The sequence below is a fragment of the Nerophis lumbriciformis genome, linkage group LG36, assembly GCF_033978685.3.
Source record: "Nerophis lumbriciformis linkage group LG36, RoL_Nlum_v2.1, whole genome shotgun sequence".
NCBI classification, from domain to species: Eukaryota; Metazoa; Chordata; class Actinopteri; order Syngnathiformes; family Syngnathidae; genus Nerophis; species Nerophis lumbriciformis.
Window position 1 is genome coordinate 18,880,001 of NC_084583.2, and position 58,415 is coordinate 18,938,415.

Genomic DNA, 58,415 nt, shown 5'->3' on the forward strand with positions numbered 1-58,415 from the left:
GTCTATTACACAGCATTATTCACATGTGAATAATATAAATACAGTCTATTATACAGCATTATTCACATGTGAATAATATAACTACAGTCTATTATACAGCATTATTCACATGTGAATAATATAAATACAGTCTATTTTACAGCATTATTCACATGTGAATAATATAAATACAGTCTATTACACAGCATTATTCACATGTGAATAATATAACTACAGTCTATTATAAAGCATTATTCACATGTGAATAATATAAATACAGTCTATTATACAGCATTACTCACATGTGAATAATATAAATACAGTCTATTACACAGCATTATTCACGTGTGAATAATATAAATACAGTCTATTACACAGCATTATTCACATGTGAATAATATAAATACAGTCTATTATACAGCATTATTCACATGTGAATAATATAAATACAGTCTATTATACAGCATTACTCACATGTGAATAATATAAATATAGTCTATTATACAGCATTATTCACATGTGAATAATATAAATACAGTCTATTATACAGCATTATTCACATGTGAATAATATAAATACAGTCTATTATACAGCATTAGTCACATGTGAATAATATAAATACAGTGTATTATACAGCATTATTCACATGTGAATAATATAAATACAGTCTATTACACAGCATTATTCACATGTGAATAATATAAATACAGTCTATTATACAGCATTATTCACATGTGAATAATATAAATACAGTCTATTTTACAGCATTAGTCACATGTGAATAATATAAATACAGTCTATTACACAGCATTATTCACGTGTGAATAATATAAATACAGTCTATTATACAGCATTATTCACATGTGAATAATATAAATACAGTCTATTACACAGCATTATTCACATGTGAATAATATAAATACAATCTATTATACAGCATTATTCACATGTGAATAATATAAATACAGTCTATTTTACAGCATTAGTCACATGTGAATAATATAAATACAGTGTATTATACAGCATTATTCACATGTGAATAATATAAATACAGTCTATTTTACAGCATTATTCACATGTGAATAATATAAATACAGTGTATTATACAGCATTATTCACATGTGAATAATATAAATACAGTCTATTATACAGCATTATTCACATGTGAATAATATAACTACAGTCTATTATACAGCATTATTCACATGTGAATAATATAAATACAGTCTATTTTACAGCATTATTCACATGTGAATAATATAAATACAGTCTATTACACAGCATTATTCACATGTGAATAATATAAATACAGTGTATTATACAGCATTATTCACATGTGAATAATATAAATACAGTCTATTACACAGCATTATTCACATGTGAATAATATAAATACAGTCTATTATACAGCATTATTCACATGTGAATAATATAACTACAGTCTATTATACAGCATTATTCACATGTGAATAATATAAATACAGTCTATTTTACAGCATTATTCACATGTGAATAATATAAATACAGTCTATTACACAGCATTATTCACATGTGAATAATATAACTACAGTCTATTATAAAGCATTATTCACATGTGAATAATATAAATACAGTCTATTATACAGCATTACTCACATGTGAATAATATAAATACAGTCTATTATACAGCATTATTCACATGTGAATAATATAAATACAGTCTATTATACTGCATTACTCACATGTGAATAATATAAATACAGTCTATTATACAGCATTATTCACGTGTGAATAATATAAATACAGTCTATTATACAGCATTACTCACATGTGAATAATATAAATACAGTCTATTTTACAGCATTAGTCACATGTGAATAATATAAATACAGTCTATTTTACAGCATTAGTCACATGTGAATAATATAAATACAGTGTAATTATACAGCATTATTCACATGTGAATAATATAAATACAGTCTATTACACAGCATTATTCACGTGTGAATAATATAAATACAGTCTATTTTACAGCATTAGTCACATGTGAATAATATAAATACAGTCTATTACACAGCATTATTCACATTTGAATAATATAAATACAGTCTATTATACAGCATTATTCACATGTGAATAATATAAATACAGTCTATTTTACAGCATTAGTCACATGTGAATAATATAAATACAGTCTATTATACAGCATTATTCACATGTGAATAATATAAATACAGTCTATTTTACAGCATTAGTCACATGTGAATAATATAAATACAGTCTATTATACATCATTATTCACATGTGAATAATATAAATACAGTCTATTATACAGCATTATTCACATGTGAATAATATAAATACAGTCTATTATACAGCATTAGTCACATGTGAATAATATAAATACAGTGTATTATACAGCATTATTCACATGTGAATAATATAAATACAGTCTATTACACAGCATTATTCACATGTGAATAATATAAATACAGTCTATTATACAGCATTATTCACATGTGAATAATATAACTACAGTCTATTATACAGCATTATTCACATGTGAATAATATAAATACAGTCTATTTTACAGCATTATTCACATGTGAATAATATAAATACAGTCTATTACACAGCATTATTCACATGTGAATAATATAAATACAGTCTATTATACAGCATTATTCACATGTGAATAATATAACTACAGTCTATTATAAAGCATTATTCACATGTGAATAATATAAATACAGTCTATTATACAGCATTATTCACATGTGAATAATATAAATACAGTCTATTATACAGCATTATTCACATGTGAATAATATAAATACAGTCTATTTTACAGCATTAGTCACATGTGAATAATATAAATACCGTCTATTATACAGCATTATTCACATGTGAATAATATAAATACAGTCTATTTTACAGCATTAGTCACATGTGAATAATATAAATACAGTGTATTATACAGCATTATTCACATGTGAATAATATAAATACAGTCTATTATACAGCATTAGTCACATGTGAATAATATAAATACAGTGTATTATACAGCATTATTCACATGTGAATAATATAAATACAGTCTATTACACAGCATTATTCACATGTGAATAATATAAATACAGTCTATTATACAGCATTATTCACATGTGAATAATATAACTACAGTCTATTATACAGCATTATTCACATGTGAATAATATAAATACAGTCTATTTTACAGCATTATTCACATGTGAATAATATAAATACAGTGTATTATACAGCATTAGTCACATGTGAATAATATAAATACAGTCTATTATACAGCATTATTCACATGTGAATAATATAAATACAGTCTATTTTACAGCATTAGTCACATGTGAATAATATAAATACAGTCTATTATACAGCATTATTCACATGTGAATAATATAAATACAGTCTATTATACAGCATTATTCACATGTGAATAATATAAATACAGTCTATTATACAGCATTAGTCACATGTGAATAATATAAATACAGTCTATTTTACAGCATTAGGCACATGTGAATAATATAAATACAGTCTATTACACAGCATTATTCACATGTGAATAATATAAATACAGTCTATTTTACAGCATTAGTCACATGTGAATAATATAAATACAGTGTATTATACAGCATTATTCACATGTGAATAATATAAATACAGTCTATTATACAACATTATTCACATGTGAATAATATAAATACAGTCTATTTTACAGCATTAGTCACATGTGAATAATATAAATACAGTCTATTATACAGCATTATTCACATGTGAATAATATAAATACAGTCTATTTTACAGCATTATTCACATGTGAATAATATAAATACATGACACATTTACAGTACATGTACAGTCAAAAGGAACATATGCATTATACAGTCTGATGGCTGTCGTATAAGTACTGTACTGTACTGTGCAATCTACTAATAAAAGTTTCAAACAATCAAAAATAAAGGACTTGCATTTTCTCCAACTTCACTTTGGCAGGTCCCACTAGACCAGGGGTGTCAAAACGTGTTTTCATTGAGGGCCACACACACACCACAGTCATTAGTTTGTAACACTAAATCATTCATCAATTGAAATATTCGACTTTTTCTTTACCACCACTATTTTCTTACAGGAAGACAGCTTAGTTGCCAGACTTTTACTGTCAAATATATGCTGTTATTTTATTATTATTATTATTTTTGCAACATATTCATGTAAATAGAAATACAGTAGCGCTGTTTAATTTGATTTTGGCAACTCAGCTGCCAGTTGTTTACCATAATAAAATGTCTTATCGTAAAATCATCAACTGTGGATTTAAAAACAAACAAACCGACAGCTCAGTCCACAGAATTTTACTGTTAAAAAAACAAACATTGGTGGGTTTCTTTTCAACTTACAGTAATATGCTGTAGAAAACTCACTAAATGTTTGTCATGTCTGTGTAATCATGTTTTGTTTTAAGTCATGTTTTGTTTAGTTTCTGGCTTTTCACTCCCTTGTCTTGTTTGCATGATTACCCATTAGTTTCACCTGTTCCACCTTCGGACTCATTGTGCACTCTTGTTTGTCACCATAGCAACCATTAGTTTTCACCTGTCACGTCACGCACCTGTTTCACGTTTTGAGTCACGCACCTGCTTTCACTAATCATGTCCATAGTATTTAAGTTCATTCATTTTCTGTTGTTCGTCCTGACGACATCCCCGCATTTATGCTCCTGCACACTCTCCACACCCTGATGACTCTTGCTACTCTTTTTTTTATGCCGGTTCCATGCCAAGTAAGTTTTTGTTTATTAAGCCACAGTTAGTGTTTTGTTTAATTGTTCATAGTTTCTGCCAATGTGCAAGTTTTGTGTTTATAGTCTAGTTTTGTACCTCCGCCCCAGTGCGCGCTTTTCGTTTATTCCTTTTTTGATAGTTTAAATAAATCATGTACCCACCTTCAAGCCTTGACCAGTCCAGTTCATTTGCACCACGGGAGAACAAACCAAGCCACAGTCCAAGTCGTGACAATGTTACAGTAAAATCTATTGGTCTACCATTAATTGATTAACGTGGACTTAAAGAAGTGTAACAACTTATTAGTGGTCAATTGTAGGGAATATGTACTGTACTGTGCAATCTACTAATACAAGTTTCAATCAATCAATCAATAGTCATTTTCATAGTGTACAATATGATGGATAACTAGCTTGGAAACCGTAAGTTAAGCAGATATTTAAGTATTTATTTGGATTTTGACCAACAAAGTTAGATAATATAATATTTGTTGCAATATTGGACACCATTTTTTCTCTGTCAAACTAGAAAAAAAACCCTAGTACCTTTAGTGAGAAAATAAGAAAGTAAAGAAAGAAAATATAAGCTATTTTATTGACACATATTATTTTGGGGCCATATAAAATGAGGGCGGGATACTGATCAATTGTAATATTTGTGTTCATATATAGATCAATTGTAATATTTGTGTTCATATATTGATCAATTGTAATATTTGTGTTCATATATTGATCAATTGTAATATTTGTGTTCATATATTGATCAATTGTAATACTTGTGTTCATATATTGATCAACTGTAATATTTGTGTTCATATATTGATCAATTGTAATATTTGTGTTCATATATAGATCAATTGTAATATTTGTGTTCATATTTTGATCAATTGTAATATTTGTGTTCATATTTTGATCAATTGTAATATTTGTGTTCATATATTGATCAATTGTAATATTTGTGTTCATATATTGATCAATTACAATATTTGTGTTCATATATTGATCAATTGTAATATTTTTGTTCATATATTGATCAATTGTAATATTTGTGTTCATATATAGAATAATTGTAATATTTGTGTTCATATATTGATCAATTGTAATATTTGTGTTCACATTTTGATCAATTGTAATATTTGTGTTCATATATTGATCAATTACAATATTTGTGTTCATATATTGATCAATTGTAATATTTTTGTTCATATATTGATCAATTGTAATATTTGTGTTCATATATAGATCAATTGTAATATTTGTGTTCATATATTGATCAATTGTAATATTTGTGTTCACATTTTGATCAATTGTAATATTTGTGTTCATATATAGATCAATTGTAATACTTGTGTTCATATATTGATCAATTGTAATATTTGTGTTCATATATTGATCAATTGTAATATTTGTGTTCATATATTGATCAATTGTAATATTTGTGTTCATATATTGATCAATTGTAATATTTGTGTTCATATATTGATCAATTGTAATATTTGTGTTCATATATTGATCAATTACAATATTTGTGTTCATATATTGATCAATTGTAATATTTTTGTTCATATATTGATCAATTGTAATATTTGTGTTCATATATTGATCAATTGTAATATTTGTGTTCATATTTTGATCAATTGTAATATTTGTGTTCATATTTTGATCAATTGTAATATTTGTGTTCATATATTGATCAATTGTAATATTTGTGTTCATATATTGATCAATTACAATATTTGTGTTCATATATTGATCAATTGTAATATTTTTGTTCATATATTGATCAATTGTAATATTTGTGTTCATATATAGAATAATTGTAATATTTGTGTTCATATATTGATCAATTGTAATATTTGTGTTCACATTTTGATCAATTGTAATATTTGTGTTCATATATTGATCAATTACAATATTTGTGTTCATATATTGATCAATTGTAATATTTTTGTTCATATATTGATCAATTGTAATATTTGTGTTCATATATAGATCAATTGTAATATTTGTGTTCATATATTGATCAATTGTAATATTTGTGTTCACATTTTGATCAATTGTAATATTTGTGTTCATATATAGATCAATTGTAATACTTGTGTTCATATATTGATCAATTGTAATATTTGTGTTCATATATTGATCAATTGTAATATTTGTGTTCATATATTGATCAATTGTAATATTTGTGTTCATATATTGATCAATTGTAATATTTGTGTTCATATATTGATCAATTGTAATATTTGTGTTCATATATTGATCAATTGTAATATTTGTCTTCTTATATTGATCAATTGTAATATTTGTGTTCATATTTTGATCAATTGTAATATTTGTCTTCTTATATTGATCAATTGTAATATTTGTGTTCATATTTTGATCAATTGTAATATTTGTGTTCATATATAGATCAATTGTAATATTTGTGTTCATATTTTGATCAATTGTAATATTTGTGTTCATATATTGATCAATTGTAATATTTGTGTTCATATATTGATCAATTGTAATATTTGTGTTCATATATTGATCAATTGTAATATTTGTGTTCATATTTTGATCAATTGTAATATTTGTGTTCATATATTGATCAACTGTAATATTTGTGTTCATATATTGATCAATTGTAATATTTGTGTTCATATTTTGATCAATTGTAATATTTGTGTTCATATATTGATCAACTGTAATATTTGTGTTCATATATTGGTCAATTGTAATATTTGTGTTCATATATAGATCAATTGTAATATTTGTGTTCATATTTTGATCAATTGTAATATGTGTGTTCATATTTTGATCAATTGTAATATTTGTGTTCATATATTGATCAATTGTAATATTTGTGTTCATATATAGATCAATTGTAATATTTGTGTTCATATATAGATCAATTGTAATATTTGTGTTCATATACAGATCAATTGTAATATTTGTGTTCATATTTTGATCAATTGTAATATTTGTGTTCATATACAGATCAATTGTAATATTTGTGTTCATATTTTGATCAATTGTAATATTTGTGTTCATATATAGATCAATTGTAATATTTGTGTTCATATATAGATCAATTGTAATATTTGTGTTCATATATTGATCAATTGTAATATTTGTGTTCATATTTTGATCAATTGTAATATTTGTGTTCATATTTTGATCAATTGTAATATTTGTGTTCATATATTGATCAATTGTAATATTTGTGTTCATATATTAATCAATTGTAATATTTGTGTTCATATATTGATCAATTGTAATATTTGTGTTCATATATTGATCAATTGTAATATTTGTGTTCATATATAGATCAATTGTAATATTTGTGTTCATATATTGATCAATTGTAATATTTGTGTTCATATATTGATCAATTGTAATATTTGTGTTCATATTTTGATCAATTGTAATATTTGTGTTCATATATAGATCAATTGTAATATTTGTGTTCATATATAGATCAATTGTAATATTTGTGTTCATATATTGATCAATTGTAATATTTGTGTTCATATATTGATCAATTGTAATATTTGTGTTCATATATTGATCAATTGTAATATTTGTGTTCATATATAGATCAATTGTAATATTTGTGTTCATATATTGATCAATTGTAATATTTGTGTTCATATATTGATCAATTGTAATATTTGTGTTCATATATAGATCAATTGTAATATTTGTGTTCATATATTGATCAATTGTAATATTTGTGTTCATATATAGATCAATTGTAATAGTTGTGTTCATATTTTGATCAATTGTAATATTTGTGTTCATATATAGATCAATTGTAATATTTGTGTTCATATATAGATCAATTGTAATATTTGTGTTCATATTTTGATGAATTGTAATATTTGTGTTCATATATTGATCAATTGTAATATTTGTGTTCATATATTGATCAATTGTAATATTTGTGTTCATATATTGATCAATTGTAATATTTGTGTTCATATATTGATCAATTGTAATATTTTTGTTCATATATTGATCAATTGTAATATTTGTGTTCATATATAGATCAATTGTAATATTTGTGTTCATATATTGATCAATTGTAATATTTGTGTTCACATTTTGATCAATTGTAATATTTGTGTTCATATATAGATCAATTGTAATACTTGTGTTCATATATTGATCAATTGTAATATTTGTGTTCATATATTGATCAATTGTAATATTTGTGTTCATATATTGATCAATTGTAATATTTGTGTTCATATATTGATCAATTGTAATATTTGTGTTCATATATTGATCAATTGTAATATTTGTGTTCATATATTGATCAATTACAATATTTGTGTTCATATATTGATCAATTGTAATATTTTTGTTCATATATTGATCAATTGTAATATTTGTGTTCATATATTGATCAATTGTAATATTTGTGTTCATATTTTGATCAATTGTAATATTTGTGTTCATATTTTGATCAATTGTAATATTTGTGTTCATATATTGATCAATTGTAATATTTGTGTTCATATATTGATCAATTACAATATTTGTGTTCATATATTGATCAATTGTAATATTTTTGTTCATATATTGATCAATTGTAATATTTGTGTTCATATATAGAATAATTGTAATATTTGTGTTCATATATTGATCAATTGTAATATTTGTGTTCACATTTTGATCAATTGTAATATTTGTGTTCATATATTGATCAATTACAATATTTGTGTTCATATATTGATCAATTGTAATATTTTTGTTCATATATTGATCAATTGTAATATTTGTGTTCATATATAGATCAATTGTAATATTTGTGTTCATATATTGATCAATTGTAATATTTGTGTTCACATTTTGATCAATTGTAATATTTGTGTTCATATATAGATCAATTGTAATACTTGTGTTCATATATTGATCAATTGTAATATTTGTGTTCATATATTGATCAATTGTAATATTTGTGTTCATATATTGATCAATTGTAATATTTGTGTTCATATATTGATCAATTGTAATATTTGTGTTCATATATTGATCAATTGTAATATTTGTGTTCATATATTGATCAATTGTAATATTTGTGTTCATATATTGATCAATTGTAATATTTGTGTTCATATTTTGATCAATTGTAATATTTGTCTTCTTATATTGATCAATTGTAATATTTGTGTTCATATTTTGATCAATTGTAATATTTGTGTTCATATATAGATCAATTGTAATATTTGTGTTCATATTTTGATCAATTGTAATATTTGTGTTCATATATTGATCAATTGTAATATTTGTGTTCATATATTGATCAATTGTAATATTTGTGTTCATATATTGATCAATTGTAATATTTGTGTTCATATTTTGATCAATTGTAATATTTGTGTTCATATATTGATCAACTGTAATATTTGTGTTCATATATTGATCAATTGTAATATTTGTGTTCATATTTTGATCAATTGTAATATTTGTGTTCATATATTGATCAACTGTAATATTTGTGTTCATATATTGGTCAATTGTAATATTTGTGTTCATATATAGATCAATTGTAATATTTGTGTTCATATTTTGATCAATTGTAATATGTGTGTTCATATTTTGATCAATTGTAATATTTGTGTTCATATATTGATCAATTGTAATATTTGTGTTCATATATAGATCAATTGTAATATTTGTGTTCATATATAGATCAATTGTAATATTTGTGTTCATATACAGATCAATTGTAATATTTGTGTTCATATTTTGATCAATTGTAATATTTGTGTTCATATACAGATCAATTGTAATATTTGTGTTCATATTTTGATCAATTGTAATATTTGTGTTCATATATAGATCAATTGTAATATTTGTGTTCATATATAGATCAATTGTAATATTTGTGTTCATATATTGATCAATTGTAATATTTGTGTTCATATTTTGATCAATTGTAATATTTGTGTTCATATTTTGATCAATTGTAATATTTGTGTTCATATATTGATCAATTGTAATATTTGTGTTCATATATTAATCAATTGTAATATTTGTGTTCATATATTGATCAATTGTAATATTTGTGTTCATATATTGATCAATTGTAATATTTGTGTTCATATATTGATCAATTGTAATATTTGTGTTCATATATAGATCAATTGTAATATTTGTGTTCATATATTGATCAATTGTAATATTTGTGTTCATATATTGATCAATTACAATATTTGTGTTCATATATAGATCAATTGTAATATTTGTGTTCATATATAGATCAATTGTAATATTTGTGTTCATATATTGATCAATTGTAATATTTGTGTTCATATATTGATCAATTGTAATATTTGTGTTCATATATTGATCAATTGTAATATTTGTGTTCATATATAGATCAATTGTAATATTTGTGTTCATATATTGATCAATTGTAATATTTGTGTTCATATATTGATCAATTGTAATATTTGTGTTCATATATAGATCAATTGTAATATTTGTGTTCATATATTGATCAATTGTAATATTTGTGTTCATATATAGATCAATTGTAATAGTTGTGTTCATATTTTGATCAATTGTAATATTTGTGTTCATATATAGATCAATTGTAATATTTGTGTTCATATATAGATCAATTGTAATATTTGTGTTCATATTTTGATGAATTGTAATATTTGTGTTCATATATTGATCAATTGTAATATTTGTGTTCATATATTGATCAATTGTAATATTTGTGTTCATATATTGATCAATTGTAATATTTGTGTTCATATATTGATCAATTGTAATATTTGTGTTCATATTTTGATCAATTGTAATATTTGTGTTCATATATAGATCAATTGTAATATTTGTGTTCATATATAGATCAATTGTAATATTTGTGTTCATATTTTGATCAATTGTAATATTTGTGTTCATATATTGATCAATTGTAATATTTGTGTTCATATATTGATCAATTGTAATATTTGTGTTCATATATTGATCAATTGTAATATTTTTGTTCATGTATTGATCAATTGTAATATTTGCGTTCATATTTTGATTAATTGTAATATTTGTGTTCATATTTTGATCAATTGTAATATTTGTGTTCATATATAGATCAATTGTAATATTTGTGTTCATATATTGATCAATTGTAATATTTGTGTTCATATATTGATCAATTGTAATATTTGTGTTCATATATTGATCAATTGTAATATTTGTGTTCATATATTGATCAATTGTAATATTTGTGTTCATATTTTGATCAATTGTAATATTTGTGTTCATATATTGATCAATTGTAATATTTGTGTTCATATATTGATCAATTGTAATATTTGTGTTCATATATTGATCAATTGTAATATTTTTGTTCATGTATTGATCAATTGTAATATTTGCGTTCATATTTTGATTAATTGTAATATTTGTGTTCATATATTGATCAATTGTAATATTTGTGTTCATATTTTGATCAATTGTAATATTTGTGTTCATATATTGATCAATTGTAATATTTGTGTTCATATATTGATCAATTGTAATATTTGTGTTCATATATTGATCAATTGTAATATTTTTGTTCATGTATTGATCAATTGTAACATTTGCGTTCATATTTTGATTAATTGTAATATTTGTGTTCATATATTGATCAATTGTAATATTTGTGTTCATATATTGATCAATTGTAATATTTGTGTTCATATATAGATCAATTGTAATATTTGTGTTCATATATTGATCAATTGTAATACTTGTGTTCATATATTGATCAATTGTAATATTTGTGTTCATATATTGATCAATTGTAATATTTGTGTTCATATATTGATCAATTGTAATATTTTTGTTCATGTATTGATCAATTGTAATATTTGCGTTCATATTTTGATTAATTGTAATATTTGTGTTCATATTTTGATCAATTGTAATATTTGTGTTCATATATTGATCAATTGTAATATTTGTGTTCATATATTGATCAATTGTAATATTTGTGTTCATATATTGATCAATTACAATATTTGTGTTCATATATTGATCAATTGTAATACTTGTGTTCATATATTGATCAATTGTAATATTTGTGTTCATATATTGATCAATTGTAATATTTGTGTTCATATATTGATCAATTGTAATATTTGTGTTCATATATTGATCAATTGTAATATTTGTGTTCATATATTGATCAATTGTAATACTTGTGTTCATATATTGATCAATTGTAATATTTGTGTTCATATATTGATCAATTGTAATATTTTTGTTCATATATTGATCAATTGTAATATTTGTGTTCATATATTGATCAATTGTAATATTTGTGTTCATATATTGATCAATTGTAATATGTGTGTTCATATTTTGATCAATTGTAATATTTGTGTTCATATATAGATCAATTGTAATATTTGTGTTCATATTTTGATCAATTGTAATATTTGTGTTCATATATTGATCAATTGTAATATTTGTGTTCATATATTGATCAATTGTAATATTTGTGTTCATATATAGATCAATTGTAATATTTGTGTTCATATATAGATCAATTGTAATATTTGTGTTCATATTTTGATCAATTGTAATATTTGTGTTCATATTTTGATCAATTGTAATATTTGTGTTCATATATTGATCAATTGTAATATTTGTGTTCATATATTGATCAATTGTAATATTTGTGTTCATATTTTGATCAATTGTAATATTTGTGTTCATATATTGATCAATTACAATATTTGTGTTCATATATTGATCAATTGTAATATTTGTGTTCATATATAGATCAATTGTAATATTTGTGTTCATATATTGATCAATTACAATATTTGTGTTCATATATTGATCAATTACAATATTTGTGTTCATATATTGATCAATTGTAATACTTGTGTTCATATATTGATCAATTGTAATATTTTTGTTCATATATTGATCAATTGTAATATTTGTGTTCATATATTGATCAATTGTAATATTTGTGTTCATATATTGATCAATTACAATATTTGTGTTCATATATTGATCAATTGTAATATTTGTGTTCATATATAGATCAATTGTAATATGTGTGTTCATATTTTGATCAATTGTAATATTTGTGTTCATATATTGATCAATTGTAATATTTGTGTTCATATATAGATCAATTGTAATATTTGTGTTCATATATAGATCAATTGTAATATTTGTGTTCATATTTTGATCAATTGTAATATTTGTGTTCATATATTGATCAATTGTAATATTTGTGTTCATATATTGATCAATTGTAATATTTGTGTTCATATATTGATCAATTGTAATATTTGTGTTCATATTTTGATCAATTGTAATATTTGTGTTTATATATTGATCAATTGTAATATTTGTGTTCATATTTTGATCAATTGTAATATTTGTGTTCATATATTGATCAATTCTAATATTTGTGTTCATATATTGATCAATTGTAATATTTGTGTTCATATATTGATCAATTGTAATATTTGTGTTCATATATTGATCAATTGTAATATTTGTGTTCATATATTGATCAATTGTAATATTTGTGTTCATATTTTGATCAATTGTAATATTTGTGTTCATATATAGATCAATTGTAATATTTGTGTTCATATTTTGATCAATTGTAATATTTGTGTTCATATATTGATCAATTACAATATTTGTGTTCATATATTGATCAATTGTAATACTTGTGTTCATATATTGATCAATTGTAATATTTGTGTTCATATATAGATCAATTGTAATATTTGTGTTCATATTTTGATCAATTGTAATATTTGTGTTCATATATAGATCAATTGTAATATTTGTGTTCATATATTGATCAATTGTAATATTTGTGTTCATATTTTGATCAATTGTAATATTTGTGTTCATATATAGATCAATTGTAATATTTGTGTTCATATATAGATCAATTGTAATATGTGTGTTCATATTTTGATCAATTGTAATATTTGTGTTCATATATTGATCAATTGTAATATTTGTGTTCATATTTTGATCAATTGTAATATTTGTGTTCATATGTTGATCAATTGTAATATTTGTGTTCATATTTTGATCAATTGTAATATTGGTGTTCATATATTGATCAATTGTAATATTTGTGTTCATATTTTGATCAATTGTAATATTTGTGTTCATATATTGATCAATTGTAATATTTGTGTTCATATATAGATCAATTGTAATATTTGTGTTCATATATTGATCAATTGTAATATTTGTGTTCATATATTGATCAATTGTAATATTTGTGTTCATATATAGATCAATTGTAATATTTGTGTTCATATATAGATCAATTGTAATATTTGTGTTCATATATAGATCAATTGTAATATTTGTGTTCATATTTTGATCAATTGTAATATTTGTGTTCATATATTGATCAATTGTAATACTTGTGTTCATATATTGATCAATTGTAATATTTGTGTTCATATATTGATCAATTGTAATATTTGTGTTCATATATTGATCAATTGTAATATTTGTGTTCATATATTGATCAATTGTAATATTTGTGTTCATATATTGATCAATTGTAATATTTGTGTTCATATATTGATCAATTGTAATATTTGCGTTCATATATTGATCAATTGTAATATTTGGACACACTTGGAGACAGTTTAGAGTACACCAGGACTAAGAAGTCCTCGGGGAGTTAAAAAAAAAGTTTAGATTCATATTTTTACTTACATACATATTTTGCTCAGATCTGTTGATTAACTGCAGTCCTAAATAAAATAACAAATACATCATCATGTTTATATATTTGATTGTAACCCTTTTATTTTGAAAAACAATACAGAAAAAGAGTTAACGTCCATACAGGAAATATTTTAGGGTCAAGGTGAAGATCAGGCCTGAATCTATTCAATCAATAATAACATGCTTTTATTTACAAAGTAGTGTCATGCATTTAAAGACAACTCATTACTAGTAACTAGTAACTAGTAACTATCAGTACATTGAGGAAAAAGGTGGCAAAAAAAGGGCTTAATCATACAATTTCAAATGTTGACTTAAGTGCATTGTAAGGATGTGTTGAAATAGTCTCAGAAAAAAAAGGGGAAAATAACAACAAATATGACTTTGTTGATCATGAAATAATAAAATAATACCTTCGCTACATGTCAGGAACATACTTCTTCTCCATCATTGTCATTAAATCATCATTACCTTATAAAATTCGAAGTTCTGACTCATTGTCAACAAACTAATAATAATAATAACTGCTATAGCAGCCGCAACATTAACGCTGCCACAACGATGACTCTTGCTGACCTACTGCCTTCGGTAATGGCACCATTCCCAAATTATGTCGGCTCTATTGATAACCTAACTAACAACTTTAACGACGCCCTGCGCGACACCATTGATAGCATAGCACCGCTAAAACAAAAAAGGGCCCCTATAAGGCGCACCCCATGGTTTACAGAAGAAACCAGAGCTCATAAATTATCATGTAGAAAGTTGGAACGCAAATGGCGCGCGACCAAGCTTGAGGTTTTCCATCAAGCATGGAGTGATAGTTTAATATCGTATAAACGCATGCTTACCTTAGCTAAAGCTAAATATTACTCAAATCTCATCCGCCTCAACAAAAACGACCCTAAATTTGTGTTTAGTACAGTAGCATCGCTAACCCAACAAGGGACTCCTCCCAATAGCTCCACCCACTCGGCAGATGACTTTATGAATTTCTTTAATAAGAAAATTGAACTCATTAGAAAGGAGATTAAAGACAACGCATCCCAGCTACAACTGGGTTCTATTAACACAGATACAACTGTATCTACGACGGATACTGCAATACAAAATAGTCTCTCTCTTTTTGATGAAATAACATTAGAGGAACTATTACGGTGTGTAAGTGGGATAAAACAAACAACATGTTTACTTGACCCACTTCCTGGGAAACTTATCAAGGAGCTTTTTGTATTATTAGGTCCATCAGTGCTAAATATTATAAACTTATCACTTTCCTCTGGCACTGTTCCCCTAGCATTCAAGAAAGCGGTTATTCATCCTCTGCTCAAAAGACCTAACCTCGATCCTGACCTCATGGTAAACTACCGACCGGTGTCCCACCTTCCCTTTATTTCGAAAATCCTCGAAAAAATTGTCGCACAGCAGCTAAATGAACACTTAGTGTCTAACAATCTCTGTGAACCTTTTCAATCCGGTTTCAGGGCAAATCACTCTACGGAGACAGCCCTCGCAAAAATGACTAATGATCTACTGCTAACCATGGATGTCATCTATGTTGCTGCTTCTTGATCTAAGCGCTGTCCGGTGGCCATGGATGAAGTGCTGGCTGTCCAGAGTCGGGACCCGGGGTGGACCGCTCGCCTGTGCATCGGCTGGGAACATCTCTGCGCTGCTGACCCGTCTCCGCTCGGGATGGTGTCCTGCTGGCCCCACTATGGACTGGACTCTTACTATTATGTTGGATCCACTATGGACTGGACTCTCACAATATTATGTCAGACCCACTCGACATCCATTGCTTTCGGTCTCCCCTAGAGGGGGGGGGGTTACCCACATATGCGGTCCTCTCCAAGGTTTCTCATAGTCATTCACATCGACGTCCCACTGGGGTGAGTTTTTCCTTGCCCTTATGTGGGCTCTGTACCGAGGATGTCGTTGTGGCTTGTGCAGCCCTTTGAGACACTTGTGATTTAGGGCTATATAAATAAACATTGATTGATTGATTGATTGAAATAAAATAATACCTTCGCTACATGTCAGGAACATACTTCTTCTCCATCATTGTCTCTCAGCCTGACGCTCCTTCAGCGCCAGAATGGCTTTTCTGTACAGATCTGTCAGGGACACATCATTTAATACAACTATTCAGTCATCTACTACATCATCATCACATTTTAATACAACTATTCAGTCATCTATTTGGCTCATGGGACTCCTGAGGCAGCAGACAGGTACCGACAGGCCAAGCGGTGTGCGGCTTCAGCGGTCGCGGAGGCAAAAACTCGGACATGGGAGGAGTTCGGGAAAGCCATGGAAAAAGACTTCCGGACGGCTTCGAAGCGATTCTGGACCACCATCCGCCGCCTCAGGAAGGGGAAGCAGTGCAGTGTCAACACCGTGTATGGTGGGGATGGTGCTCTGCTGACCTCGACTGCGGATGTTGTGGATTGGTGGAGAGAATACTTCGAAGACCTCCTCAATCCTACAAGCACGTCTTCCTATGAGGAAGCAGGGCCTGGGGAATCTGTGGTGGGCTCTCCTATTTCTGAGGCTGAGGTTGCCGAGGTAGTTAAAAAGCTCCTCGGTGGCAAGGCCCCGGGGGTGGATGAGATCCGCCCGGAGTTCCTTAAGGCTCTGGATGCTGTGGGGCTGTCTTGGTTGACAAGACTCTGCAACATCGCATGGACATCGGGGGCGGTACCTCTGGATTGGCAGACCGGGGTGGTGGTTCCTCTCTTTAAGAAGGGGAACCGGAGGGTGTGTTCTAACTATCGTGGGATCACACTCCTCAGCCTTCCCGGTAAGGTCTATTCAGGTGTACTGGAGAGGAGGCTACGCCGGATAGTCGAACCTCGGATTCAGGAGGAACAGTGTGGTTTTCGTCCTGGTCGTGGAACTGTGGACCAGCTCTATACTCTCGGCAGGGTCCTTGAGGGTGCATGGGAGTTTGCCCAACCAGTCTACATGTGCTTTGTGGACTTGGAGAAGGCATTCGACCGTGTCCCTCGGGAAGTCCTGTGGGGAGTGCTCAGAGAGTATGGGGTAACGGACTGTCTTATTGTGGCAGTTCGCTCCCTGTATGATCAGTGTCAGAGCTTGGTCCGCATTGCCGGCAGTAAGTCGGACACGTTTCCAGTGAGGGTTGGACTCCGCCAAGGCTGCCCTTTGTCACCGATTCTGTTCATAACCTTTATGGACAGAATTTCTAGGCGCAGTCAGGGCGTTGAGGGGATCTGGTTTGGTGGCTGCAGGATTAGGTCTCTGCTATTTGCAGATGATGTGGTCCTGATGGCTTCCTCCGGCCAAGATCTTCAGCTCTCACTGGATCGGTTCGCAGCCGAGTGTGAAGCGACTGGGATGGGAATCAGCACCTCCAAGTCCGAGTCCATGGTTCTCTCCCGGAAAATGGTGGAGTGCCATCTCCGGGTTGGGGAGGAGATCTTGCCCCAAGTGGAGGAGTTCAAGTACCTCGGAGTCTTGTTCACGAGTGAGGGAAGAGTGGATGGTGAGATCGACAGGCGGATCGGTGCGGCGTCTTCAGTAATGCGGACGCTGTATCGATCCGTTGTGGTGAAGAAGGAGCTGAGCCGGAAGGCAAAGCTCTCGATTTACCGGTCGATCTACGTTCCCATCCTCACCTATGGTCATGAGCTTTGGGTCATGACCGAAAGGACAAGATCACGGGTACAAGCGGCCCAAATGAGTTTCCTCCGCCGAGTGGCGGGTCTCTCCCTTAGAGATAGGGTGAGAAGCTCTGTCATTCGGGGGGAGCTCAAAGTAAAGCCGCTGCTCCTCCACATGGAGAGGAGCCCGATGAGGTGGTTCGGGCATCTGATCAGGATGCCACCCGAACGCCTCCCTAGGAAGGTGTTTCGGGCACGTCCGACCGGTAGGAGGCCACGGGGAAGACCCAGGACACGCTGGGAAGACTATGTCTCCCGGCTGGCTTGGGAACGCCTCGGGATCCCCCGGGAGGAGCTGGACGAAGTGGCTGGGGAGAGGGAAGTCTGGGCTTCCCTGCTTAGGCTGCTGCCCCCGCGACCCGACCTCGGATAAGCGGAAGAAGATGGATGGATGGATGGATATTCAATCATCTACTACATCATCATCACATTTTAATACAACTATTCAATCATCTACTACTGTACTACTACTACGACTGTGTACTTTTGTCCTAAGATGAAGGTTTTTGCAGCATAAAAGTGTGTAAAAAAAATGAGAAATCTGAATATTCCACTAGTGTTGGCCACTAGAGAAGACCGAGCCAATCAGAGCGCACTAGTCAGTATCGTGGCCTGTGATTGGCTCAGCTTTACTACAGTGGAGTGTAGGGGTGTTATTTCACCAGAACGTGCTAATAATGTCAAGAATTATATTCACAAGGTTGAAAAAGGGATTCTATGCTCTGGCTATGAAAAATACTCCATTTATGATGAAGAATTCCTTCATTACCATGGTCTGCAGGCCCGGAACCAATTAACAAGGATAAACAAGGGGCTACTGTATTGTTAAACTGTAAAAAAAAAATTAATTGATGAATAAATGACATGTTAATGTTAATAATGTGCTCATATAATATTCAGAATAAAACGAACATTATTAGCATATTAATAATTATTTTCTATTTTTGTATGCCTAAAATCTTTATCCTTTGTTTTATGCAGTAATTATAATATTATAAAGTATAAAATCATAATGATACTTATATGCTAAATATGATATTATAATATCATTTTATGATCAACAATTTAGAAGCAAAATCATTTCATCATCCTAACAAAAGTATCTATTGAACAAAGTCGTTTTAATAATAATACAAAAATAGTTAATGAAATAATTAAAGTATTTTTTTAAATTCCAAAAAAAAGTACAAATTATATTCTGGGGGGCGATGGGGTGCTGGAGCCTATCCCAGCTGCATTGGTCATTTCTATAAATAATAATAATAATAATAATAAAAACATCTCCATCCAATAATGAATAAGAATAAAGTAATCATGACATCATTGAATAATCATGTCAACATGGAAAGTAGGTGAAAGGTGAAAGTGTCAAAGAGTCTCACCAAGTGTTGCAGGAAGGTGGACATGATGAGACATTTCTTCTGTGTTGATCTTGTTGTTGCTCCTCTTCTTCACCTTCTTCTTCTTCTTCTTCTTCTTCTTCTTGCTCCTCCTGCCGTCAGCTGCACACACCTCAGTCACACCTTGCTCTCCATCACCTTACCAAGCATGGTAAGACCAAGCATGATCTTACATCGTGTCCTGCATGCAGGCCCGGCCCTAACCATTCTGGCGCCCTAGGCAAGATTTTAGGTGGCGCCCCCCCCCACATCGGCAGTGAAGTGTATATACTCACAAGAAACCGAATAGCTTTGTCTTTGACCTTTTTTTTTTTTTTTTTTACTTACAACTATACCTAATATATAAAGCATACTTGCCAACCCTCCCGAATTTTCCGGGAGACTCCCGAAATTCAGCGCCTCTCCCGAAAACCTCCCGGGACAAATATTCTCCCGAAAATCTCCCGATTTTCAGCCGGAGCTGGAGACCACGCCCCCTCCAGCTCCATGCGGACCTGAGTGAGGACAGCCTTGACGAGAGGACAACAGGGTGACAGGAAATCAGAGGTGGGTAGAGTAGCCAGAAATTGTACTCAAGTAAGAGTACTGTTACTTTAGAGATTTATTACTCAAGTAAAAGTAAGGAGTAGTCACCCAAATATTTACTTGAGTAAAAGTAAAAAGTATGTTGTGAAAAAACTACTCAAGTACTGAGTAACTGATGAGTAACATACACACACATATCATATATATATATATATATATATATATATATATGTATATATATATATATATATATATATAGTATATATATATATATATATATATATATATATATATATATATATATAGTCTTGTGATTTTTTCCCCCACACATACATACATATATATATATATATATATATATATATATATATATATATATATACACACACATTTATATATATATATATATATATATATATATATATATATATATATATATATATACACACACATTTATTTATATATATATATATATATATATACAGTATATAATTTATATTTATTTATTTTGCCGTTTTTGTTTACATGTTAAAGGTGTTTTAATGAATATACATGCATGTTCAACACATATAGATTCCTTTCTTTCATGAAAACAAGAATATAAGTTGGTGTATTACCTGATTGTGATGACTTGCATTGATTGTAATCAGACAGTAGTGCTGATAGCGTCCACGTTTTCAAATGGAGGAGAAAAAAGTTCCTCCTTTCTGTCTAATACCACATGAAAGTGGTTGGTTTTTGGCATCTTATTTGTCCAGCTTCCATATTCGTTTTTATACACTTTACAAGAAATACATTGGCGGCAAACTCCGTAGCTTGCTAGCTTGTTTGCGCTGGCTTTCGGAGACTCTTGTTTTGAAAGCGCAGGCGCGATGGAGCGGCACTTTTATTGTGAAGACAGGAACTGTGCAGTCAGTCTTTAGGCTTTTGACGGGATGTACGGTTGAAATAAAAAAGGGTCTTTTTTCCTTCACACTTTTGATTGATTGATTGAAACTTTTATTAGTAGATTGCACAGTACAGTACATATTCCGTACAATTGACCACTAAATGGTAACACCCGAATACGTTTTTCAACTTGTTTAAGTCAGGTCATGTGACCGCCTGGCTCTGTTTGATTGGTCCAACTTAACCAGTGACTGCATCTGATTGGTGGAACGGAGTGAACGTCACCAGTGACTGTATTTGTTGAAACGCAGGGACTATGAAGGTCTGTCTGACAGACCAAAACAAACAAAGCGTGCATTAACAGATCGATAAAAAATAGTAGCGAGTAGCGAGCTGAATGTAGATAAAAGTAGCGGAGTAAAAGTAGCGTTTCTTCTCTATAAATATACTCAAGTAAAAGTAAAAGTATGTTGCAATAAAACTACTCTTAGAAGTACAATTTATCCCAAAAGTTACTCAAGTAGATGTAACGGAGTAAATGTAGCGCGTTACTACCCACCTCTGCAGGAAATAAATCATCCAGACTAGAGATAAATTGTATTATTATGTTTATCTTACCTAAAAATAAATATATTTGTTAATTAAAAAAAAAAAAAAAAAACTAAATTAATTTTTACTATATTTTGCTAAAAACATCAAAATTAATTTTATTTTTATTTGTATTTTTTCTGACTCCTTATTACATCCAGCCATAGAATTATACATTAAAATAAAAATATTTGAAATAATTAATTATAAATTATAATAATTCATTTAAAATGACCATATTTAATTATTAAAATAATTGCTTGTTTATCAACAACTTTAGCATTTTATTCATTACATTTTGAAGCTCTCAGAAGCCAAGTTATGTTATATTCCTTAATATTTATTTATGCAAGTTTGAAGTATCAATTATCTAAACACAGTTTTGTTTGCATATTTTCAGGATGTAGATATACAGGTAAAAGCCAGTAAATTAGAATATTTTGAAAAACTTGATTTATTTCAGTAATTGCATTCAAAAGGTGTAACTTGTACATTATATTTATTCATTGCACACAGACTGATGCATTCAAATGTTTATTTCATTTAATTTTGATGATTTGAAGTGGCAACAAATGAAAATCCAAAATTCCGTGTGTCACAAAATTAGAATATTACTTAAGGCTAATACAAAAAAGGGATTTTTAGAAATGTTGGCCAACTGAAAAGTATGAAAATGAAAAATATGAGCATGTACAATACTCAATACTTGGTTGGAGCTCCTTTTGCCTCAATTACTGCGTTAATGCGGCGTGGCATTGAGTCGATGAGTTTCTGGCACTGCTCAGGTGTTATGAGAGCCCAGGTTGCTCTGATAGTGGCCTTCAACTCTTCTGCGTTTTTGGGTCTGGCATTCTGCATCTTCCTTTTCACAATACCCCACAGATTTTCTATGGGGCTAAGGTCAGGGGAGTTGGCGGGCCAATTTAGAACAGAAATACCATGGTCCGTAAACCAGGCACGGGTAGATTTTGCGCTGTGTGCAGGCGCCAAGTCCTGTTGGAACTTGAAATCTCCATCTCCATAGAGCAGGTCAGCAGCAGGAAGCATGAAGTGCTCTAAAACTTGCTGGTAGACGGCTGCGTTGACCCTGGATCTCAGGAAACAGAGTGGACCGACACCAGCAGATGACATGGCACCCCAAACCATCACTGATGGTGGAAACTTTACACTAGACTTCAGGCAACGTGGATCCTGTGCCTCTCCTGTCTTCCTCCAGACTCTGGGACCTCGATTTCCAAAGGAAATGCAAAATTTGCATGGTTGGGTGATGGTTTGGGGTGCCATATCATCTGCTGGTGTCGGTCCACTCTGTTTCCTGAGATCCAGGGTCAACGCAGCCGTCTACCAGCAAGTTTTAGAGCACTTCATGCTTCCTGCTGCTGACCTGCTCTATGGAGATGGAGATTTCAAGTTCCAACAGGACTTGGCGCCTGCACACAGCGCAAAAAATACCCGTGCCTGGTTTACGGACCATGGTATTTCTGTTCTAAATTGGCCCGCCAACTCCCCTGACCTTAGCCCCATAGAAAATCTGTGGGGTATTGTGAAAAGGAAGATGCAGAATGCCAGACCCAAAAACGCAGAAGAGTTGAAGGCCACTATCAGAGCAACCTGGGCTCTCATAACACCTGAGCAGTGCCAGAAACTCATCGACTCCATGCCACGCCGCATTAACGCAGTAATTGAGGCAAAAGGAGCTCCAACCAAGTATTGAGTATTGTACATGCTCATATTTTTCATTTTCATACTTTTCAGTTGGCCAACATTTCTAAAAATCCCTTTTTTGTATTAGCCTTAAGTAATATTCTAATTTTGTGACACACGGAATTTTGGATTTTCATTTGTTGCCACTTCAAATCATCAAAATTAAATGAAATAAACATTTGAATGCATCAGTCTGTGTGCAATGAATAAATATAATGTACAAGTTACACCTTTTGAATGCAATTACTGAAATAAATCAAGTTTTTCAAAATATTCTAATTTACTGGCTTTTACCTGTATATATATATATATATATATGTATATATATATATATATATATATATATATATATATATGAAATACTTGACTTGGTGAATTCTAGTTGTCAATATACTCCTCCCCTCTTAACCACGCCCCCAACCACGCCCTGCCCCACCCCCGACCACGCCCCCACCTCCCGAAATCGGTGGTCTCAATGTTGGCAAGTATGATATAAAGGGGTGGAAAAGTGACTATTACCTGCAGGGCAAACATAGCTAACCAGAAGGTAATAACAATGTAAACAAAAAAACACCTGCTTAAAAGATCTAATACAAATGTCCCTGAAAAATGTAAGGTGGGAGTACTGTAATTACCTAACGTTACATTATTATTTTCCATAACAATTTAGCCCCCTCCACAATATTAATGTAATAGTAATGTTGTAACAAATAATATTTCTATTAAATAGGCTTTACTTTGCATTTTAATTAACGTGGGATTATTTTTTGTATTTAGAAATAATAGTACCAACTTTTTTTTTTTTTTTTTCTCCAACATTTGTGGCACTGGCGTGGCGCCCCCTGATGGACGGCGCCCTTAGCATTTGCCTATACGGCCTATGCCACGGGCCGGCCCTGCCTGCATGGTCTTACCATGCATGATCTTAGATCGTGTCCTGCATGGCCTCACCTCTGAGCGGCTCGTCGTCCTCATGTGTCCATTCAGGCACCTCCAGGGTCTCCTCATTGACTTTGGTCTTGCCTTTAGGTCTGCTTTTGCTACTGGGTGGGAGAAGATCCTCCTCTTCCTCCTCCTCTTCCTCCTGCTCCTTGTCCTTGTCTTCATTAGCTTCAACCAAACTCTTCTTCCTCCTGGCGGATTTCTTCATCTTCTTCTTCAGCGTCTGCTCCTGTGACAACAATGTCTTCCTTTTTCACCGCCCTGACAATCATCACCTTTATTTACCTTTTGCAGCATTTCTCCTTTGCTCCTCTTGGCTTTGTCTTTGGACTTCATGTCCTTGTCCTTGTTGTCCTTGTCCTTGTGGTCCTTGGACTTCATGTCCTTGTCCTTGTTGTCCTTGGACTTCATGTCACACTGGCTTCCTCGCAGGCTGCACACATGTCAGCAACACTGACATTACACACACATATATAGCGCCCCCCCGCCACACTACAAACAATTAAACACCCTCCTAAATGTTTTTAACACAATGATTATTATTATTATTATTATTATTACTATTATTATTATTAGGGCCCGCATGGCCCATTGTATAAGGACTCCCAAAGGGAATTTGTAAGGTTTTATTCTTTCTTATTATTAGGGCCCGCATGGCCCATTGTATAAGGACTCCCAAAGGGAGTCCTTATGCAATGGGACATAAGGACCTATTGAATTTGTAAGGTTTTATTATTAGGGCCCGCATGGCCCATTGTATAAGGACTCCCAAAGGGAGTCCTTATGCAATGGGACATAAGGACCTATTGAATTTGTAAGGTTTTATTATTAGGGCCCGCATGGCCCATTGTATAAGGACTCCCAAAGGGAGTCCTTATGCAATGGGACATAAGGACCTATTGAATTTGTAAGGTTTTATTATTAGGGCCCGCATGGCCCATTGTATAAGAACTCCCAAAGGGAGTCCTTATGCAATGGGACATAAGGACCTATTGAATTTGTAAGGTTTTATTATTAGGGCCCGCATGGCCCATTGTATAAGGACTCCCAAAGGGAGTCCTTATGCAATGGGACATAAGGACCTATTGAATTTGTAAGGTTTTATTATTAGGGCCCGCATGGCCCATTGTATAAGGACTCCCAAAGGGAGTCCTTATGCAATGGGACATAAGGACCTATTGAATTTGTAAGGTTTTATTATTATTCTTTATTATTATTATACCGACCGCTTCTTTGAGCTGTAATTTGACCCACTTAACATGCTTCAAAACTCACCATATTTGACCCACACATCAGGACCTGCGAAAATTGCCTTTAAAAAAAAAAACGAACCACAAAACTCAAAATTGCGCTCTAGCGCCCCCTAGGAAAAAAAACCTAGACTGCCTGTAACTCCCACTAGGAAGGTCGGAGAGACATGAAACAAAAACCTCTATGTAGGTCTGACTTAGACCTACATTTCATAATAGTACATTGTCGGGCTAAAATCAACAGGAAGTTGGCAATTCCCCCTTCAAGACAAAAAAGTACTAAAAACAGTCACTTTTGTCTCTTTGAGCTGTAATTTGACCCCCTTAACATGCTTCAAAAATCACCAAACTGAACACACACATTAGGACTGGCTAAAATTGCAATCTAATCAAAAAACCTAACCCCAAATCTAAAAATTGTGCTCTACCGCAATTTTTGAATAAAACGCAGAAAAAACTGCTCCTCAGAAGAAATAAATGACATAACTGCCTGTAACTCCCACTGGGAAGGTCAAAGAGACATTAAACACCTCTATGTAGGTCTCACTTAGACCTACATTTCATAAATTGACAACCCCCAGCAAAAATCAACAGGAAGTTTGCTATTCCCCCTTCAAAACAAACTTTTTGTAAAAACCGGTCACCTTCCTTCAAAAACGAACTCCTCTGAGCGCGTTTGTCGTTTCGCCTTCAAACTAACACAGGAGAGAGATTGAACCCTTGTGATTACAATGACAGAAGCGCTTTTTTTTATAACTGCTCCGGTTTTGATTTTATGACCCTTCAAAGACCCGCTGCGCTGATGCTGCTGCGCTGCTGTTTTTTTAAGAAGGCTGCTTACAAGCAGGAAGCACCAATGTGCCCACACAATGCAGACAAGGTAGGTACACTAGACAAAAGTCTTGGGACACTTAGGACTAAAAGTAGACAAAAGTATTGGGACACTTATGACTACCACTGGACAAAAGTATTGGGACACTTGGGACTATAACTTGACAAAAGTATTGGGACACTTACTACTACCACTGAACAAAAGTATTGGGCAACTGGACAAAAGTATTGGGACACTTACACTGGACAAAAGTATTGGGACACTTAGGACTACAACTTGACAAAAGTATTGGGCCACTTGGGACTAAAACTTGACAAAAGTATTGGGACACTTGACTTCAACTTGACATAAGTATTGGGACACTTAGGATTACCACTGGACAAAAGTATTGGGACACTTAGGACTAAAACTTGATAAAAGTATTGGGACACTTACGACGAATACTGGACAAAAGTATTGGGGCACTTAGGACTACAACTTGACAAAAGTATTGGGCCACTTGGGACTAAAACTTGACAAAAGTATTGGGACACTTGACTACAACTTGACATAAGTATTGGGACACTTAGGATTACCACTGGACAAAAGTATTGGGCCACTTGGGACTAAAACTTGATAAAAGTATTGGGACACTTACGACGAATACTGGACAAAAGTATTGGGACACTTAGGACTACAACTTGACAAAAGTATTGGGCCACTTGGGACTAAAACTTGACAAAAGCATTGGGACACTTGACTACAACTTGACATAAGTATTGGGACACTTAGGATTACCACTGGACAAAAGTATTGGGCCACTTGGGACTAAAACTGGACAAAAGTATTGGGACACTTAGGACTACAACTTGACAAAAGTATTGGGCCACTTGGGACTAAAACTTGACAAAAGTATTGGGACACTTGACTTCAACTTGACATAAGTATTGGGACACTTAGGACTACCACTGGACACAAGTATTGGGACACTTACACTGGACAAAAGTATTGGGACACTTGGGACTAAAACTTGACAAAAGTATTGGGACACTTAGGACTACAACTTGACAAAAGTATTGGGCCACTTGGGACTAAAACTTGACAAAAGTATTGGGACACTTGACTTCAACTTGACATAAGTATTGGGACACTTAGGACTACCACTGGACACAAGTATTGGGACACTTAGGATTACCACTGGACAAAAGTATTGGGCCACTTGGGACTAAAACTGGACAAAAGTATTGGGACACTTAGGACTACAACTTGACAAAAGTATTGGGCCACTTGGGACTAAAACTTGACAAAAGTATTGGGACACTTGACTTCAACTTGACATAAGTATTGGGACACTTAGGACTACCACTGGACACAAGTATTGGGACACTTACACTGGACAAAAGTATTGGGACACTTGGGACTAAAACTTGACAAAAGTATTGGGACACTTAGGACGAGCACCTGCCAAATATGCGGGCCCGACCAATGCTGCTTGCAGCTTTAATTATTATTATTATTATTGATATTATTATTATTATTATTATTGCCATCAGACAGAGTGTCTTACAAGCCGCAGGGTTCAAGGTTTAGGAAAAAAAGTAGCGGCTTATAGTCCGGCATTTAAATGCAGGCCCTGCCATCTTGTATGGTCAGTGGAACAAAAAGAGGTTGCCTACAGCCACAGCTGTTTAAGCCAATGGTTTAGTAATCATCAGGGTGTTGATATGACAGGAAATGTGTCACGTTGTAATCATCAGGGTGTCGATATGACACGTTGCCTTCCTCACCGCTCCCTCTTGTTTTTGCTGGCCGTCCTCTCTGGGGGCCCCAAGGGACTCTTGCTGTCCTGGACCACGCGGGTGCTCAGCTGCAGGTAGTCCAGGCACACGGCTCTCAGCAGCCAGCGAAGACCTCGTAGAGTCTTCCTGTCCGACCGGCGCCGGATGTCCATTAAGGCTGAACAGGGCTCCTGTGTGGAGAGGGGGGGGCCACAAGGGCCACATGAGTGAAGTCCAAGTGTGAAGATGGTCCACGTGTGAGACTTTACTATGTGGCACAGGCAGCGGCTCTGGTTGACCAGCTTCTCCAAGGACAACATCTCAGTCAGATCACTTCCCAGCAGGGCCTTCATTTTGTCTTGTTTGTTCGCCAAGCTGCCGACACAAGACAACACCTCGGTCACGCTCACACTCAAGGGCCACTTGCTCCCAAGGCCCCTGGACCACCACATGCTCTCAAGGCCCCTGGACCACCACATGCTCCCAAGGCCCCTGGGCCACCACATGCTCTCAAGGCCCCTGGACCACCACATGCTCTCAAGGCCCCTGGACTGCCACATGGTGTCAAGGCCCCTGGACCACCACATGCTCTCAAGGCCCCTGGACCACCACATGCTCTCAAGGCCCCTGTTCCAGACCGCCACATGCTCTCAAGGCCCCTGGTCCATACCACCACTTGCTCTCAAGGCCCCTGGTATGGACCTCCACATGCTCTCTAGGCCCCTGGTCTGGACCGCCACATGCTCTTAAGGCCCCTGGTCCGGACCTCCACATACTCTCAAGGCCCCTAGACGCCACATGCTCTCAAGGCCCCTGGACCTCCACATGCTCTCAAGGCCCCTGGACCTCCACATGCTCTCAAGGCCCCTAGACGCCACATGCTCTCAAGGGCCCTGGACCGCCATATTCTCTAAAGGCCCCTGGACCACCACATGCTCCCAAGGCCCCTGGACCACCACATGCTCTCAAGGCCCCTGGACCACCACATGCTCTCAAGGCCCCTGGACTGCCACATGGTGTCAAGGCCCCTGGACCACCACATGCTCTCAAGGCCCCTGGACCACCACATGCTCTCAAGGCCCCTGTTCCAGACCGCCACATGCTCTCAAGGCCCCTGGTCCATACCACCACTTGCTCTCAAGGCCCCTGGTATGGACCTCCACATGCTCTCAAGGCCCCTGGTCTGGACCGCCACATGCTCTTAAGGCCCCTGGTCCGGACCTCCACATACTCTCAAGGCCCCTAGACGCCACATGCTCTCAAGGCCCCTGGACCTCCACATGCTCTCAAGGCCCCTGGACCTCCACATGCTCTCAAGGCCCCTGGACCTCCACATGCTCTCAAGGCCCCTAGACGCCACATGCTCTCACGGCCCCTGGACCACCACATGCTCTCAAGGCCCCTGGACTGCCACATGGTGTCAAGGCCCCTGGACCACCACATGCTCTCAAGGCCCCTGGACCACCACATGCTCTCAAGGCCCCTGTTCCAGACCGCCACATGCTCTCAAGGCCCCTGGTCCATACCACCACTTGCTCTCAAGGCCCCTGGTATGGACCTCCACATGCTCTTAAGGCCCCTGGTCTGGACCACCACATGCTCTTAAGGCCCCTGGTCCGGACCTCCACATACTCTCAAGGCCACATGCTCTCAAGGCCCCTGGACCTCCACATGCTCTCAAGGCCCCTGGACCTCCACATGCTCTCAAGGCCCCTGGACCACCACATGCTCTCAAGGCCCCTAGACGCCACATGCTCTCAAGGGCCCTGGACCGCCATATTCTCTAAAGGCCCCTGGACCGCCACATGGTGTCAAGGCCCCTGGACCACCACATGCTCTCAAGGCCCCTGTTCCAGACCGCCACATGCTCTCAATTTGATTTCAAAGTTATGTTTTACAATCAAACGTAGAAGCAAAACGATGAAAGAAGCGGTGGTCTGAGGTCAGACTTCACGTCCTTGTGGACTCTTGAAAAACTCTTCAAGTCACCTCAAGTCATCTAAGAATGATTATTAGTTATTAATGATTATTAGTAGTATTGTATTTAAGTCACCTAAGAATGATTATTAGTTATTAATGATTATTAGTAGTATTCTAGTTAAGTAATCTAAGAATGATTATTAGTTATTAATGATTATTAGTAGTATTGTATTTAAGTCATCTAAGAATGATTATTAGTTATTAATGATTATTAGTAGTATTGTATATAAGTCATCTAAGAATGATTATTACTTATTAATGATTATTAGTAGTATTCTATTTAAGTAATATAAGAATGATTATTAGTTATTAATGATTATTAGTAATATTGTATTTAAGTCATCTACGAATGATTATTAGTTATTAATGATTATTAGTAGTATTGTATTTAAGTCATCTAAGAATGATTATTAGTAGTATTGTATTTAAGTCACCTAAGAATGATTATTAGTTATTAATGATTATTAGTAGTATTGTATTTAAGTCACCTAAGAATGATTATTAGTTATTAATGATTATTAGTAGTATTGTATTTAAGTCATCTAAGAATGATTATTAGTAGTATTGTATTTAAGTCATCTAAGAATGATTATTAGTTATTAATGATTATTAGTAGTATTGTATTTAAGTCACCTAAGAATGATTATTAGTTATTAATGATTATTAGTAGTATTGTATATAAGTCATCTAAGAATGATTATTACTTATTAATGATTATTAGTAGTATTCTATTTAAGTAATATAAGAATGATTATTAGTTATTAATGATTATTAGTAATATTGTATTTAAGTCATCTACGAATGATTATTAGTTATTAATGATTATTAGTAGTATTGTATTTAAGTCATCTAAGAATGATTATTAGTAGTATTGTATTTAAGTCACCTAAGAATGATTATTAGTTATTAATGATTATTAGTAGTATTGTATTTAAGTCACCTAAGAATGATTATTAGTTATTAATGATTATTAGTAGTATTGTATTTAAGTCATCTAAGAATGATTATTAGTAGTATTGTATTTAAGTCATCTAAGAATGATTATTAGTTATTAATGATTATTAGTAGTATTGTATTTAAGTCACCTAAGAATGATTATTAGTTATTAATGATTATTAGTAGTATTCTAGTTAAGTAATCTAAGAATGATTATTAGTTATTAATGATTATTAGTAGTATTGTATTTAAGTCATCTAAGAATGATTATTAGTTATTAATGATTATTAGTAGTATTGTATTAAAGTCATCTAAGAATGATTATTAGTTATTAATGATTATTAATAGTATTGTATTTAAGTAATGTAAGAATGATTATTAGTTATTAATGATTATTAGTAGTATTGTATTTAAGTCATCTAAGAATGATTATTAGTTATTAATGATTATTAGTAGTATTCTATTTAAGTAATCTAAGAATGATTATTAGTTATTAATGATTATTAGTAGTATTCTATTTAAGTAATCTAAGAATGATTATTAGTTATTAATGATTATTAGTAGTATTGTATTTAAGTCATCTGAGAATGATTATTAGTAGTATTGTATTTAAGTCATCTAAGAATGATTATTAGTTATTAATGATTATTAGTAGTATTGTATTTAAGTCATCTAAGAATGATTATTAGTTATTAATGATTATTAGTAGTATTCTATTTAAGTAATCTAAGAATGATTATTAGTTATTAATGATTATTAGTAGTATTGTATTTAAGTCATCTAAGAATGATTATTAGTTATTAATGATTATTAGTAGTATTGTATTTAAGTCATCTAAGAATGATTATTAGTTATTAATGATTATTAGTAGTATTGTAATTAAGTCATCTAAGAATGATTATTAGTTATTAATGATTATTAGTAGTATTCTATTTAAGTAATATAAGAATGATTATTAGTTATTAATGATTATTAGTAGTATTGTATTTAAGTCATCTACAAATGATTATTAGTTATTAATGATTATTATTAGTATTGTATTTAAGTCATCTAAGAATGATTATTAGTAGTATTGTATTTAAGTCATCTAAGAATTATTATTAGTTATTAATGATTATTAGTAGTATTCTATTTAAGTAATATAAGAATGATTATTAGTTATTAATGATTATTAGTAGTATTGTATTTTAGTCATCTACGAATGATTATTAGTTATTAATGATTATTAGTAGTATTCTATTTAAGTAATCTAAGAATGATTATTAGTTATTAATGATTATTAGTAGTATTGTATTTAAGTCATCTAAGAATGATTATTAGTTATTAATGATTATTAGTAGTATTGTATTTAAGTCATCTAAGAATACATCCGTGTTCAAAAGACTTAACTAAGATATGTCACATGTATGTCAGTCATGAGGATCTATAAAAACATGTAAACATCCGTGTTCAAAAGACTTAACAGTTATGGTGCAGGTACATGGATCTGCCACCAGAGGGGAGTGTTTCTCATGTTCCGTGTCTACTTACACAAGGATGGGTTTCCCTGCCACTCTGGGTTGCTTGAGGAGGTCAGTCAGGACCTCCTTGACCTCCTTCATCCTGGGACGGTCACTGGAGTCCACCACGAAGATGATCCCGTGCGCTTCTCCATAAAAGTCTCCCCAAACCCCCGCTGACCCCCCAACATCCAGCAGGGTGACCAGGTAGTTCTCCACCCTGGTCTGGTTCCTCACGCAGCCCTGGGTGGGGCCACATTCCACGGCGTGGGGGACTAGAGAAGATGGACAAGTTATTTTCCGGTCAACCCTGGCCTGGAACACGTGGACTGTTCGGCACCTCTGAGCATCCCTCGGATGGAGGAGGTCTTTCCCGCCTTGTCCAGACCCACCACCAGAAGGGTCACCGGCCTGCGGACAGGAAGCATAAATCATGCTGCATGTTGACATGTTTCTGTGGAACACGTAACCACACCTGATTGGTTCCTGGAACTTGGAGAACCAGGTGCAGCAGTTGCTCATCAGGTTGAACATGTTGTGGTGAGGTGAGCACACAGGCCACCATGTTCTCTGCAGGCGGGAGCTGGAGACACAAAGACCTCCTTTCAGTCCTGAGGAACACACTGACTAAATGACAACTAAGTCTTCTTCTGGCAGCAAGTCATTCTGAACTAAAACTACTTTCAGTCATTCTGAACTAACTCATCAGAAAACCATCTAGTCTTAGACTTAGATTGGTCACATCTAGTTTTAGATTGGTCACATCTAGTCTTTGACTTAGATTGGTCAGATCTAGTCTTAGACTTAGATTGGTCACATCTAGTCTTAGATTTAGATTAGTCACATCTAACTTTAGACTTAGATTGGTCACATCTAACATTAGACTTAGACTGGTCAGATCTAGTCTTAGACTTAGATTGGTCACAGCTAGTCTTAGACTTAGATTGGTCACATCTAGTCTTAGACTTAGATTGGTCACATCTAGTCTTAGACTTAGACTGGTCACATCTAACCTTAGACTTAGATTGGTCAGATCTAGTCTTAGACTTAGATTGGTCACATCTAGTCTTAGACTTAGATTGGTCACATCTAGTTTTAGATTGGTCACATCTAGTCTTTGACTTAGATTGGTCAGATCTAGTCTTAGACTTAGATTGGTCACATCTAGTCTTAGATTTAGATTAGTCACATCTAACTTTAGACTTAGATTGGTCACATCTAACATTAGACTTAGACTGGTCAGATCTAGTCTTAGACTTAGATTGGTCACATCTAGTCTTAGACTTAGATTGGTCACATCTAACCTTAGACTTAGATTGGTCAGATTTAGTCTTAGACTTAGATTGGTCACATCTAACCTTGGACTTAGACTGGTCAGATCTAGTCTTAGACTTAGATTGATCAGATCTAGTCTTTGACTTAGATTGGTCACATCTAACCTTAGACTTAAACTGGTCAGATCTAGTCTTAGACTTAGATTGGTCAGATCTAGTCTTAGACTTAGATTGGTCACATCTAGTCTTAGACTTAGATTAGTCACATCTAACTTTAGACTTAGATTGGTCACATCTAACCTTAGACTTAGACTGGTCAGATATAGTCTTAGACTTAGATTGGTCAGATCTAGTCTTAGACTTAGATTGGTCACATCTAGTCTTAGACTTAGATTAGTCACATCTAACTTTAGACTTAGATTGGTCACATCTAACCTTAGACTTAGACTGGTCAGATCTAGTCTTAGACTTAGATTGGTCACATCTAGTCTTAGACTTAGATTGGTCACATCTAGTCTTAGACTTAGATTGGTCACATCTAGTCTTAGACTTAGACTGGTCACATCTAACCTTAGACTTAGATTGGTCAGATCTAGTCTTAGACTTAGATTGGTCATATCTAGTCTTAGACTTACATTGGTCAGATTTAGTCTTAGACTTAGATTGGTCACATCTAACCGTAGACTTAGATTGGTCAGATCTAGTCTTAGACTTAGATTGGTCACATCTAGTCTTAGACTTAGATTGGTCACAACTAGTGTTAAACTTAGATTGGTCAGATCTAGTCTTAGACTTAGATTGGTGACATCTAGTCTTAGACTAAGATTGGTCAGATTTAGTCTTAGACTTAGATTGGTCACATCTAACCTTAGACTTAGACTGGTCAGATCTAGTCTTAGACTTAGATTGATCAGATCTAGTCTCTGACTTAGATTGGTCACATCTAGTCTTAGACTTTGACTGGTCACATCTAGTCTTAGACTTAGATTGATCACATCTAGTCTTAGACTTAGATTGGTCTCATCTAGTCTTAGACTTAGATTGGTCATATCTAGTCTTAGACTTAGATTGGTCAGATCTAGTCTTAGACTTAGATGGGTCACATCTAGTCTTGGACTTAGATTGGTCACATCTAGTCTTAGACTTTGACTGGTCACATCTAGTCTTAGACTTAGATTGCACTAAATAAAAGTCTTAATGTCCAAATACAGGCCACGTTCCACACACACACACACACACACACACACACACACACACACACACACACACACACACACACACACACACACACACACACACACACACACACACACACATTAAACACAAGGACTGGCAGATCCAATGCATCTGTTCAGGCTGTGTGTAATCTGCTCAAGCCAGTTGAGAACAGCCTGCTTCTCCTGTGTTGTCGACAAGTTGACCCATATTTGTTGTAGACAAGTTGACCCATATTTGTTGTCAACAAGTTGACCCATGGTTGATGTCGACAAGTTGACTCATATTTGTTGTGGACAAATTGACCCATATTTGTTGTCGACAAGTTGACCCATATTTGTTGTGGACAAATTGACCCATATTTGTTGTGGACAAGTTGACCCATATTTGTTGTCGACAAATTGACCCATATTTGTTGTGGACAAGTTGACCCATATTTGTTGTCGACAAGTTGACCCATATGTGTTGTCAACAAATGGTTGACACATATTTGTTGTGGACAAGTTGCCCCATAGTTGTTGTGGACAAGTTGACCCATATTTGTTGTGGACAAGTTAACCCATGTTTGTTGTAGACAAGTTGACCCATATTTGTTGTCAACAAGTTGACCCATAGTTGATGTCGACAAGTTGACTCATATTTGTTGTGGACAAATTGACCCATATTTGTTGTCGACAAGTTGACCCATATTTGTTGTGGACAAATTGACCCATATTTGTTGTCGACAAGTTGACCCATATGTGTTGTCAACAAATGGTTGACACATATTTGTTGTGGACAAGTTGCCCCATATTTGTTGTAGACAAGTTGACCCATATTTGTTGTCAACAAGTTGACCCATAGTTGATGTCGACAAGTTGACTCATATTTGTTGTGGACAAGTTGACCCATATGTGTTGTCAACAAATGGTTGACACATATTTGTTGTGGACAAGTTGCCCCATAGTTGTTGTGGACAAGTTGACCCATATTTGTTGTGGACAAGTTAACCCATATTTGTTGTGGACAAGTTAACCCATATTTGTTGTGGACAAGTTAACCCATATTTGTTGTAGACAAGTTGACCCATATTTGTTGTCAACAAGTTGACCCATAGTTGATGTTGACAAGTTGACTCATATTTGTTGTGGACAAATTGACCCATATTTGTTGTGGACAAGTTGACCCATATTTGTTGTGGACAAGTTAACCCATATTTGTTGTGGACAAGTTAACCCATATTTGTTGTAGACAAGTTGACCCATATTTGTTGTCAACAAGTTGACCCATAGTTGATGTTGACAAGTTGACTCATATTTGTTGTGGACAAATTGACCCATATTTGTTGTCGACAAGTTGACCCATATTTGTTGTGGACAAATTGACCCATATTTGTTGTGGACAAGTTGACCCATATATGTTGTGGACAAGTTGACCCATATTTGTTGTCGACAAGTTGACCCATATGTGTTGTCAACAAATGGTTGACACATATTTGTTGTGGACAAGTTGCCCCATAGTTGTTGTTGACAAGTTGACCCATATTTGTTGTGGACAAGTTAACCCATATTTGTTGTGGACAAGTTAACCCATATTTGTTGTAGACAAGTTGACCCATATTTGTTGTCAACAAGTTGACCCATAGTTGATGTCGACAAGTTGACTCATATTTGTTGTGGACAAATTGACCCATATTTGTTGTCGACAAGTTGACCCATATTTGTTGTGGACAAATTGACCCATATTTGTTGTCGACAAGTTGACCCATATTTGTTGTGGACAAGTTGACCCATATTTGTTGTCGACAAGTTGACCCATATGTGTTGTCAACAAATGGTTGACACATATTTGTTGTGGACAAGTTGCCCCATAGTTGTTGTGGACAAGTTGCCCCATAGTTGTTGTGGACAAGTTGACCCATATTTGTTGTGGACAAGTTAACCCATATTTGTTGTGGACAAGTTCACCCATATTTGTTGTAGACAAGTTGACCCATATTTGTTGTCAACAAGTTGACCCATAGTTGATGTCGACAAGTTGACTCATATTTGTTGTGGACAAATTGACCCATATTTGTTGTGGACAAATTGACCCATATTTGTTGTGGACAAGTTGACCCATATTTGTTGTCGAAAAGTTGACCCATATGTGTTGTCAACAAATGGTTGACCCATATTTGTTGTGGACAAGTTGCCCCATATTTGTTGTGGACAAGTTGACCCATATTTGTTGTGGACAAGTTAACCCATGTTTGTTGTAGACAAGTTGACCCATATTTGTTGTCAACAAGTTGACCCATAGTTGTTGTGGACAAATTGACCCATATTTGTTGTGGACAAGTTGACCCATATTTGTTGTGGACAAGTTGACCCATATTTGTTGTCGACAAGTTGACCCATATGTGTTGTCAACAAATGGTTGACACATATTTGTTGTGGACAAGTTGCCTCATAGTTGTTGTGGACAAGTTGACCCATATTTGTTGTGGACAAGTTAACCCATATTTGTTGTGGACAAGTTAACCCATATTTTTTTCTAGACAAGTTGACCCATATTTGTTGTCAACAAGTTGACCCATAGTTGATGTCGACAAGTTGACTCATATTTGTTGTGGACAAATTGACCCATATTTGTTGTGGACAAGTTGACCCATATTTGTTGTGGACAAATTGACCCATATTTGTTGTGGACAAGTTGACCCATATTTGTTGTCGACAAGTTGACCCATATTTGTTGTGGACAAATTGACCCATATTTGTTGTGGACAAATTGACCCATATTTGTTGTGGACAAATTGACCCATATTTGTTGTGGACAAGTTAACCCATATTTGTTGTAGACAAGTTAACCCATATTTGTTGTCAACAAGTTGACCCATATTTGTTGTGGACAAATTGACCCATATTTGTTGTGGACAAATTGACCCATATTTGTTGTGGACAAATTGACCTATATTTGTTGTCGACAAGTTGACCCATATTTGTTGTGGACAAATTGACCCATATTTGTTGTGGACAAGTTGACCCATATTTGTTGTGGACAAGTTAACCCATATTTGTTGTGGACAAGTTAACCCATATTTGTTGTAGACAAGTTGACCCATATTTGTTGTCAACAAGTTGACCCATAGTTGATGTCGACAAGTTGACTCATATTTGTTGTGGACAAATTGACCCATATTTGTTGTCGACAAGTTGACCCATATTTGTTGTGGACAAATTGACCCATATTTGTTGTGGACAAGTTGACCCATATTTGTTGTCAACAAGTTGACCCATATTTGTTGTCGACAAGTTGACCCAAAGTTGTGTGGACAAGTTGACCCATATTTGTTGTGGACAAATTGACCTATATTTGTTGTCGACAAGTTGACCCATATTTGTTGTGGACAAATTGACCCATATTTGTTGTGGACAAATTGACCCATATTTGTTGTGGACAAATTGACCCATATTTGTTGTGGACAAATTGACCCATATTTGTTGTGGACAAGTTGACCCATATTTGTTGTGGAAAAGTTGCCCCATATTTGTTGTCGACAAGTTGACCCATATGTGTTGTCAACAAATGGTTGACACATATTTGTTGTGGACAAGTTGCCCCATAGTTGTTGTGGACAAGTTGACCCATATTTGTTGTGGACAAGTTAACCCATATTTGTTGTCGACAAGTTGACCCATATTTGTTGTGGACAAGTTGCCCCATAGTTGTTGTGGACAAGTTAACCCATATTTGTTGTAGACAAGTTGACCCATATTTGTTGTCAACAAGTTGACCCATAGTTGATGTCAACAAGTTGACTCATATTTGTTGTGGACAAATTGACCCATATTTGTTGTGGACAAATTGACCCATATTTGTTGTCGACAAGTTGACCCATATTTGTTGTGGACAAATTGACCCATATTTGTTGTGGACAAATTGACCCATATTTGTTGTGGACAAGTTGACCCATATTTGTTGTCGACAAGTTGACCCATAGTTGTGTGGACAAGTTGACCCATATTTGTTGTGGACAAATTTACCTATATTTGTTGTCGACAAGTTAACCCATATTTGTTGTGGACAAATTGACCCATATTTGTTGTGGACAAATTGACCCATATTTGTTGTGGACAAATTGACCCATATTTGTTGTGGACAAGTTGACCCATATTTGTTGTGGACAAGTTAACCCATATTTGTTGTCGACAAGTTGACCCATATTTCTTGTGGACAAGTTGACCCATATTTGTGGTTGCTAGCGAGGTGGACACACTGTGAAGGTGGCACAAATAATGACAAGGATGTTGCTTCATGTGCAATCTGCATTAATTGATTGATTGATGTACTATTGGTATTTGATGAAAATACATCGACATCAGTGTGTAAAGGATATCACACATGGGCTCAGGAACACTTCAGAAACCCACTGTCAGTAACTGCACTTGGTCGCTACATCTGTAAGTGCAAGTTAAAACTCTCCTATGCAAGGCGAAAACCGTTTATCAACAACACCCAGAAACGCCGTCGGCTTCGCTGGGCCTGAGCTCATCTAAGATGGACTGATACAAAGTGGAAAAGTGTTCTGTGGTCTGACGAGTCCACATTTCAAATTGTTTTTGGAAACTGTGGACGTCGTGTCCTCCGGACCAAAGAGGAAAAGAACCATCCAGATTGTTATAGGCGCAAAGTGTAAAAGCCAGCATGTGTGATGGTATGGGGGTGTATTAGTGCCCAAGACATGGGTAACTTACACATCTGTGAAGGCACCATTAATGCTGAAAGGTACATACAGCTTTTGGAGCAACATATGTTGCCATCCAAGCAACGTTACCATGGACGCCCCTGCTTATTTCAGCAAGACAATGCCAAATATGTACATCAAGCAAGAATGGGAAAGAATTTCACCTGAGAAGCTTCAAAAATGTGTCTCCTCAGTTCCCAAACCTTTACTGAGTGTTGTTAAAAGGAAAGGCCATGTAACACAGTGGTGAACATGCCCTTTCCCAACTACTTTGTCACGTGTTGCAGCCATGAAATCCTAAGTTAATTATTATTTGCAAAAAAAAGAAAAAAGTTTATGAGTTTGAACATCAAATATGTTGTCTTTGTAGCATATTCAATTGAATATGGGTTGAAAAGGATTTGCAAATCATTGTATTCCGTTTATATTTACATCTAACACAATTTCCCAACTCATATGGAAACGGGGTTTGTAAAATGTAAATAGTCATGGAAATAAAGAAAACACATTGAATGAGGAGAAGGTGTGTCCAAACTGTTGGCCTGTACTGTACATTATAGTACAGTGAGAAATTCTAAAAATAAAGCGCAATCCTACAATATATAATACAGCATATAACTAATAATAAAAGTAATGATTATTGAGTGCATTAAATATTTTTTTTAATTTTCATGTCGTTTTATTTTCTTTGTATATATTTTTTCATTTTTTGCTGACAAATATACACAGTGTATTGTCATAATATTTTATAACAATATATACTTTATTGTGTAGTTTGTTGGGTTACCTTATCTTAGTTATCTAGTTAGGTAAGAAATAGTAAAAAAAAAATAAATAAAAAAAAATAAATAAAAAGTGCAATTCTACAATATATAATCTACATTGGTAACACTAACAATACTACTAATAATAACAATAATAATTAAAGCTGCAAGCAGCATTGGTCGGGCCCGCGTATTTGGCAGGTGCTAGTCCTAAGTGTCCCAATACTTTTGTCCAGTGATAGTCATAAGTGTCCCAATACTTTTGTCTACTTTTAGTCTGAAGTGTCCCAAGACTTTTGTCTAGTGTACCTACCTTGTCTGCATTGTGTGGGCACGTTGGTGCTTCCTGCTTTTAAGCAGCCATCTTAAAAAAACAGCAACGCAGCAGCATCAGCGCAGCGGGTCTTTGAAGGGTCATAAAATCAAAACCGGAGCAGTTAGAAAAAAAGCGCTTCTGTTGTTGTAATCACAAGGGTTCAATCTCTCTCCTGTGTTAGTTTGAAGGCGAAACGACAAACGCGCTCAGAGGAGTTCGTTTTTGAAGGAAGGTGACCGGTTTTTACAAAAAATTTGTTTTGAAGGGGGAATAGCAAACTTCCTGTTGATTTTTGCTGGGGGTTGTTAATTAATGAAATGTAGGTCTAAGTGAGGCCTACATAGAGGTTTTTGTTTCATGTCTCTCCGACCTTCCCAGTGGGAGTTACAGGCAGTTTTGTCCGTTTTTTCATCCGAGGAGCAGTTTTTTGTGCGTTTCATAAAAAAATTGCGCTAGAGCACAATTTTCAGATTTGGGGTTAGGTTTTTACTATTAGATCGCAATTTTCGCCAGTCCTGATGTGTGTGTTCAGTTCGGTGAGTTTTGAAGCATGTTAAGGGGGTCAAATTACAGCTCAAAGAGGCAAAAGTGACTGTTTTTAGTACTTTTTTTGTCGTGAAGGGGGAATTGCCAACTTCCTGTTGATTTTAGCCCGAGGATATACAATTATGAGAACTAGGTCTAAGTCAGACCTACATAGAGGATTTTGTTTCATGTTTTTCCGACCTTCCTAGTGGGAGTTACAGGCAGTCTAGTTTTTTTTGTTCCTAGGGGGCGCTAGAGCGCAATTTTGATTTTTGCGGTTCGTTTTTTTTTATTAAAAGACAATTTTCACAGGTCCTGATGTGTGGGTCAAATATGGTGAGTTTTGAAGCATGTTAAGTGGGTCAAATTAGTGCTCAAAGAGGCGGCGGAAGAATAATAATAAAGAAAAACCTTACAAATTCAATAGGTCCTTATGTCCCATTGCATAAGGACTCCCTGTGGGAGTCCTTATGCAATGGGCCATGCGGGCCCTAATAATGATAATAATAAGTGACATTATTGAGCAATCATGGACTCACAGAAATAGATCTACTTCCATGCATCAGGGAATATTAAAAGTAATCATGTATTCACAGAAGTAGATCTACTTCTATACATCAGTGAATATTAAAAGTAATCATGTACTCACAGAAGTAGATCTACTTCTATACATCAGTGAATATTAAAAGTAATCATGTATTCACAGAAGTAGATCTACTTCTATACATCAGTGAATATTAAAAGTAATCATGTATTCACAGAAGTAGATCTACTTCTATACATCAGTGAATATTAAAAGTAACCATGTACTCACAGAAGTAGATCTACTTTCATGTGTCAGTGAATATGAAATACTCACAGAAGTAGATGTAGTTGCATGTATGTGTCAGTGAGTATGAAATACTCACAGAAGTAGATGTAGTTGCATGTATGTGTCAGTGAGTATGAAATACTTACAGAAGTAGATGTAGTTGCATGCATCAGTGTGGGGGGTCCACATGTCTGCTAGCACACTTAATCAGGCTCACACTAAACCACCGCTCAGCCCATGTGGGAGGAGCATGCTGTGTTTCCCTCTTTCAGCCAATCACGGCCACACCTGATGGTCAGCAGCTGCGTTCATTGGACGGCCAACCTTTCCTCTTATAGGATGACCTTGACCTTTGATCCCTGAAAGTGGCGCCATCTCACCTTTGAAGGATTTAGGCTGCTTGCTTGAAGAACTGTTGTTTATGATGTCATGTTCACACTGCCATGATGTCATGTTCACACTGCCATGATGTCATGTTCACACTGCCATGATGTCATGTTCACACCGCCATGATGTCATGTTTACACTGCCATGATGTCATGTTCACACTGCCATGATGTCATGTTCACACTGCCATGATGTCATGTTCACACCGCCATGATGTCATGTTCACACCGCCATGATGTCATGTTCACACCGCCATGATGTCATGTTCACACCGCCATGATGTCATGTTCACACTGCCATGATGGCATGTTCACACCGCCATGATGTCATGTTTACACTGCCATGATGGCATGTTCACACTGCCATGATGTCATGTTCACACCGCCATGATGTCATGTTCACACCGCCATGATGTCATGTTCACACCGCCATGATGTCAAGTTCACACCGCCATGATGTCATGTTCACACTGCCATGATGTCATGTTCACACTGCCATGATGTCATGTTCACACCGCCATGATGTCATGTTCACACCGCCATGATGTCATGTTCACACTGCCATGATGGCATGTTCACACCGCCATGATGTCATGTTCACACTGCCATGATGTCATGTTCACACTGCCATGATGTCATGTTCACACTGCCATGATGTCATGTTCACACCGCCATGATGTCATGTTCACACCGCCATGATGTCATGTTCACACCGCCATGATGTCAAGTTCACACCGCCATGATGTCATGTTCACACTGCCATGATGTCATGTTCACACTGCCATGATGTCATGTTCACACCGCCATGATGTCATGTTCACACCGCCATGATGGCATGTTCACACTGCCATGATGTCATGTTCACACTGCCATGATGTCATGTTTACACCGCCATGATGGCATGTTCACACTGCCATGATGTCATGTTCACCCCGCCATGATGGCATGTTCACACTGCCATGATGTCATGTTCACACCGCCATGATGTCATGTTTACACCGCCATGATGTCATGTTCACACTGCCATGATGTCATGTTCACACTGCCATGATGTCATGTTCACACCGCCATGATGTCATGTTCACACCGCCATGTCATGTTCACACCGCCATGATGTCATGTTTACACTGCCATGATGTCATGTTTACACTGCCATGATGTCATGTTCACACTGCCATGATGTCATGTTTACACTGCCATGATGTCATGTTCACACCGCCATGATGTCATGTTCACACCGCCATGATGTCATGTTCACACCGCCATGATGTCATGTTCACACCGCCATGATGTCATGTTTACACTGCCATGATGTCATGTTTACACTGCCATGATGTCATGTTCACACCGCCATGATGTCATGTTTACACTGCCATGATGTCATGTTCACACCGCCATGATGGCATGTTCACACTGCCATGATGTCATGTTCACACCGTCATGATGTCATGTTTACACCGCCATGATGTCATGTTCACACCGCCATGATGTCATGTTCACACCGCCATGATGTCATGTTCACACCGCCATGATGTCATGTTTACACTGCCATGATGATATGTTCACACCGCCATGATGTCATGTTCACACTGCCATGATGTCATGTTTACACTGCCATGGTCATGTTCACACCGCCATGATGTCATGTTTACACCGCCATGATGTCATGTTTACACTGCCATGATATCATGTTCACACCGCCATGATGTCATGTTCACACCGCCATGATGTCATGTTCACACCGCCATGATGTCATGTTCACACTGCCATGATGTCATGTTCACACTGCCATGATGTCATGTTCACACTGCCATGATGGCATGTTCACACTGCCATGATGTCATGTTCACACCGCCATGATGTCATGTTCACACCGCCATGATGTCATGTTCACACTGCCATGATGTCATGTTCACACCGCCATGATGTCATGTTCACACCGCCATGATGTCATGTTCACACTGCCATGATGTCATGTTCACACTGCATCAACTGCTGTCTGAAGTTTGGTACTCAATTAAAAAAAAGTTATAATTTCAAACATAAATTCCATTCATTTACATGATTATGATGTCATTGTTGAAAACAATCACAATTAAGTGAAAAACAACAACTTTAAACTGAAAGGCAAATTAAATTTAAATTCATTAGATTAATTTAAAATTAAATCAAAATATATACTAAAAGAATGATAAAATATAAAAACATTTAGCAATTTGCATTTACTCACATTACTAATGTAATTAGTAACTTTAATTAGCAATGAGTAACTTTTCTACATTTACTTGATTGAAATGTCTGGCACGTCTCTTTTCTTGTACTTGACAATTAGTTCAAAAATGTAATAAAACTAAGGCTGCAGCTAACGATTATTTTTCTATCGATTAATCTATAGATTATTTTTTCGATTAATCGGTTAATCTATAGATTATTTTTTCGATTAATCTATAGATTATTTTTCCTTTTACTGATTTTTTTTTTTATTTAAAATGAAGATGAAAAAATAAATGTAGGCCAGTTTTTTCAAAAGGCATGGCTTTTATTTACAAAAAAAAAAGTATGGCCACTCAGTCAACATTGACAACAACATGACAAAATATTCTGTAACAATGTAAACATTTAACAAAATTAAAAGTAGCTTATTTGCTTTTAATGTGCAAATATAAAAGTAAACATCCAGTGCAAATCTTAATATTCTGCAATAGTATAAGCATTTCAAAAGTAAAAGTATTGCTTATTTTGCTTTAAAATGTGCAAAAATAAAGATAAACATCCAATTCAAAAAAGTGCAAAACGGAAATATTCTGTAACAACAGTGTAAACATTTCAACAAAAGTAAAAGTATTGCTTATTTGCTAAAATGTGCAAAAATAAAGATAAACATCCAATACAAAAAAGTGCAAAACGAAATATTCTGTAACAACAGTGTAAACATTTCAACAAAAGTAAAACTTTTGCTTATTTTGCTTAATAACACAACAATGATAGTATGATTAAAGTGAAAGTTAATTGTTCGTTTGTACATAGTATACGTAATTGTTAATGTTGTAAAAGGTATTTGCACAACTAATTAACGTTAGCGTTAAAGAGGAGCACGTCTTTGTAAACACTGAACAGGCACGCCAAACGCTCCTCTCAGAGCGAAACGGTGTTTTAGTTTATGAATTTACAACGCAGATACAAATGACACATTCATGTTTTTGTGTAATGATGACAACGTATACTCACGCGGACGATTGACTAGTTGATGGTGATGGCAAGAACGCTGCCGTTGTGCTGCTATGATAGGCCATTTCCGCTCGACACAGTGTGCATACAACAACATTATTAGCAGAGGTGGTTAGAGTAGCCAGAAATTGTACTCAAGTAAGAGTACTGTTACTTTAGAGATTTATTACTCAAGTAAAAGTAAGGAGTAGTCACCCAAATATTTACTTGAGTAAAAGTAAAAAGTATGTTGTGAAAAAACTACTCAAGTACTGAGTAACATACACACACATATCACATATATATATATATATATATATATATATATATATATATATATATATATATATATATATATATATATATATATATATGTGTATATATACACACACACACACACACACACACACACACATATATATATATATATATATATATATATATATATATATATATATATACATACATTGATATATACAGTATATAATTTATATTTATTTATTTTGCCGTTTTTGTTTACATGTTAAAGGTGTTTTAATAATTATACATGCATGTTTAACATATAGATTCCTTTCTTTCATGAAAACAAGAATATAAGTTGGTGTATTACCTGATTCTGATGACTTGCATTGATTGTAATCAGGAAGCAGTGCTGGTAACGTCCACGTTTTCAAATGGAGGAGAAAAAAAGTTCCTCCTTTCTGTCTAATACCACATGAAAGTGGTTGTTATTTGGCATCTTATTTGTCCAGCTTCCATATTCGTTTTTATACCCTTTACAAGAAATACATTGGCGGCAAACTCCGTAGCTTGCTAGCTTGTTTGCGCTGGCTTTCGGAGACTCTTATTTTGAAAGCGCAGGCGCGATGGAGCGGGACTTTTATTGTGAAGACAGGAACTGTGCAGTCAGTCTTTACGGTTGAAATAAAAAAAAGGGTCTTTTTTCCTTCACACTTTTGATTGATTGATTGGAACTTTTATTAGTAGATTGTACAGTACAGTACATATTCCGTACAATTGACCACTAAATGGTAACACCCGAAGTTAGCTCGGAGCCAGTCAGGTCATGTGACCGCCTGGCTCTGTTTGATTGGTCCAACGTCACCAGTGACTGCATCTGATTGGTGGAACGGAGTGAAACGTCACCAGTAAGGCAGGCACTATGAAGGTCTGTCTGACAGACCAAAACAAACAAAGCGTGCATTAACAGATCGATAAAAATTAGTAGCGAGTAGCGAGCTGAATGTAGATAAAAGTAGCGGAGTAAAAGTAGCCTTTCTTCTTAGGCCGTTTATTGAAATAGTCCCACACTTTTGACGACTTTTGGCGTGCTTTTTTCCCCTCGCTCGCACCGCTCGCATCGTCTGCTTTGCGCTCCGCCATGACGGTAGTGTGACGTCAATATGCGACGAACAAAAACGTCCTCGACGTATTTACGTAACCGATGACGTCGACTACGTCGACGCGTCGTTTCAGCCCTAAATAAAACCACAGTACAGTATAATAATTGTAGTACTTTTACCACCTTTTTTCTTTCTTTACTTGTACTTGACTACAACTTCAGAAATGTAATAAAACCACAGTACAGTATAATAATTGTAGTACTTTTACCACCTCTTTTCTTTCTTTACTTGATGGTTTTATTAGACCAAATGAATCATTTCTAGTTTTTATACTTTATTTTTACAGGCAGACATCATCAGGTGACAGGTGAGTTCCATAACAACATGATGAACATAGTAACACACCTGCTGGGATACCACCGCTAGATGGCGCCGTGATCAAGTGTTGTATTTTTGCTGTGACCTGCACTTTTGCACATGCAGCAGACCTCACTGTGTTGGTACTGAAGAGGAGTGCAGGAAGTGGTGCTGCTAATGATGCTTCACGTAAATAAACATGTTTCATCTCCTTAAGTCATTACACTAATGTCCCTTCAGGCGCCGCCCCTCCTGGCTGGACATTGTGTATCATGTGACACTGAAGATGCACACACACACACACACACACACACACACACACACACACACACACACACACACACACACACACACACACACACACAGCACACCACCACACCCTCTTCTGCTGCACAGCAAACACTAGAAGGCGTGGCCTGCAGGTCACGGGAGTCCAAAGTCACTCTTTAGTAAACAGTCACACCAGGTTTGAACTGTTGATGAGATCTTTTTTTCTCCTCTTTTAATTTATTTATTTATTTATTATTATTTTATTATCATTATTTTATCATTTTTTAGTATATTATTTAGTTCTTTTTTATTTTTTATTTATACATATATATATATATATATATATATATATATATATATATATATATATATATATATATATATATATATATATATATAAAAAGCTCCTCGGTGGCAAGGCCCCAGGGGTGGATGAGATCCGCCCGGAGTTCCTTAAGGCTCTGGATGTTGTGGGGCTGTCTTGGTTGACAAGACTCTGCAACATCGCGTGGACATCGGGGGTGGTACCTCTGGATTGGCAGACCGGGGTGGTGGTTCCTCTCTTTAAGAAGGGGAACCGGAGGGTGTGTTCCAACTATCGTGGGATCACACTCCTCAGCCTTCCCGGTAAAGTCTATTCAGGTGTACTGGAGAGGAGGCTACGCCGGATAGTCGAACCTCGGATTCAGGAGGAACAGTGTGGTTTTCGTCCTGGTCGTGGAACTGTGGACCAGCTCTATACTCTCGGCAGGGTCCTTGAGGGTGCATGGGAGTTTGCCCAACCAGTCTACATGTGCTTTGTGGACTTGGAGAAGGCATTCGACCGTGTACCCCGGGAAGTCCTGTGGGGAGTGCTCAGAGAGTATGGGGTAACGGACTGTCTTATTGTGGCAGTTCGCTCCCTGGATGATCAGTGTCAGAGCTTGGTCCGCATTGCCGGCAGTAAGTCGGACACGTTTCCAGTGAGGGTTGGACTCCGCCAAGGCTGCCCTTTGTCACCCATTCTGTTCATAACTTTTATGGACAGAATTTCTAGGCGCAGTCAGGGCGTTGAGGGGATCTGGTTTGGTGGCTGCAGGATTAGGTCACTGCTATTTGCAGATGATGTGGTCCTGATGGCTTCCTCCGGCCAAGATCTTCAGCTCTCACTGGATCGGTTCGCAGCCGAGTGTGAAGCGACTGGGATGGGAATCAGCACCTCCAAGTCCGAGTCCATGGTTCTCTCCCGGAAAATGGTGGAGTGCCATCTCCGGGTTGGGGAGGAGATCTGGCCCCAAGTGGAGGAGTTCAAGTACCTCGGAGTCTTGTTCACGAGTGGGGGAAGAGTGGATCGTGAGATCGACAGGCGGATCCGTGCGGCGTCTTCAGTAATGTGGACGCTGTATCGATCCGTTGTGGTGAAGAAGGAGCTGAGCCGGAAGGCAAAGCTCTCGATTTACCGGTCGATCTACGTTCCCATCCTCACCTATGGTCATGAGCTTTGGGTCATGACCGAAAGGACAAGATCACGGGTACAAGCGGCCGAAATGAGTTTCCTCCGCCGAGTGGCAGGGCTCTCCCTTAGAGATAGGGTGAGAAGCTCTGCCATCCGGGGGGAGCTCAAAGTAAAGCCGCTGCTCCTCCACATCGAGAGGAGCCAGATGAGGTGGTTCGGGCATCTGGTCAGGATGCCACCCGAACGCCTCCCTAGGAAGGTGTTTCGGGCACGTCCGACCGGTAGGAGGCCACGGGGAAGACCCAGGACACGCTGGGAAGACTATCTCTCCCGGCTGGCCTGGGAACGCCTCGGGATCCCCCGGGAGGAGCTGGACGAAGTGGCTGGGGAGAGGGAAGTCTGGGCTTCCCTGCTTAAGCTGCTGCCCCCGCGACCCAACCTCGGATAAGCGGAAGAAGATGGATGGATGGATGGACATATATATATGAAATGTCCATCTTTTGACTTTTTGAATTGTATTTATCTTATTTTGTTATTATCCATCCATCCATCCATTTCTACCGCTTATTCCTATATATATATATATATATATACGTATATATATACATATATATATATATATATATATATACATATATATGTCTTAATAAGGTTATCCAAAAAATAGTGCTCGATACCGTAGTAGAGCGCAATATATGTATGTGTGGGAAAAATAATCACAAGACTACTTCACCTCTACAGGCCTGTTTCATGAGGGGTTCCCTCAATCATCAGGAGATTTTAATGGAAGCATTCACATACCATGGTTTATATAGGGCACAGAGTGGGTAGGTACAGGCTGGCGTAGGGGCGTGGTGATTTGCTCATGTGTTACCTAGGAGGTGTTTCCGTCTGTGGCGGCATGCTGATACAATTTCGCTGCGCTTGTTGAGGGATGACAGGTCTGGGCGGTATATAATAAACAGTTTCTCTTTCAAGCATAGGTTGCATCTTTTATTACCACTATTGTAAGGTGTGCTGGATACAAGAATTTGCCATGTTATTGAATATTCAACATTATTGTCTTTGAGGTCCCAAATGTGTTTGCTGGGTTCTGTGGTATTCCGCAGGTTTTGGTTCCTGAAAGAAGCCTTGTGATTGTTCCATCTGGTTTTAAAACCAGATGGAACAATCACAAGGCTTCTTTCTAGACGCCAGCCTGTACCCACCCACTCTGTGCCCTATATAAACCATGGTATGTGAATGCTTCCATTAAAATCTCCTGCTGATTGAGGGAACCCCTCATGAAACAGGCCTGTAGAGATGAAGTAGTCTTGTGATTTTTTTCCCCACACATACATATATATATATATATATATATATATACATATATACAAGGCTTCTTTCTAGACGCCAGCCTGTACCCACCCACTCTGTGCCCTATATAAACCATGGTATGTGAATGCTTCCATTAAAATCTCCTGCTGATTGAGGGAACCCCTCATGAAACAGGCCTGTAGAGATGAAGTAGTCTTGTGATTTTTTTCCCCACACATACATATATATATATATATATATATATATATATATATATATATATATATATATATATATATATATATATATATATATATATATATATATATACATATATATACATATATATATATATATGTCTTAATAAGGTTATCCAAAAAATAGTGCTCGATACCGTAGTAGAGCGCAATATATGTATGTGTGGGAAAAAAAATCACAAGACTATTTCATCTCTACAGGCCTGTTTCATGAGGGGTTCCCTCAATCATCAGGAAATTTTAATGGAAGCATTCACATACCATGGTTTATATAGGGCACAGAGTGGGTAGGTACAGGCTGGCGTAGGGGCGTGGTGATTTGCTCATGTGTTACCTAGGAGGTGTTTCCGTCCGTGGCGGCATGCTGATACAATTTCGCTGCGCTTGTTGAGGGATGACAGGTCTGGACGGTATATAATAAACAGTTTCTCTTTCAAGCATAGGTTGCATCTTTTATTACCACTATTGTAAGGTGTGCTGGATGCAAGAATTTGCCATGTTATTGAATATTCAACATTATTGTCTTTGAGGTCCCAAATGTGTTTGCTGAGTTCTGTGGTATTCCGCAGGTTTTGGTTCCTGAAAGAAGCCTTGTGATTGTTCCATCTGGTTTTAAAACCAGATGGAACAATCACAAGGCTTCTTTGTAGACGCCAGCCTGTACCTACCCACTCTGTGCCCTATATAAACCATGGTATGTGAATGCTTCCATTAAAATCTCCTGATGATTGAGGGAACCCCTCATGAAACAGGCCTGTAGAGATGAAGTAGTCTTGTGATTTTTTTTCCCCACACATATATATATATACATATATATGTCTTAATAAGGTTATCCAAAAAATAGTGCTCGATACCGTAGTAGAGCGCAATATATGTATGTGTGGGGAAAAAAATCACAAGACTACTTCATCTCTACAGGCCTGTTTCATGAGGGGTTCCCTCAATCATCAGGAGATTTTAATGGAAGCATTCACATACCATGGTTTATATAGGGCACAGAGTGGGTAGGTACAGGCTGGCCTAGGGGCGTGGTGATTGGCTCATGTGTTACCTAGGAGGTGTTTCCGTCTATGGCGGCATGTTGTTACAATTTCGCTGCGCTTGTTGAGGGATGACAGGTCTGGACGGTAAATAATAAACAGTTTCTCTTTCAAGCATAGGTTGCATCTTTTATTACCACTATTGTAAGGTGTGCTGGATGCAAGAATTTGCCATGTTTTTGAATATTCAACATTATTGTCTTTGAGGTCCCAAATGTGTTTGCTGAGTTCTGTGGTATTTCGCAGGTTTTTGTTCCTGAAAGAAGCCTTGTGATTGTTCCATCTGGTTTTAAAACCAGATGGAACAATCACAAGGCTTCTTTCTAGACGCCAGCCTGTACCTACCCACTCTGTGCCCTATATAAACCATGGTATGTGAATGCTTCCATTAAAATCTCCTGATGATTGAGGGAACCCCTCATGAAACAGGCCTGTAGAGAGGAAGTAGTCTTGTGATTTTTTTTCCCACACATATATATATATACATATATATGTCTTAATAAGGTTATCCAAAAAATAGTGCTCGATACCGTAGTAGAGCGCAATATATGTATGTGTGGGAAAAAAAATCACAAGACTACTTCATCTCTACAGGCCTGTTTCATGAGGGGTTCCCTCAATCATCAGGAGATTTTAATGGAAGCATTCACAAACCATGGTTTATATAGGGCACAGAGTGGGTAGGTACAGGCTGGCCTAGGGGCGTGGTGATTGGCTCATGTGTTACCTAGGAGGTGTTTCCGTCTATGGCGGCATGTTGTTACAATTTCGCTGCGCTTGTTGAGGGATGACAGGTCTGGACGGTAAATAATAAACAGTTTCTCTTTCAAGCATAGGTTGCATCTTTTATTACCACTATTGTAAGGTGTGATGGATGCAAGAATTTGCCATGTTTTTGAATATTCAACATTATTGTCTTTGAGGTCCCAAATGTGTTTGCTGAGTTCTGTGGTATTTCGCAGGTTTTTGTTCCTGAAAGAAGCCTTGTGATTGTTCCATCTGGTTTTGAATTCACCCTCGGTTAATCCTACATATGTGTCGGATGTGTTAATGTCATTGCGTATTACCTTAGATTGGTAGACAACTGATGTTTGTAAGCACCCCCCGTTGAGAGGGCAATCAGGTTTCTTTCGACAGTTACATGCTTTGTTGGTTTTGGAGTCGCTCTGTCTAGGGGTCGACGGCTCATTTGCAATTGTTTTGTTGTGGTTTGAGATGATTTGTCGTATATTGTTCATGCAGCTGTAGCTCAATTTAATGTTGTTCTTGTTGAATACTTTTCTTAGGGTGTTGTCTTTGGGAAAGTGTTTGTCAATCAGATTGAAGAATTTGTGTCCAATGTTCGTTGAGACTTTTTTGCTGTATGGGGGGTTGTACCAGATGATGTCGTTTCGTTTTCTGTTCTTTTTTGGCTGGTTTCCTGGCGTGGGTTCATAGGTGAGGGTGAAATTGTATCCGCTTTCATCAAGGGCTTTTGGGTACGGGGGGGTTGCTTGGTCAAATTCAGCTTTGCTAGATGACAGCATCGATAGCCTTTTATTGATTCCGGTAGGTATTCTTTTCGTGGTGGTGGGTGGGTGGTTGCTGTCATGGTGCACGTATTGGAGTGTTGTGTTGGGTTTTGTGAATGGTTGGTAGCTGTTATTTCTCAGGTTGAAAGTGACGTCAAGGAAGTTGACGGTTTGCTTGTTGGCTTCAATCGTGATCCGTAGGCCGTTCTCTTTGAAAATTTGGCATATGCGCTTCTTGGTATTCTCGCTGCTCCTTGGCGAGGCACGACACACTGCCAGTCCGTCATCACGGTAAATACCAAGGTTCAGATTGAGGCTAGCGAGCTGGGAGAGGAGGAAACTCCCAACGAGTTCACACGTTTCTGCTCCGTCAAAACTTCCCATAGTGACGTCAAATGTTGCATTGTTCTTTTTTTGCCATGGTGTACTGTCGTGGATGACAATGGAGTTTTTTGCGTGGATGATGATGTTTCTTTCGTTGCCTGTGATTGAGTCGTAGTCTGAGGCGAAGTCTAGTGCTTGAGTCAGTAGGTCTTGCGTGATGGAAGGGTAAAATTCCTCGATATCAAAGGAGATAAAGGTGTGCTGTTGTTTGTCTTGGATGTTGTTGAACCATTTGATTACTGCTGCTGTATTTCTCCATTGGTTGAGTGGTGTTTTGTCCTTGATTTTTGTGTTGACTCTGTCCAGGATTATTTTGCTGATTTTTCCTATTTATATATATATATATATATATATATATATATATATATATATATATATATATATATATATATATATATATATACCGTATTTTCCGCACTATAAGGCGCACCTAAAAACCACACATTTTCTCAAAAGCTGACAGTGCGCCTTATAACCCGGTGCGCTTTATTACGATTCATTTTCATAAAGTTTCGATCTCGCAACTTCGGTAAACAGCCGCCATCTTTTTTCCCGGTAGAACAGGAAGCGCTTCTTCTTCTACGCAAGCAACCGCCAAGGAAAGCACCCGCCCCCATAGAACAGGAAGCGCTTCTTCTTCTACTGTAAGCAACCACCCGCCCCCGGAAGAAGAAGAAAAAACGCGCGGATATCACCGTACGTTTCATTTCCTGTTTACATCTGTAAAGACCACAAAATGGCTCCTACTAAGCGACAAGGATCCGGTTCATAAAAAGACGCAATCTCTCCATCCGCACACGGATTACTACCGTATTTCACAGCAACTGATATTCCTGTGAACCGCACTGTGGAACGGGAGCACGTACGGTGAATATTCGCACCACAGGGAATGAGAAGTCATCCTTCACTGTGGTTCTAGCTTGCCATGCTAACTTCCACCCATGGTGATATTCAAAAGGAAGACCTTGCCAAAAGAGACCTTTCCAGCCGGCGTCATCATAAAAGCTAACTCGAAGGGATGGATGGATGAAGAAAAGATGAGCGAGTGGTTAAGGGAAGTTTACGCGAAGAGGCCGGGTGGCTTTTTTCACACAGCTCCGAAGGCGAACACACCTTCACTAAGACGGGCAGACAGCGCCGGACGACATACGCCAACATTTGCCAGTGGATCGTAAATGCCTGGGCAGATATTTCGGTCACAACTGTGGTCCGAGCTTTCCGGAAGGCAGGATTCACAGAACTACTGGACAACAACAGCGACACTGACTCCGATGACTTCTACGAGACGGAACCGGCCATTTTGCATCCCACGCTTGCGCAACTTTTCAATTCGGACACCGAAGACGAAGAATTCGAAGGATTTACGAATGAAGAATAACTTCAGAAGGTGAGCGCTATGTTTATTTTGTGTGTTGTGACATTAACGTTCGAGCAACATTATGTTGCTATTGCTCTACACCATTTTGAATTTTACTATGTTTGTGATTGCACATTTGCGTACATTTTGGGACAGAGTTGTTAGAACGCTGGTTTTCAATATATTATTAAAGTTTGACTGAACTATCTGACTGTTTTTTTGACATTCCCTTTAGCGCAGCGTAGGCGCGGCTTATAATCCGGGGCGGCTTATTGGTGGACAAAGTTATGAAATATGTAATTCATTGAAGGTGCGGCTAATAATCCGGTGCGCCTTATAGTGCGGAAAATACGGTATATATATATATATATATATATATATATATATATATATATATATATATATCTGCTAGAGCACAGCACCTCTGCAGTGTGGAAGCGGTGACCTGCAGCAGAGGCATGCATTAGTAATGACGGGCCTTCGTTTGTGACATGAAATCAGACAGGAAGTGGATCAAATGTGACAGGCAGGAAGTGGATAAGGCGTGACGGGTGGAGCTCTTGGAGGGAAAGAAATATTCCAGCAGATAAGCAGCTGTGACGGAGGTTTAACTAGTGCACTTCTTCTCAATAGAAGACAAAACCATGTGTTGACCTTCAAAGAACCTTCATGACCACTAACGACACTGTTCTTTTGAACATGTGGAAGTGAAAAGTGCCATATTGATATTGATATTGATATTGATATTGATATTGATATTGATATTGATATCAAACGTCTCCTTCTAGGCCATGATGCAGGAAGTCCATCACAGCCTTTCAAAGGTCTCCTATAAATAGCGTTCCATGACGTTTCTACGGCAATGTGCGTGTCAGCATCAGACGTGAGGAACATTTCCCCTCACTTCTTTGCGCCACTTTGGAGAGAAGAAGCGCTCAGATAAGTCTTCCTCGGGCTTTGCTACACATCTTAAAAAGCTGGGTGGTGGGTCAGCTCCAGACATAAGAGGTGCAAGTTAGCTCACATCTAGGATGATTTTACCCCAAACTTCAATATGTTCTTTTTACTTTTTTTTTTACTTCAAATGAGGCATTATTATTATTGGATGTTTACTGTAAAATGACATTATTGTAAAATTAAGCATTATTATTCTTTTATTTTTACTGTAAAATTATGACCGCTTAGCTTGTTTTTTTAACCGTAAATCTACCTTTTTTTGTTTTTACAGCTCATGAACTGTACCACCTTTATTGTCCATCCATCCATCCATCTTCTTCCGCTTATCTGAGGTCGGGTCGCGGGGGCAGCAGCCTAAGCAGGGAAGCCCAGACTTCCCTCTCCCCAGCCACTTCGTCCAGCTCTTCCTGTGGGACCCCGAGGCGTTCCCAGGCCAGCCGGGAGACATAGTCTTCCCAACGTGTCCTGGGTCTTCCCCGCGGCCTCCTACCGGTCGGACGTGCCCTAAACACCTCCCTAGGGAGGCGTTCGGGTGGCATCCTGACCAGATGCCCGAACCACCTCATCTGGCTCCTCTCCATGTGGAGGAGCAGCGGCTTTACTTTGAGCTCCTCCCGGATGGCAGAGCTTCTCACCCTATCTCTAAGGGAGAGCCCCGCCACCCGGCGGAGGAAACTCATTTCGGCCGCTTGTACCCGTGATCTTGTCCTTTCGGTCATAACCCAAAGCTCATGACCATAGGTGAGGATGGGAACGTAGATCGACCGGTAAATTGAGAGCTTTGCCTTCCGGCTCAGCTCCTTCTTCACCACAACGGATCGATACAGCGTCCGCATTACTGAAGACGCCGCACCGATCTGCCTGTCGATCTCACGATCCACTCTTCCCTCACTCGTGAACAAGACTCCGAGGTACTTGAACTCCTCCACTTGGGGCAAGATCTCCTCCCCAACCCGGAGATGGCACTCCACCCTTTTCCGGGCGAGAACCATGGACTCGGACTTGGAGGTGCTGATTCTCATCCCAGTCGCTTCACACTCGGCTGCGAACCGATCCAGTGAGAGCTGAAGATCCTGGCCAGATGAAGCCATCAGGACCACATCATCTGCAAAAAGCAGAGACCTAATCCTGCAGCCACCAAACCAGATCCCCTCAACGCCTTGACTGTGCCTAGAAATTCTGTCCATAAAAGTTATGAACAGAATCGGTGACAAAGGGCAGCCTTGGCGGAGTCCAACCCTCACTGGAAACGTGTCCGACTTACTGCCGGCAATGCGGACCAAGCTCTGGCACTGAGCATACAGGGAGCGGACTGCCACAATCAGACAGTCCGATACCCCATACTCTCCGAGCACTCCCCACAGGACTTCCCGAGGGACACGGTCGAATGCCTTCTCCAAGTCCACAAAACACATGTAGACTGGTTGGGCAAACTCCCATGCACCCTCAAGGACCCTGCCGAGAGTATAGAGCTGGTCCACAGTTCCACGACCAGGACGAAAACCACACTGTTCCTCCTGAATCC

At 36.1% G+C, this 58,415-nt stretch overlaps 1 protein-coding gene across 6 annotated transcripts; it reads right to left on the minus strand.

Moving 5' to 3' along the window:
- Positions 1-15,576: 15,576 nt before the first annotated feature.
- arl13a (ADP-ribosylation factor-like 13A) lies at positions 15,577-47,701 on the minus strand. 6 transcript variants are annotated; one of them, XM_061930470.1, is made up of 11 exons: positions 43,237-43,304; positions 33,956-34,063; positions 33,821-33,891; positions 33,512-33,755; positions 29,335-29,440; positions 29,075-29,256; positions 25,512-25,659; positions 25,236-25,455; positions 20,562-20,681; positions 17,521-17,610; positions 15,577-17,448 (listed from the first exon to the last, which is right to left on the minus strand). In XM_061930470.1, the coding sequence occupies exons 1-10, from the start codon at positions 43,254-43,256 to the stop codon at positions 17,555-17,557; spliced, it is 1,275 nt and encodes a 424-aa protein (XP_061786454.1). In that variant the 5' UTR covers positions 43,257-43,304; the 3' UTR covers positions 15,577-17,448; positions 17,521-17,554. The 6 variants fall into 6 exon arrangements, with proteins under 6 accessions (XP_061786454.1, XP_061786453.1, XP_061786452.1 ...); XM_061930469.2 differs by lacking the exon at positions 43,237-43,304 and adding an exon at positions 47,294-47,701 and having other exon boundaries at positions 15,577-17,610; XM_061930468.2 differs by having other exon boundaries at positions 15,577-17,610; positions 43,237-43,303.
- Between the last annotated feature and the right edge of the window lie 10,714 nt (positions 47,702-58,415).

What these genes read in the sequence shown, in the direction of transcription:
- arl13a (XM_061930469.2), bottom strand. Translation starts at nt 47,313, where the DNA reads ATGCAAGTCATCAGAATCAG. An exon ending in GCAGGGAAACCCATCCTTGT is followed by an intron (nt 29,441 to 33,511) that starts GTAAGTAGACAC and finishes TTGTGTCGGCAG; the next exon opens with CTTGGCGAACAAACAAGACA. An exon ending in GCCGCTGCCTGTGCCACATA is followed by an intron (nt 29,257 to 29,334) that starts GTAAAGTCTCAC and finishes CTCTCCACACAG; the next exon opens with GAGCCCTGTTCAGCCTTAAT.